The sequence below is a fragment of the Raphanus sativus genome, chromosome 8, assembly GCF_000801105.2.
Source record: "Raphanus sativus cultivar WK10039 chromosome 8, ASM80110v3, whole genome shotgun sequence".
Classification (NCBI taxonomy): domain Eukaryota; kingdom Viridiplantae; phylum Streptophyta; class Magnoliopsida; order Brassicales; family Brassicaceae; genus Raphanus; species Raphanus sativus.
In genome coordinates this window covers 8660904-8727232 of record NC_079518.1, presented here as the reverse complement: position 1 = coordinate 8727232, position 66329 = coordinate 8660904, and the positions used below count along the sequence as shown (strand labels likewise).

Genomic DNA, 66329 nt, shown 5'->3' with positions numbered 1-66329 from the left:
TTTATAGATTAAATCTGCCGATATTTCCCACGACATTCCCAGGAAATTCCGACCAACTAGCCGTTGCCGTCGGAATTTCCTCGGAATAATCAACGGCTCTATTATCCCTCGGAATTTCCTCGGAAATTTCCGAGGGATCTACCAGTCCGTCGGAATTTCCTCGGAAAATTCCGAGGAAATTCTGAGGAAACACGAAAATTGTGTTTCCTCGGAATTTCCTCGGAATTTCGTGGGAATATTCCGACGGACACATAGTCCCTCGGAATTTCCCTCAGAATCCGGCAGTTTTCTAGTAGTGTTACTTTTGCACTCGGATCCCATATCTCCGCCGACCACTTACCTGATCGTTTATGAAAGCACATAAGCAGTTAGAATCCACTTAACATAACGTGTTGGAACATAATTTACCTGATGGTTAATGAAAATACAACGTATTGGATATGGAATGTAATTTACCTGATGGCCTTTTCCTCACTCCTTTGTGCTTCTTCTCTTTCTTTACCTCTCGGTCTCGTGGGAATACGCAACCGTAGCAACCGGTGATACAACAAAGAGGACAAGGGCCAGCGTCCAAAGTTTGAAGAGCTTCGCATGCGTTCCAGTTCGATGATGAAGAAGCCACGTCACTTCCTACGTTGGATATCACTTGTCGCAGAGCAGAAACCATGGTCACATGCTCTTCATCTCTTGTCATGTAAAGAGGTTTTTGATCGTAAATGGGATTGTTTCGTGAATAATCCATTTTTGTGAAGTGAATCGAAGATGTTGTGAAGATTGGTATTCAAAAAGTGTTGTGAAGATTTGAAAACAAACTGTCGAGAGAGGGCTTTATATAGTACTACACTACTAGTAGGAAACTGAAATCTATGTGTTCACATTTGAACCTTATCCATGTTGAGACGCGTGGCATAAAATTATAAGTCATTTATTTCTGTATTAAACGCGATTTTAGAAAAAAAACGTGATTATTAGATTTATTCGATCCATTTATTGTTATTAGAGTGTTGACTTCTAGGCCAGCTTTTATGTCTAATAATGTGATCAGTTCGCCGAGTAAACCAATGCATTCCTCATATATATAACATGTCACATCATGCCATTGTATGCTATGATGGTTTATCTGTCTGTTCTTTCCTTGACGGCATCTGTATTTTTTTTTTAAAGATTTTTGACGGCATCTGTATTTTGTTCAAATAAGATTGCATTAACAACTTGAAGAGTTTATTTATTGTACATATCTCATACAAAGCAGTGTTATTTTTTTGCAAATACATTCTTACCATAATACAAGTGTTTTTAATAGTTTAACAGTTGGCTTACCATAATACAAGTGTTTTTAATAGTTTAACAGTTGGACTTCATTTGTAACAGTGGTCTGCTGGAATGTTCACGTTATTAAAAGTTGGACTTCATTTGTAACAATTAGGCCTAGTAACAATGGTCTACTGGAATGTGCACGTGGGGTGGTGGCGTATGTCAGCTATGCATTACATTGAGACTCCCAACTTTTGTCAACTTCGCTTTTGGTGAAAATTTTGATTTTCGTATGAATGCATCTAGTACATATATGTTCTAAATGTTGTCTACAAAACATCGTTCACATGACGTTGTCCACATAACATCGTCCAGGGATGTTGTTCAGGATTCATGTTCAAATTATTAAAATAAATGTTAAAATGTAGAGACAAAAAATACAATATATGTTTACATATTTGTTTATATATATTTTAGAAATTTTAAAACAAACAAAAATGTTGATAGTGGATTCAATTTTGTCTAACAAACATATCCATGGAGAACATGTTTAAAAAACATGTCCATCAAAATATGTCAACCAATAACTTATCCACCAAAATTATAATTATAGTTCCATTTCCGCTGGCCATCCGGACTGCTTTAAATGGTAAAAATATGTAGTTGATGTGAGCTTCGTAGAATTAGTCGATTGACCTCGGTCGCCGGATCTCCACAGTTATAAAAAAAATTATAATTATAGTTTAAATAAAAATAGTAAAATGGGTATCAAATTATGAAGGAAAAAATATTCAATTAAGACATCAAATTACTTTCTTCTTAAAATTTTAGAAACATAAAATATGAACAAATATAATATGTAAGGCTTGAAATAAATAAATTATCTACATTAATATTATCTCTAATATATTTTGCTATTTAAAAAATAGAAGTACTGTTTACTCTAATATATTTCTCTAAAATAATAAACTTCTATAATATAGTAAAAATAAGAATTTCTTTCTATGTTTGTAGAGAAAAGGTTACAATTAATATTTTTAAAGAAAAAATAGGAGTGAATTAGAGTAAATGTACATCTAAATATTATTATAGTGGTATATATATATGAGTTGGAAACGATCTAACAATTACAGCTAACCCTGTCTTTTTTTTTTACTTAGATCTCAAGTCTACATCTTCAATTGCAGAGGTATTTTGGGAGAAAAAAATACAACAAAAAAAGCATAAAGTGACATAAAATTACCGAGTGTCTCAAATTGTAAACAAAACTCAAAATATGTTTATGTTTTTTTTTTTGTCGGGTTTATTATGCTATTAAAAACAATGAGAAATATTACATAGACAATATTACAGCTGACCATTCTACCTGCCTTATGAGAATTCATGTCTGACTGCATCACTCTGAGCCGCTCTATGAGATCCATTCCTGACGGTATTCCTTGCGCCATGCTGAAGATCTCTTGTAAAATTTGTCTCCAATATTCTGCATAATTCGCCTTCTCCGGGAATTGAAACCCAGACCTTCTGGTGTAGAAACTGCGTCGCCTGGGATTCGAACCCCAGACTTGGGTGTAGAAACCTTTAAACCTTGACCACTAGGCCACGGTGCTTCCACAAATATGTTTATGTTCTAAAATGTAAAATGCTCACTTCTTCTTTTATATAATCTAGGTGGTTCGCCTGGTGGCATTAACATTTTATAGTTACTTGTTAATACATGCATTAATAATTAAAAAAAATATATAATGATGAATTACTATTTATATTTTCTTTGAAAATCTTACATATTATAATTTTTTTGAAAATTTATATGTACACTGTATTCATTATTGATAATAAATCTTAGAAATCACTCAATAGTTTCTTTTCAATAATATAAAATTAAAAATGTTATTTGATTAATATTTAGTTATGTGTTTTTTGTTTTTAATTTTTAACTTTTTATTAAGAGATATGTTTCGGATTACAACACAATATATATATATATTACTTATCTTTTATTTTAAATATCTTTTATGATTTTAGATATTTTATTATTATTAATTTTAATCACTTTTCTCTTTTTAACGCTGATTTATTAAGATATTATAATTATGAAAAAGATTACAATTATAAAGATCCACTTCTAACCATGTTTACTTAAACCATGTTGAAGACCTCCTCTAAGCTTTTCTTCCGTCTGCATAATTATTTAATAAATCATTTTTTTCTGTGATTTGAAACTTGGATCTCTTGAAATCTGCAATAAATTGAATAGTCTGAGATTCAAATCCTAGACCACCTTTAAAGCTTAACCATTAGGTTAAGGTGTTTCCACAATTTTAATTACTTATCTAGTCAAATAAACTTTAAATCATGTTTATTATTTTGGCTAATTTATATATTTTGTTCATTAAGATCGAGTGTAAACTATATTAACCATTTAATTGTTAATGAGGGGTCAAACGAAAAATCATTTCAGAAATAATAGTACACTACAAGAAAACAGATATTTAACGAGGGCTAATTTCCTCGTTAATTCCTCGTAAAAGGAAGTTTACGAGGAATTAACGAGGAAATGGGTTTCGTCGTTTATCGTCCGTCGTAACACACATTTCGTCGCCATTTCCTCGTAAAGTAGCGAGTCAACCATTTCCTCGTAAAGACAAAGTAAACATTTCGTCGTAAGTTCCTCGCCGCATTTCCTCGTAAAATCCTCGCGGCCATTCCTCGTAAAAACCATGCGATGCATTCGTCGTTACTTACACGTAATTTCCTTGAAAAGAAATCCTCGTAAATTTGATGTAACTTCCTTGAAATATTTTCCTCGTAAACTCCACGTAGATTCCTTGAAAAGCTTTCCTCGTAAATACCTCGTAAAATATTCCTCGTAAATTCCTCGGTTAGCTTTCGACGCAAATAACTCGTATATTGCGAATTTTCGTATTAATAAATAATATTGATAAATTTAATAACTATTAATTTAATTTAATAAAAATATTTAAATATTTGTGGTTTATAAATAAATTTTACATAAAATTGAAATGCAACAAAATATTTTATATATAAATAAGTTTTGGATTTTATAATACATAAACCGAAAAAAAAACTAAGGCTCGTTCATCGCCTCGTAGAATTCCTCGCTCCTCCTCGTAACATCCTCCTCGTCATGTGTGCCCGATGACTCGCCTGGAATGGGATTTTGTTGTTTCATTGTTAAAAAATATATCTAACGAACATAAATTCCGTAAACCTATCTAAATTCCCTAAACTAACCACCTAATATACTAAACTAATTATGGAGAGCGAGGAAATTACCATTTCGAAGGAGAGAGGAATGGGAGAGGAGTTGGAGAGGAAATGGGGAGGAATTGGAGAGGAAGTTGGGACGAATTGAGAGTGTGAGGTTTGGGTTGTATATATAACTTACGAAGGTGTCGCAATTTCCTCGTAGTTTTACGAGGAATTAAAGAGGTCCGTCTTTTATTTCCTCGTAAAATCCTCGTAAACTTACGAGGAAATTGCGAGGCCCGTCCCAAATCCAACGACGAATAAGTGAGGCCCGTCTTTCTGATCCTCGTAAATGCCTCGTAAATTACGAGTTTTTAACGAGGTAAATTTCTAAACCTCTAAAATCAGAAACCCCAAACCCTAAACCCCATCTTTCTTATATTCTATTTCATATATTACAAACATATCTTCCTTTTAACCTCAATATCTTCTTAACATTTCAAAACTCAAAATTTAAAACCACAATTCTTTAACTTCTAATATCAATCTCTTCTTTCTAATATAAACTTATACAAAATCAAATTATTTATTTAAATTTTCTATTTTGCAACAAAAATATAATTTTTTGAAGATTTGAAAATATAATCTTCTTAACATTTCAAAACTCAAAATTTAAAACCACAATTCTTTAACTTCTAATATAACTTACGAAGGCGTCGCAATTTCCTCGTAGATTTACGAGGAATTAAAGAGGCCCGTCTTTTATTTCCTCGTAAAATCCTCGTAAACTTACGAGGAAATTGCGAGGCCCGTCCCAAATCCAACGACGAATAAGCGAGGCCCGTCTTTCTGGTCCTCGTAAATGCCTCGTAAATTAACGAGTTTTTAACGAGGTAAATTTTTAAACCTCTAAAATCAGAAACCCCAAACCCTAAACCCCATCTTTCTTATATTCTACTTCATATATTACAAACACATCTTCCTTTTAACCTCAATATCTTCTTAACATTTCAAAACTCAAAATTTAAAACCACAATTCTTTAACTTCTAATATCAATCTCTTCTTTCTAATATAAACTTATACAAAATCAAATTATTTATTTAAATTTTCTATTTTGCAACAAAAATATAATCTTTTGAAGATTTGAAAATATAATCTTCTTAACATTTCAAAACTCAAAATTTAAAACCACAATTCTTTAACTTCTAATATCAATCTCTTCTTTCTAATATAAACTTATACAAAATCAAATTATTTATTTTGCAACAAAAATATAATCTTTTGAAGATTTGAAAATATAATCTTTTGAAAATTATAAAATTATTAATGGGGTTTGGAGTTTGGGATTTAGACAAAATAGAAGAAAGATGGGGTTTGGGGTTTGGGTTTAGGGTTTAGGGGTTTAGACAAAATATCTCGTTAAAACCTCGTAAACCCACGAGGAAATTACGAGGAAATAAAAGACGGGCCTCGGTAATTCCACGTAAGCTTACGGGGCCTTTACGACGATTTTGTCTTACGTGGAATTAACGAGGCCCGCATTTTTCTTTTTCTTTTTATTTTCGTCGTTATTTCCTCGTTAACTACGAGGAATTAACGAGGTATGCTTTCTAAACACCTAAAATCTAAAACCACAAACACCATCTTTCTTATCTTCTACTCTTCATTCCAAACCTCAAACCTCAATATTTGTTTTTTGTTCATTCCAAACCTCAAACCTCAATATTTTTTTTTCATTCTAAACCCCAAATTCTTATAGTCTCAATCATTCTAAAAAAACGTGTTTTAGTATTCCTCGTTAAAGTCACGTAAAACATTTCCTCGTAAAGAAGACGCGAATTTACGTTGTGTTTACGAGGAAACGCTATTTCCTCATTTCCTCGTAAAGATGATGCAAGCTTTACGTGGTTTTAACGAGGAAAGAGAATTTCCTCGTTAAAACCACGTAACATTACGTTGTTTTAACGAGGAAATGTTTTCTTCGTTACTTTACGAGGAAATAACGACGTTTTATTCTTTCTTTGTAATTTCCTCGTAAAGTCGACGTAATTTTACGAGGATTTTATTTCCTCGTTAATTTTCCTCGCCAAAGTGATGTTTTCTTGTAGTGGTATAAATTTCAAACTAAGAGCCTAAAACTTCAAATACATGATATATAAAATGAAAAATTATTTCAGAAATAATAGTATAAATTTCAAATTAAGAGCCTAAAACTTCAAATACATGATATATATATATCTATATATACATAAGGTTTAATTTTTTTTTTCCAATTAAGCCAAGATTATTTTTTTTTTCTGAATTATATAAAGTTATTCTAACCCTCACGGAAGTGAATCCAAACTAAGTACATGTTTGCCGTCTATGGTCTATGTATCGGTCCCTTGTCCTTTGGCGACGCCCAAATTTTTTTATATGTACAAGCCATGATTGTTCTCTCTACAATACTCGAGCTCGAGTAGCGAGTGCTTATAGTACTCGAAGCTGGACTAAATCAGAAACCCATAAGAAGCCCGAGTCATGGTTTTGTGTGATATTTACAGATTTAGCACACACACAAAAAAACGATCAAGCATGGAAGCAAACGTGTCCTAAGAGTCATGTCAAGTGTAAGAAAGAGAACAATAGAAGAGAAGAGAGTGTTGTCAATACAAGGAATGACATGTCAACCGGTGCATTCGTTTCCGTGCATGTCGGCCACGCACATCAATCATCAGTCTTATTAGCTCATTCGTTCTTTACTCTAAAACACAACACACGAACACATTGCATTCAATCTAGAGAACAAGAAAAAGCGAGATGGGTACGGCGACGGAGATAATGGAGAGAGATGCAATGACTACGGTGGCTCCCTACGCTCCGGTCACTTTTCATCGCCGTGCTCGTGTTGACTTGGATGATAGACTTCCTAAACCTTGTAATTATAACGCCTCTTTTACATCCTAATTGTTGTCAACATACGAATATCTTTATATTTGTATATATAATTTAGAATGACAATTGACATATGATATATTTGGACTAACCCGTATGGATATAAGGAAATCTCATCCCTCAAAATTTTAAGAGACACGATCATTTCACATCGACTGCATGTGTCTATATGCAATTTATGCATGTTGGAATATTTTGATGTTCATGATCTTAAATAGATATAGTAACTAAATACATACTCCCAAAATTCCAGTTCCAAAAATAATTTATTGCTATATCTCCAAATTTGTAAAAAAAAAAAATCTTATAGAAATCCATACTAAACAGGTCTATAAATTTTTCAAAAAAAAAAACTGTTCTATAATCCCCAAATCTCATGTATAAAATAGGGATAATAAGTTGTTAATGACTTCGTATGTATATGTAGCATCCATATGATGGTATTATACACATGCACATATATGATATTTGTGATGGTAGATGGATACGTGATGTGCAAATGAATATATTAAATTGTTAATTATGTATATATGTGGTGGATGATAATGATATGCATAGATATGCCAAGAGCACTGCAAGCACCAGATAGAGAGCATCCATACGGAACTCCTGGCCATAAGAATTACGGACTAAGTGTTCTTCAGCAACATGTTGCCTTCTTCGATATCGATGATAATGGCATCATCTACCCTTGGGAGACCTACTCTGGTATATTCCTATATGTATATGTTATATTAGATATACACATATAGATCTTTCAGTGTCATGTTTTTCATAAGTATATATATGTGTGTGTATGAAATGTGATTAGGACTGCGAATGCTTGGTTTCAATATCATTGGATCGCTTATCATAGCTGCTGTTATCAACCTGTCCCTTAGCTATGCCACTCTTCCGGTAACACTTCTCATCCTCCACCAAGATATATGTCATGTAGATTTGATTGATTATACACTAGAATCGTGATTACAGAAACCAATCAGCCTAGATCAATGTTGATTTTGTTATGGTTCGTCCTTAATAACGTAGGGATGGCTACCTTCGCCTTTCTTCCCCATATACATACACAATATACACAAGTCAAAGCATGGAAGCGACTCAAGAACATACGACAATGAAGGGAGGTAGGTAACCTATATTGAAAAATTCAGGGGACAAATCACGATGCACTAGTCCCTTACCACCTTATGCTTCGCAGGTTTATGCCGGTGAATCTTGAGTTGATATTTAGCAAATATGCCAAAACCTTGCCAGATAAATAGAGTCTTGGTGAATTATGGGACATGACAGAAGGACAACGTGACGCATGGGACATTTTCGGATGGTACAACTACAACATAAGCCTAGCTCTCCTTTATAAACCACCTTTAGTTAGTTTATTGAATGAATGTTAAAAGTATTAAAATGGTTGTAAATATGATGTTTGAGTCTACATATGTTTTGTGTACTAGGTTTGCAAGCAAAATAGAATGGGGATTGTTGTACTTGCTAGCGAGGGATGAAGAAGGGTTTTTATCAAAAGAAGCTATCAGACGGTGTTTCGATGGCAGCTTGTTCGAGTACTGCGCCAAGATCTACGCTGGTATCAATGAAGACAAGACAGCCTACTACTAAAGGAGTATCATATGGTAAAAAAGTAATTAATCGAGCTGCTTTAGGCTGATAACCGATCCGTATGTATTGTTTTGTTATGTCCAAATATATATGTAAGGTAAAATCTAAGTTGCAGCTCTTTAAAAAATAGCTTCATTGTGGAATAATAGTATGTTTTGTTGTGTTTCTTTTTGTACCAGCAGTCTCTTTTTTTTTCAGTTATTTCCAATTTAAATGCAATTTTGCTGTGTTGTTGACTTTTACGTATTGATTTATTCGATATTTCGTTTAACTTATTTGTAAAATAAAAAACATTTACACTGAACTAATAATATAAAGTAATATAACTATATATATTTTTCAATATACTGAATTAAAAATATTAAAATATTTAATTTTGTAAAAATATTTCGGAATTTTTAAATTACGGATTAGGATCTAGTTTGAAAAAAAAAGTAAAAATTTACATGACTATTTATATGACAACAACTGACAAGTTTGGCCCTCGCAAAATCTGCGCCTTGCACAGATCAGTGGGCACGAACGAATATACGATCGCCATCGACGACCAGGAGCTTCAATTTGAATCTGTGAGATCTCTGACACTTTCTCCTCTTAATTGCTTGCGATTATTAGCCTTTTCGTTTTCAATCGGATCACATTGAATTCTGTAACCTGAAACCACGTGTAATTTCTCGTCGCAGGATTACTCTGTTTGGGATCAGGATCAGGATCAGGATCAGACATGGCTTTTGTAGTAACATCCGTAATATTCGCTGTGGTCGGCATCATTGCTTCGATTTTCACAAGAATCTGCTTCAACCAAGGCCCCTCCACCAATCTGTATGTTTTTTATTTCATCGCTCGCAATCTTTTAAAGTAATTTCATTGGTCGTCGTCGTTATGTGTTCGTTTGATTTTTAATTAGTTTTCAGGTATAGATAATTGGTAGATCAAATATTAATCTCTTCTCCCACTAGACTTTTCTTAACTGAATTTGGTTCCTTTCATTTGATAGTTTCTTGAATGAAAAAAAAAAACCAATTTACGGACACAATAATTCTAACTCCTTTTGTGCTGGTTCATGTTTTCTCATTTTCTGTCTACTACTTTGGTTAGCGTAAATATAAAGTCTATTCTATTTTTATGTAACAGGCTACATTTTACATTGGTCATTACAGCCACTGTCTGCTGTTGGATGATGTAAGTTTATTATTATGTTTCATGCACTATTTTTCTTCTTTTACTTGCTGCTAGCCAGTAGCCACTGCTTTGCATTTACAGCGCTGGGTTGTGCTTGTGTACCCGGCCAATAATTTTGTTTCTCTGTCTTGTAAACCCACAGTTCTTTTGTTTGCACAAAAGTTCTTTAGCAAGGTTCATTCATCATCTTATATCATTGCATCATTTCCCTTTCTTAATTTTGGCAGGTGGGCAATCGTATACATTGCGCAGATGAAGCCTCTCATTGTTCCCATCCTAAGCGAGGTAGAGTAGACACACTCATCTCTATTCAAACTCAACCAAATGCACAAACTTGAGTCACTACTCTTTCTATCTATCTTCTTCGCTTTTGTAATTCTTGTTTGCTGCGGTGTGGAACAACAATACCTTTTCCCCCCACTCTTTACAGTTGAGTCTTTTGTCTCTCACTCATTTCTGAAACATTCTATACTATGCTCAAAAGGTTAATGCCAAAGAGTGGGTGTGTATCATTTGTTGATGAAATAAAAAATCTTTGAAAGAATACTACTCGGATCCATGTAATACGTGCCCATGACCACCACTATTCTCATCTCCTCCATGTCTTGTTCCATTCCATGTCTTGTTCCATTTCGTCCTTGGTTGAGTTATTTTATTCTCCTAACATCACAATTTAATCTAGATTTAAAAGTGCGGGTGTTTATAAGACTGAAAGTGTAGAGAGTAGCTAGAGTACACTTAACAACATCTGCATAATATTATTTTTAGCAGGCTGTGTTCTAAGAAACCCATTGGCCCCTAGACAAAAAGAATACAATTAATCTCTTTAGCACTTTAAAGCCCAAAGTGAAAGAACAACTTTTAGAAAAAGATTGGAGATGCGGGGTATCGATCCCCGTACCTCTCGCATGCTAAGCGAGCGCTCTACCATCTGAGCTACATCCCCATTACGACTACCAAAGAAACGTTAAACAAAATCACACCTAACGTTGTGGTTTCCCAAAATGAATCGACCTAAGTAAAATCGTCAAAGAGGATGGATCATTGGTTCAAAAAAAAAAAAAAAAAAGGATGGATGGATCATCGATGTTAGTTTGTTTATAAGCTCAGGGCTTCCTATCCAACGCAAATAAATAATAGAAACAGGTACCAGCTCACGTCATTCCCGCGCACACAAACTGTTCGATGAATGTTCTGTTGAGAAGGTTTTTCCTCCTGTTGTGTCTGTTTTCTTTTCCTAGTTGCTTGATTGTTTCTTTTCAACATCGTTGTCATCCTATATAATACCTTTGACCAACACATAAACCTTTGAATCTCTCTGTAGCAAAACGAAGGAGTTGATTAAGTCAAATCTGATCTGGGATTATGTCGTTTTGCTATCCTTCATCACCAAGAAAACTGGCGAGGACGGTGGCTTTCTTTGCCTCAGGGGCAGCTCTTTTCGCTGTTGGAATGCATCTTTCGTATCTCAACGTTGCCCCTCAGCAAGCTCGTACCAAAGCCCGTAATGATTTTGTTAAAGAACGACTCAGGCAGAAACAAGGCAAGTGAATTTTCAGATTCAGATCATGTCCCAACACACATAAGCATGTCGTTTTTCTTCTTACTTTCAGCATTTCCATCCTTTTATTATCTATGTACTCTCCAACTCTGTAGAGATTGAACAAAAATAAAAAAGAAGTAAAAGTCTACAAAAACATTGTATTAGTAGAGAATACGACGTTACACAAAGTGTGTCTCTTTCAAAAATAGTTTCACAAAACATTCTCTCACACAGTACAGCAAAAAGGAGGAAATGATTAAAGATCTACAGAGAGGGGAACCTAAGGCACAAGAAAATGAGAATCAAGGGAGATTAGATCTTCTTGGGTTTAGATAAAGACTTGCAGAAAGAAGAGAAGGCTCCACTGATCTCTTCGTGGATTGGGAGGGCGAGAGAGAGTGCTAAAGGACGATGGTGATCTTGAAAGTTTCCGGTTTGGTGTCTCAAGGAGACGGAGTGAGCCAGAGCTGTTTGTCTTTTGTTGAGTCCTTCAAGGATAAAAGAGAAAGCACCAAAAGTGAGGCAACTCTGTAGAAGAGCCTGTGGAGCACCTGCATGCAACACAGACCAAATAAAAAGGATTAGTTAGCAACTAAATTCTATTACTCTGAAAACGCAATGTATTAACAGAAAACACAAATGAGTTTGAGTTACCAGGGAAACTAAGAGCAAGGCCGGTGCAGCACCCAGCAACCCCAACATTAATGGCTGCCAAAAAATAACAACAACAAAGGAAGGGAGATGTTACTTACAAGTGGGATGTGTAGTCAGTCATTTAAACTTTTTTGAAAGAGTCTCTCACCGTCATCTTTCCCACGCAATTGCTTGAGAAGGCAAACAACCAAACTGTGTACTCCAGACAAAACAGCAAAAGTCTTGAACAAGAAACAATAGCAAACAAACTCAGTTCCGCTGAAAACAATAAGCATATATAATTATGCAAAGAGAGATTGGTTAATAAGATGGTACCTTTGCAGACTGCCCTGCATCTGCAAACGATCCTTTAAACCCTTTCTTCTTGAACAATCCTGAACCTGAAACAGTGAGAGAAAACGCTTTAAACAGTTTCCAATGACACTCTTTAACGAGAACAGAGCTAAGCTAACTTGAGGAATGTTTCAATAAAATCTCAGTTCACTATCAAAGAAAGAAGAGAGCGAAGAATCGAACCGTATCCAAAGATAGAGCCCATGACGGCGCCGCCAGCTGCATCTCCCGCGAAACGGACAAAACAAACGGCGGGAGCAGGGATAGTCAATGTCTTGGAGGAATCTTTATCCGTTCCATCATCATCGTCACCGTCTGAGTGGAGTTTGACTTCGGTGTCTACAGCATTTGAAGAATCGTTGGCTGCCATAGCGAAGAAACCTCTGAAGGTACGTTTTGGTATCTACCTGCGGAATCTGGAAAATATCCTTTTTTTTCTTCAGTTGGACTTGGATTGGATTAGATTGTAAAGAAGAAGAAAAAGAAACAGATATTTTACCCAGAAGACGACGACGCTTGCTAGCTTGTTCGCTAAACGACGGCGTTTTTCACTCCAGGGGATATAATAATTGGGCTCACTGATATACAGATCCGCTCTGTTGGTACATTTGGAAGGCGAGAAACGACAAGCTCTTTAATGGGAAAATCGTATCCCCGATGGATACTTTTCAACACGCTTCACTGGAGGTTGAGTGTTGGAGAAAGGCTAACGAAAAGGAGGAAGTAGAGGAGGAATTCGATGACTCCCTCACTATGGAGATGAAAACAGCGCCCCCTTGGACACCTCGAATCCCGACATGCCAAATCGATGCTTCATGGATCGCTAATGGCAGCGTCAGTGGCTTAGGGTGGAGTTTTAAAGATCACATGGACTCTGAATTCTTTGGATTGCGAGCATGTAGTAGGACCCTCTCAGCGTTGCATGCTGAAATGGAAGGTCTATTCTGGACAGCTTCATGTATTAGGTACATGAGGATAACCACGATGAGATTCAAGACAGATTGTACGGACCTAGTAGATATGGTCACAAACCCGGAGGATTGACCAGCTTTTGTGAGAGAGACCGACTTGTTTCGGAGTCTCTATGAGGGTTTTGAGGATGTGAGAGTTTCTCATATTCCACGGGATCGGAATGGACGTGCAGACGCTTTAGCTAAGGAGGCAAGAAATAGAGGCTATACCTTTACCCACATAGATCAGACCCGGTCAGACGGAGGGATCCTCGGAGAACCGGCTCGTCTAACCACCACTTGATCTAATAAAGATGGACAGCCGACAAAAAAAAAAAAAGATATACAGATCCGCTAAATGAGCATTTTTGCTAAATTTATGAGCGTCACAATAAAATACATTTCTTTTCATAATTTTTTTTTCTTTTCATAATTTAGTCCAAAGAACGATATCTTATTATATAAAGCTTGGTTTTTCAAATTTACTAATTAACACGATCGCGACACATGTCAATTACAAACAATTATTTAATATTATTTTCCTTTTTTATGTCCAAGAAATAGAAAATTGTAAATTTTATACCAAAATAATATTCTTTTTAAAAAAATTATGAACAAATATAATTATAATAGTTATTTAATAGTATTTTTCCTTTTTAAGTTTTATACAAAATATTGTTAACGAAAAAAAATTTATACTAATAATTATTTAATAGTGTGCTTCCTTTTTTAAATAATAAAAAAATAAAATTGTATGAGCGATATGAAAATAATTTTCTTTTTTAATAAATTCTAAGTTTGCTTTTTTTTAATAATGAAAAAAGAATTATGAAAGAAAATAGTAGTTTAAGTTTTTTTCTAAACGAATTATTAAAACCTGAGAATACAAAAGATTATTTAATTTTTTTCAAAAAGAATCTAAATATTTTCCCCTTATTAAAATTCTAAGCAAAAGAGAGTTGTACAAAAAAAACTTCTTACTTTTCTATACTAATAAATTATGAACAAATATAATTATAATAGTTATTTAATAGTATTTTTCCTTTTTAAGTTTTATACAAAATATTGTTAACGAAAAAAATTTATACTAATAATTATTTAATAGTGTGCTTCCTTTTTTAAATAATAAAAAAAATAAAATTGTATAAGCAATATGAAAATAATTTTCTTTTTTTAATAAATTCTAAGTTTGCTTTTTTTTTAAAATATGAAAAACAGAATTATGAAAGAAAATAGTAGTTTAAATTTTTTTCTAAACGAATTATTAAAACCTGAGAATACAAAAGATTATTTAATTCTTTTCAAAAAGAATCTAAATATTTTCCCCTTATTAAAATTCTAAGCAAAAGAGAGTTGTACAAAAAAAACTTCTTACTTTTCTATACTAATAAATTATGAACAAATATAATTACAATAGTTATTTAATAGTATTTTTTCTTTTTAAGTTTTATACAAAATATTGTTAACGAAAAAAAATTTATACTAATAATTATTTAATAGTGTGCTTCCTTTTTAAATAATAAAAAAAAAATTGTATAAGCAATATGAAAATAATTTTCTTTTTTAATAAATTCTAAGTTTGCTTTTTTTAAATCATGAAAAACAGAATTATGAAAGAAAATAGTAGTTTAAATTTTTTTTCTAAACGAATTATTAAAACCTGAGAATACAAAAGATTATTTAATTTTTTCAAAAAGAATCTAAATATTTTCCCCTTATTAAAATTCTAAGCAAAAGAGAGTTGTACAAAAAAAACTTCTTACTTTTCTATACTAATAAATTATGAACAAATATAATTACAATAGTTATTTAATAGTATTTTTCCTTTTTAAGTTTTATACAAAATATTGTTATCGAAAAAAATTATACTAATAATTATTTAATAGTGTGCTTCCTTTTTTAAATAATAAAAAAAAAATTGTATAAGCAATATGAAAATAATTTTCTTTCTTAATAAATTCTAAGTTTGCTTTTTTTAAATCATGAAAAACAGAATTATGAAAGAAAATAGTAGTTTAAATTTTTTTCTAAACGAATTATTAAAACCTGAGAATACAAAAGATTATTTAATTTTTTCAAAAGAATCTAAATATTTCCCCTTATTAAAATTCTAAGCAAAAGAGAGTTGTACAAAAAAACTTCTTACTTTTCTATACTAAAAAGAATTCTATAGTAATAATTATTAGTAGTAAATTTCTTTTTTTAAATAATAAACAAATAAAATTGTATAAGCTGTATGAGCATAAATTTCCTTTTAAATAAATTCTAATTTTCCTTTCCTAAAATCAGGACAAAACAAAAATTATGAAAGAAAATAGTATTTTAAATTTTTTTAAACGGATTATAAAAAACTGAGAATACAACTGATTATTTTATAATAAATCTAAGTAGTTTTCCTTATTAAAATTCTAAGCAAAAGAGAGTTGTAAAAATAATCTTATTATTTTCCTATAATTAGCTAATTTTCTATGGAAGTCTCATAGTTCATGTTTGACTAAAGATTAATGTTTTTACACTATGTGGTCCATATTTTGAGTTTCAGAGAAAGCGAATTGGAGTATCAAATTGTGGTACGACATGTACTACACATTATTTTCATAACCAGTTATTCACACAATTGAGAATTAGAAACATGGTCTTTAGCACACACATATCACAAGAATCAAAGCAGTATCAAACTGCATAAAGTATTAATAGTTTCATTACCTCTATTATAGGTAGAACATTAGCATTAGAAACATAGGCAGAACATTAGCATTAGCATTATGCTCTTTATTATCCAATCAACATTGATCACAAAAGCATTTAGAAAAGCATTTATAAGATGCTAATGCTCTCCAAATGCTCTTTGCTCAATGCTCTCATATGAAGCTTTTGAAAGAGCATTTGCATTTTGAATTTATATATATTCAAAAATAATTATATGTAATTAAATTATGTGTGTTTAATAATATAAAAAATATGCTTATAATCAAAAATAAATTTATATTTTAAAAAACTAAAATTTGTGATTAATTATTTTATTTTTTTTAAATAACAATATTTCACATTTAAAATACAATAAAATTTATATAATTACACATATCATTCATTATTTTTAATAAAATACATAAAATAATATATATTTATATATTATAAAATAAACACATTTATATTTATAAATAAATAAATTATATGTCATAGATTATTTTTTATGATAATATTATATATGGATCATTTATTTCTCAACCAATAAATAAATAATGATAATTTTTATATAAATTAATTTTTAAAATTTATTTATTTTATTTAATATTATCAAAATTATTTTTTCCAAAAATAAATTTTATTTTTAAATAGTTTTTTTTTATTTTTTAAATAACACTATTTCAAATTTAAAAATTAATTTAATTTATAAATTTAAATAAGATTCATTATTTTTAATAGCAAATATATTATTAATATATATTAAATTTAATATATATTATTTTAAAATAAATATATTATATACTAACTTTTATGATAATTTTAAAATTGTATAATGCTACTGGTCTACCAATCACTTTATTAAAAATTTTAGTGAAAGCATACAGCTTCTTCAGCATACTGTTTCTACAGCATTCTGCTACTGCTTCTTCATCTGTTGTACCAATCGAGGCCTAATTGCATGATAAAAATGTTGATCGAGAATGTTATCTATTGATAAAACATCAAATATTATTTCCATTTCACCTATATATTTGTATCTATATTCTCTTTCTAAAATAGAGAAATTATTTTATAGAGATGAATTTTCTTCAGTTTCTGATTATGCAATAGAGTTCTTTTATTTTTAGAGAAAAATATAGAGATATAGTATTTTTGTTTATAAATAAAAAGATGAAAATATCATTACATTACATTTTTCCTTCAAATATAGAAACTCTATAGCAGAATCATACAATGGAAATGGAGAGATTCACATTTATAATAGGATTTATTTTGTGAGAAAAGATAGAAAAATATATAGAGCTGATGAGAACTGAAGATATTTTAAAGATGAATAAACCTTACAAACAAAAATATATAAATGCTAACGATTGCACAAAAAAATTCGAGATCCTACGATGACAACACAAAACATTACTAAATTGTCATGAAAGCATCATGATATGTTTGAACAAGAATAATAATATAGAAAATTAATACAAACATGCATTAAATTAAGAGCTTAAAAAGTGTATGACATTGTCATCAACTCGAGGCTTGATTCAACTGTTAAATTCTTTATATTTTACTTTATTTCATATTTCTTTATGTTGAGTTCGATTTGAATTTTCGGGAATAGCTCTTTTCTAACTTTATGTATAAAGTTGCTAATAAGTGACTTTATTTATGCGCCATGATTGCTAAAATTTGAGTACTAACCAAAATTTATACGAAAAAAAATAATTCTTATACCTTGAATAATTTTCACACAGTATATAAAAACTTATAAAATAAATTAAAATATTAATCAAAACCCGTGTAACGCACGGGTCCATATCTAGTAACTTAATACATCCTAATCAACCTTTATTTGAAGGGATTTTTTCCCTAATCTTTTTTAATTAAAAATATTTTCACTGACATCTTTTGTTTTTTCAATTAAGTAATCGTAAAAAACTACTTTTTTTTTACTTTGGAAAAGTTAAAACATTAACGAACAATTAGTTAGTTAGAAAGTATAATACTTTAAGCAGTGAATGAAGCTTTCTTTAGTTGAATTTTTCTTTTACTAAAAGCTCCACACAAATAAGAGACAAATAATGTCCTAACCTGGTAGTTTATCAAATTCTGTTATCAAAATTGAAAGATAAGTTTCTTTGTACCTTAAAAATCATAAATCAAATTCAAACCACACCATCTCTCTACAACTATATTATAGACTAAAAATAAAATAACAACAGAAGTAAAACATCAAATGCAACAATATAACTTTGGAGTCGCTTGCGCAGTGTTCTCTCTCACGCTATATAGAGAAAAAAAAATCACAAGTTCTCATGAACAATTCGAATCAAAAGTTCAAACCAAAGAATTTTTTTTAACAATTCAGTTACAAACAGAGCACACACATCAGGAAGAAGCCAAAACCTAAAGAATAGTGATCGTGAATCAACGATCTCTATAGTTGTTTGCTATCAGAAACCAAATCATTTATCATCCCATCTTGTATCTTTGCAGCTACCAATCTCATCTTTTATCTTTTATGTAAGAATTAAACAGAAGAATTATTTCTATGCTTCAATACCTGAAACGTTAACCAAATGCAACTATCCTGAACTGGAAAATCAAAAGTATCATAAGATAAAAACAAAGCTAAAGACTTTAAAATGCTGATGAGGGTACGTACAAACCAACGAAGATCTTCTTTGTTCTTACGCTGCCACCATGGCTAGTACTTTGTTCACACGAGGTGCATTGGACTCGCGTGTCGTTTTAGCACTTGCTGATCATCACGTGGAACAGCTTTCTTGGCTTCCACCGTGCGGCCATCGATGATGTGTTTCTCCAAGGTCACTCTCTCTGCAACAGAAGTATCAGCAAAGGCGATGAACCCGAAGCCACGTGCAACGTCCTGTGGTGCGGTCACTCATGATCACAGACTCAACCAAATTTCCGTACTTGCTAAAATACTCTCCAAGTCTTTCCTCATCTGTGTCCCATGAAATCCCGCCGATGAAGAGCTTCCCTAGATCCGTCCGATACAGACTCCATCTTATGCTCCCGCAAGAAAAAAAACCAAACAAACACGATCAGTAACGTTCTTTTGTATTTTTATCGTGTTGAAGAGCTAAAAGTTCTGAGATTTATGATGAGTTGTTCAAGTTCGGACAAAGGATCGAGACAATGTACTTTTTGTCTGAAACATGGCAATTTGCATTCTCTTTTGGTTTAATTATCTTGTTTTAGAGGGAGGCTGTAAAGACACATACACCTTTCATTTAATTTTTATTTATATTTTCCCAAATATACATATTGACCTGAGTAATTTATTTTAGTTGTAAGGAAACCATCAACTAATAGTCTTTTTATTTTTTACATCTATATATGGGATTTATTTCAGTTTATGGAGTGGCTAAGAAAATTCAGAGTATTCACAAATATATATTAGATATTTCTTCCGTATCACTTTAAGTGGTGTTTTAAGAAAATTTTTTTGTTTCAAAATAATTGATGTTCTCGTTATTCTAAATATAATTTAATATCATTTGAATTTTGTAACCAATTATAAAATACTAAGATTTTTTTTGTTGATTTAATTAGTTTTAATAATGATATTTTTATGTAACCAAGATAAATTGTATAGAAATTTATATTTTTTTAATTTATATGCAAAAATTTTAAAAATCACTTAAAATGATATGGAGGGAATAAGAATTATAAAACAATCACTAGAAAATGATGTTAAAAAGTAAATCAGTTTTTAATGGTAACATCGACAACAACAGCAAAACAACTATAATTAAATGATAAGTAAACACTTTTTTAATAAATAAGTAAACACATTATTCAATTCCTTCATTATAATGTTTCCATTAACACATTATTCCTTGCTTTGGAAACAAACTAAGCTTAAACTGTATTCACATAAAATTTGATATACCTCACCTTAGAATCGAAACTTTATTTAGAGTTTTTGAAATCTCGTCTAACCAAGTTTCACCAAAATATAGCATAGTATTCAGATAAATAACGTATTCTTCAGTTATTATATTATACATGGAAGACATTCTGAAGTTTTACCAAAATAGATAACTTATTCTCAAGCAAAAAGATATATTATAGATATACATATTATTTAGGCTAAAAATTATCTTTAAGGTTTATCATTAATGTTAATTACTTAGCATCGAGTATATATTATTCAACTTAGGGAAATCGTTTTGTGATACATATATATATATATATATATATAAGTATATATAACTAAGTATAATCATTTTACTTTGATGAATTGTTCTTTGACTGTTTTTAAAGATGTTTAGGATGGACCTTACACAAATTGAAGCACGGACATTTCGACGAGCAAAACCACGTTCTACTTGAGTCTTTGATATTAAATAACGTGGCCACACTATTCTATATAGAAAGTATGTGTTAAAAACATTACTGCACATTGCTACCTACAATATATAAGACCTTCACATTTTTAATAAAACTGATATGTGTAATGAATGAAACCCAATTGATATGTCTAAAGTTGACATATAATGAATTGATGATTATACACGACACGTGAATATAAAGATATTAGGTACTTGATTGGTATATTTTAATATTGCAAAGAAGAATCATATGCCCTACAACTACAAGAAGATAAAATACTATATTTTCAGCATCAATTTTACTTATTTTTCGTTTACAAAAAATTACTTATTTTAATTTTCTGTTCTATTGACATTTGATCTTTTCCAATAAGGGGAAATGTCCTGTTGATAAAAAAAAAGGAAAATGTTCTGCTAAGTGGGTGTTTTCAGCCTCTCTTATGTGGTATATTATCAATTAAACTTTTCTAAAAAATAGAACGGAAGAATCAATAGACAGTTTGTCGTGTGCGTGCGGAGGCAAAATTCTACCCCAAATGTTCCTTTTGTGCATGATGATGTTTATAAGTATCAAATTATATATATATATATATATATCTACATCCAGTAATTAGCCAAAAACAATAATTAATACTCCTCTCTTTCATTTTAGGTGGTAGTTAAGGTAAATGCATACATATTAAAAAGTCCCTATTAAAAAAGTACAAAATTTTATACAACTTATCTTATCTACATAAACTATCATTAAGTCAAATGAAATTAACCAATAGAAAAAGATGATGTATTATATAATTGGTCACAAATATCAAATATTATTAAATTTTTATCTAAAATAATGAAAATATTACTTACTATGAAATAAAATAAAAATCTTTAAATACCACTTTAAATGATACAAAAAAATATTTAACATTCCATAGTCATTTTCTTAGTAATCTCCTCTAGTCCCTAGAAGGTATTATCAACTTTTGCAGAAAAAAATGTAATGGTAGAGCTCGAATTTAGATAAATGTTAATGTTTAACTTTGAGAAGCTACTTGGGAGGTTAGGATGGCTCTGGTTCCGAAAGTGTATGATCCGACTATTGACAGTAAAAAAAGTAAATTTTGGTTTCTAGTGTTTTTAATTTCTGAATAAGGTGTATTTTGTTTCAAAAAAAAAGGGTGTATTTCTTTCTTTTTTCCTCAAACTACAAATTTTATTATTTGCTGTTGTCTTACTACAAAAATGACTTTCCAAAATAAAAAGCTACAATTAAAATACGTTTTTATTTTAAATATAATATAAATTTTTAAACAGCATTAATTAAAATTTATTATTTTTATATTTTATTTAAATTTTGGGATTAACGATTAGATTTTAGGATTTTATGTTTAGAAGACGAGGTTATTTAGTGTTTAAAGTAGTTTATCATCTTATCATTTAATTAATGTTATTTTAGAGATTTTGTATGATATGCTATTTTGTCTTAACTGTTTTAGTCGCCACTTAAGTCATTTGCTCTAAACATAATATAAAAAGATTAAAGACAAAAGAAAATAAAATGTAAGAAAAGGCAAAAACAATTGAAGTGAAAGAGCGGTCTGAAGTCAATATCGTTCTGACAACATCTTCACTAACACACAAAGAGAGAGAGAGAAAGAGCTCTCCAATCCTCCGCCATAGCTGAGCTTTCCCTTTTCCTTCTTACACTCTTCTCTTACCCCCTTGAAAACCCCTCTCACCTGAAATGAACCCTCAAGCTAACAATGACCGGGAGGTCGATTGCTCGGCGACGGTAGATCCAACGGCCAGACACAATTCAGCCGGAGGAGGAGGAGGAGGAGGAGCTAGGTACAAGCTGATGTCACCTGCAAAGCTTCCGATCTCGAGGTCTACTAATACTAACATCACGATTCCTCCTGGGTTAAGTCCGACGTCGTTTCTTGAATCTCCAGTTTTCATCTCTAACATCAAGGTTAATCACCAGCAGCTACTCTCTCTCTCTCTCTCTCTTGTGGAAAGCTCTCTGCTTTTCTCATCACTTTGTGGTTTCGATTGAAAAAAAAATTAGGTTTTTCTGATTGCATTTTGGGAAATTAGGTTTAGCTTTGGAATTGGATTCAGTCAACTTTCTCATTATCCAAAAAAGAGATAAACTTTGTTAGGTTTTTGCGTTTCTTCAGTTCGGATTCAGACCACTGTTTCATGCTCCTAAGATTCTTGTAGTAGTGCTTAGTGGGGGAGGTTGCTAGTTGGGTTTGCACATAAGGAAATAACAGTGGACTTGTGTTTCCATATTTGTTTCTTACTCTTTTTTTTTTAAACAAGTGATTTGCCCTTAGGTTAAGTAGTAGTGGCTTTGGCTCAGATTCTGATTCTTCACGTTACTAGACTCTCTCTGCATTTGTGTCCGTCCACATTGTTCTCTCGAATAAACCCTTTTCTTTTATATCATCTTCCATTGGTTCTGACTTGTTTAGAAAAAAATATTATATATCTCTCTTCTACACATTTTTGATCTTCCCTGTGTTTGGTACTGCTCTTGTCTTTTTCCATTATTTGTTAACTGTTTTTCCTGTTAAATGTGTAAGGAGTTTTATTTGCTTGTTTTTAGATATTGATTCTGTCGGTGTGAGTATTTTTTTCATGTTCACCATCTAGGCCTTTAGCTTAAGTTATGTTCAAATATCAAAGTGATCAGTGATCACCATATAGGATGCACAAAATGGCAAATTCAAGTGTTATAAATCAACTATCATGTTAATGTTTGACTGTAAATCCTGCTCTGACATTTCTGTTCAACCTGAAGAATCTGGTTCACCTGCATGACCAATACTTAGTTTTCAACACACTTTTCAACACCATTTTGCATCTATTAGTTACATCTTTGAACAAGAATTTTCTTCTTTTTTTAGACGAGTGGGTCAGAAACATAGCCATCTTTATTGATAATGGATCAGTTTCAGGTTTCACAAAAATCCTATTTGCATACCATTTCAGAAAAAAATGAAATTTTCTAAGTCTTTTGTTTTATATATATTATGTTTTATTCATGTCATTGATATGTGAACTTTCTTTAATTTTCAGCCAGAGCCTTCCCCTACTACTGGTTCGCTGTTCAAGCCCCGACCAGTGCATGTTAGCTCAAGTTCTTCTTATACAGGGAGGGCATTCCATCAGAACACTTTCACCGAGCACAAGTCCAGTGAATTTGAATTCAGACCTCCTGCTTCCAATATGGTATTTGCCCACTTAAGTGCTGTTTTTAAATGCTTGTTATGGTATGTCTTGTTCAGAGATTGGATACGATCTAAACTCCAGATACCGGCTGATATTTGCTTGGATAAGAACCTTATCTCCACAAGCTGAAAGTTCTTATCTTCCTTGTATACTGTTGTCATGGTAGAGTTGTCTAAATATCTTTATTGATTTCAAGGTGTATGCAGAGCTTGACAAGCATAAAAGGGATTCACCAGTACAGTTTCAAGTCCAGGGAGGACATGGATCCTCACACTCACCTTCTTCCATCACTGAGGCTGCAGCAGCTTCCTCAAGTGAGCAAAGCCGGCCTACTCCTCCTGTTCAGACGCCACCGACGAGCTCAGATATCCCGGCGGGGTCTGATCAAGAAGAATCAGTCCAGACATCGCAAAACGAGTCCAGGGGAAGTGCGCCGCCGCCTCCGGTATTGGCTGACGATGGTTACAACTGGAGAAAGTATGGTCAAAAGCATGTCAAAGGGAGTGAATTCCCCCGGAGCTATTACAAATGCACACATCCTAACTGTGAAGTGAAGAAGCTATTTGAAACGTCTCATGATGGCCACATCACCGATATTATTTACAAGGGTACACATGACCATCCTAAACCTCAGCCTGGTCGCCGAAACTCTGGTGGTGTTGGTATGTCTGCACAAGAAGATAGGGTTGGTAAGTAGTCCTCCAATGACTCTGCCGAGATGGTAACCTCCCTTGACAATATGTATAACCCCATATGTTCCTTTTTTTTTCTTTCTGAGTACAGGGAAAGGCGTCTACAACTTGTCTCAAGCCATTGAGCAAACTGGTAACACTGAAGTACCTTCTACAACAGACGATGGTGGAGACGTTGCAGCGTCAAATAGGAATAAAGATGAGGCGGAGGACGATGATCCATATACAAAACGGAGGTACTAGAATTTAAGAAAGGATATTCAGGTGCTTGTTTGCTTTGGAACATGATGGAAACTTTCTTTTACCTTGTATGCAGGAGGTTGGATGGGACCATGGAAGTAACTCCACTCGTGAAACCTATCCGTGAGCCTAGGGTTGTTGTTCAAACCCTGAGTGAGGTTGACATACTTGATGATGGTTACAGGTGGCGTAAATATGGGCAGAAAGTCGTCAGGGGAAACCCAAATCCAAGGTTCATCTCTTACTACTCAAACGAACATACACAAGCAAAGCTTGTAGTTTAAGATGATAGCTAGAACAGTTTAGTCTTTTGTCTTCAAGGGATAGTTGTTTCGTTTGTGCCTAAAAGTGTTGATTCTCTTGGGAATGGGAGATAGTGATGTTAAGAGACTATTTGGTAATGTTCATCTGACATATTTGCAGGAGCTATTACAAGTGCACAGCTCCTGGATGCCCAGTGAGAAAACACGTGGAGAGGGCATCACATGACCCAAAAGCTGTAATAACAACATACGAAGGCAAACACAATCACGATGTCCCCACTTCAAAATCTAGCAGCAACCATGAAATCCAGCCTCGGTTCAGACCACCAGATGAAACAGACACCATAAGCCTCAACCTGGGTGTAGGAATCTCGTCTAATGGACCACCTAACCACACTTCCAACGAGAACCAACAACTCGTCATCAACCAAACTCACCCAAATGGAGGAGTCGGATTCAGGTTTGTTCATGCAGCTCCTCCTCACATGTCAACTTACTATGCTAGCTTAAACAGCGGTATGAATAATCAGTATGGACCTAGAGAAACCCAGAACGAGAACCAAAATGGTGACATCTCGTCCCTCAACCATTCATCTTACCCGTATCCGCATAACAACAACATAGGGAGAATACAATCAGGTCCTTAGAAGAAGACAAAAACGGAAACAACAACAACTCTTCTTAGGTTAGGAATGGAATGAAACAAAAACAATTGTTTCTATATGATTCCTCTTTTCACTACAGAGGAGCTCTGATCTTTGATTTAAACTTTATATCCCCACCAATATAATATTTGTATTTTGTCACCTGTTTTTGAATGTGCTGTAAAATCACACAAGATGTTAATGCTTTTTATCAGTATAATACTACTATAAGAACTCTTTCATCATTCATCGTCTTACTAACACAAGATAAGGTTACCATCCTTCAGACTGTTATATGATTTCTCCAGATTGGACAAGTCGCGATCATCCACATTTTCTGTGCAATTTGTTAAAAGACCAAAGTCATTATCTTACTGAGTGGTCCTGAAGTACACAAGTTTTGCGCATTTAGTTAGTACTAGTATTGATCCTGTGCATACGCACAGTAAAAGAAATTGTTATATAAAACCAAATTTCAGTTATATATACACTGAAAATTACATGTTTAATCAGAAAAAGATTAGTATACATAAAAAATGTTAACCTACTTATCTCTGACTACTAAACATATGAAAACAGTTTAATTTGTTTGTAAAAATTCACTTAAAATTAGCTCTTGGAGCACAAATATTAGTTTGAAGTTCTTGAACAAAACTATTTTTTTATTAGTTGCTGCAGTAGATCATGATCCTGTTGGTGCGCTTACATTGTTATCAATCAAAGAGGCTCTCATTCTTGCTAACTTATGTTATGCCATTGAAGGCCTTGAAACCTACAGGTGGAAGTCCATTTTCAGCAAAACTGATATCGTCTATATAATTCTCAACCAAGATCTATGAAATCAGATTGCAGTCTTAGCACATTTTAATTGCAAACTATAAGCAGTAATAAGGAACATTAAATAAAACCATACCTCTGTTATGATAGTTTAATGTCTAGAATCTGCAATGAGCTTTAGCTATTAAACTTAACTACTTTAAGAGCCAAATCACAGTATCGTCTATCTTCCCAATATCACACTAAGAAAATCAGACTATTCGTCAATATATGAATAAGGGAAGGCTAAATAGATTGCAATTCAATTTAAAAAGCAACGAAATCGAGAGTTAAAAAAACCTCATTCCCAAGAGCATTAGAAAAGTACAAATTATAGATTGGCCGTTTTCTAGCTTACCAATACTTTATTTACTCAGTTACAAAAAAATACTTTTTTAGTATCTCTATCTGCATATAAAAACCAGTAAACAATTGAAAAAATAATATTAAATTCTAAATTTAATTTACTCATTAGCTTGAGAATAGATGATCTTGAGTACTTAAAGTATGATGCTATACCTTTTAAACTAAATGACATAACTGATAAGCAACACATCAGACATGACTAAACCATGCAAACTCGATTAGAAACTCTAATCTAAATGATATGTTGATGCGAAAGCATAGTTAAGAAATTATATGTATATATATGCGAGAAAGAGAACGTAACAAATACCTTTGAGTTTAATAAATTGATTATCTGAATTTAATGCCTATTTTTCCTGACATTGAAGAGGATGCAATAAAGTTGAAAAATTTATTTGAGATAATAAACACCTTAAACCAAAAACACAATTTCACATAAATGGTTAAAACGTTTTCGATTTACCTTCCTATACCATCCATTAACTCTTCTTCAAAATCAGTATCAGCTTTGATGCTTCTTCAGAATCCCGTATATGTCTGCAGCAAATTAAAATAATTTCAAAATTATACAATAGAAATATTTATCCTACAATTTTACTTTGATTTTGCAGCATAAATTTCATATGAACTCCGTACACATTACCATTAATACACGTACATTCTCCAAAATCACACCAGTGTCAATTTCTTCTCTACACAATTTGAAACTCGACCTCCACAATCCATGACGCAAGCAAATGACTGTATCAATTTAAAAATGACTGTATTCCGCTATATCAATCTAAAAAATTGTTGATAGTGGGTTTTGAAGTATTAATCCAGGCAATGAACAATAAAAAAAAAACTGATCCAGAAAAAGTTACAAAGAAACCTGTTTAAGATCAATACTGAAAGTTTAGGAGAGATTTAAGGGATTAGTTGTTTTGCGTCGCTGAACAACTGGGATTTGTAGAAGAAAGCTTTTAAGGAACATCGCTTGAAGAACTGATTTAATTTTTACCATAATAAAAAAAAAACAGTTTATATGAGAGAGAAGTGGAGATCGTGGCTTGGAGAGAAACAATTTAGAAACCGATAATACAATTTCGTCTGAGAAAAAAACAGTATTAATAATGCTTTTAATTTGAATTTTAATTATTTTAAAGCATAATTACACATGTCAAAATTTTGTTGGCCATGTGACTTGTGCTTTTAGTATATAGGGATGATTTGTCCTTTTTTGTGGTCAAGAATCCATCGTCATCGATCCTCGAGAGATGCAATCTTTGATGAAATCTAGACCATTCAACAAGTCTCTTTAAAGCATCGGAACTGGACGGTGATGAATGATTCCTCAGATATCCGACGTGGCATTTAACTCTATTTAAAATTTGGTTTTGCGTCCGAATCCTTTTTTCATTTTCTCTTTATCTCTCCACATAACATAAACTAAAGAAAAAAAGCTATTTGGTTCTGTTCCGAAGAAAGAGAAAGGCAAAAAGAAAAGAAGTGAACTCAACTCGTGAGGTGAGATTCTTGAAAACACTGTGGATGATACTGCAAAAGATCCTTGTCAAACTGTATATTTCGTGCTTTGGTTTGGTTCGAAGTCGTATGCTCTTTTGATTGTGTGAGACGAGAAATTAGGGTTTCTCATGTGCTTCTTTGATCTGTGAATTTCGATCTTGTGAGAATCTATACTGCCTTATGTTCCTGTTTGGTGCTGTAAATTTACTTGCGAAATGTACGAATTTGACTAATTTTGAGGGGTTCAAGTGAAGAGAATATGGTCTTGTGTGTGTTTCTCTGAGTTCATGTGGTGTAGGCTTAGTAGATTTCTGGCATGGTTTCTTGGTTTATATTTTTCTTCAGGATGCATATGAAAAGAGGATAAACAATGAAACCCTTAATAGATTTGATTTCCTAATGCCTTACCTCTGATTTCAAAGTCTTCTATAATCTGTAGTTCTTCACTCAAGCTTCTCCTTTTTGATCTTCTTTGTTCAGATCTAAAATTTTAATATAGAGATAATTATGGAACAGGCATGCGATCTAAACTAGTTTTCTCTTTAGGATTCTTGTTGGCTTTATGTTTTTTTTTGCCAAGTCAACGCGTTTCACAAGTTTTTTTTTGATGGGATTGATGTTCTGTTTTTGCTACTGTTTGGATGTAGTCTCAAGGATTCTGCTATCTCACCAAATTTGATAATCATGCAGCCTTTGATAACACCGGGGAGTCTTTTTCGGTGGAAATATCTACTGAACTGTTTTAACAATGGGGGAAGAAGATACAAAGGCAACCGTTGAGCCAACAGAAACAAAGACTAGCTCTCTTGAAAAGCCATCAGAGGCTACGGAAGGAGAAAAAGAGGAGGGGAAGGCTGGAGGCAAGGAAACACAAGAACCTAAAAAGGATGAGGAGAAGGCTGAACCTGAGAAAATGGAGATAGATGCTGAGATAAAGAAGGATGAAGATAAAGAGTTAGAGGTTGAGAGAAATGAAGACGATGCTAAGACTGAAAAAATGGAAGAGGACGTTACTGTCACCAAAGATGAGGGACAAACAGAGGCCACCGAGATGGATGAAGATGCGGATGGAAAGAAAGAGCAAACTGATGATGGTGTTTCTAGAGGTGGTACAGTGGAAGATACTGTAAGGAAGGAAAATGTGGAATCTGGAGATGGTAACAATGACAGAGATGATGAAAAAGAAGAGAGTAAAGAGGCAGATATCACCGAAGCAGACCAGAAGAAAGCTGGGAAAGAATCAGATGAGGATGTTAAAAATGAAGGTGGGAAGGAAAATGGAACAAACGATGAGACTACAGGAGACATTAAAGAGAAAGATAAAAAAGTGGAGGCTGTTGATGAAAATAACAAGGAGGAGAATGTGGATGAGCAGAATAAGGAGGATTTGGTTGAAGAAGGAAAAGAACAGAAAGATGAGGAAGTTGAAAAAGCAAAGGTGGAAGATGAAGAAAGAAGTGAGGATGAGAATGGCAATGAAAAAGTGGAGAGCAACCATGCAAAGGAAGATGAGAAAGAAGAGAGAAACGATGATAAGGAAGATGAAAAAGCTGAGAGCGGTGAAGAGAAAGAAGAAGAGAAAGAAGATGAACAAGCTGAGAGCGGTGAAGATAAGGAAGAAGAGAAAGAAGAGAGCAAGAGTACTAAAAATCGTGGGAAAGGAAACAGTTCTGCCAGAAAGATTCGCAAGAAGACAAAGAATGAGGAAGACAAAAATGATGAGAAAGAAGAGAGAAATGATGATAAGGAAGATGAAAAAGCTGAGAGCGGTGAAGAGAAAGAAGATGATAAGGAAGATGAACAAGCTGAGAGCGGTGATGATAAGGAAGAGAGCAAGAGTACTAAAAAGCGTGGGAAAGGAAACAGTTCTGCCAGAAAGATTCGCGAGAAGACAAAGAACGAGGAAGAAAAAAAGGATGCAGAACCGAAGACTCCTTTCTCCGACCGCCCAGTGCGTGAGCGGAAATCTGTTGAGAGGCTTGTCGCAGTGATTGATAGAGACTCTTCAAAAGAATTCCACATCGAAAAGGTTTGCTGATACTTCTCCAAAGCTGAGTAGAACTTCTTTGCTAAGATGTGTTCATAATTATCTTTTGGATACTACAGGGGCCAGGCGCATATCTCAAAGATATTCCCACCGGTATGTTCATGCTATGTGAATCTTCTTCATTTGAAACCTCCATTAAAAATCACAAGCAACAATCAAATACATATATTGGTTCTGTTTTACTCATCTAATCTGTAGTTGAAACGAAATAGATATAACTTGAATGTTTTCTGTAGTTGCTTACAGGGTAACTAGGAAGAAGTCTGAAGAAACTTTGAAGTTGCTGCACACAATTCTATTTGGTGGGAGGAGAGGGAAGGTGAGTGTCATATTTTTTCACTCCCAATAGTCTTAATTCTAAATTGTCAGTTACATGCATGTTACTAGTTGTTTGAACTCAGGTTATGTAGCTCTCATGTTCGCATCAAGTCTGCTAATCATGTATAAATATCTGATTCATTACTTAATATTTTAACAGGCTGCTCAGGTCAAGACAAACATATTGGGCTTCTCAGGTTTTGTTTGGCATGGAAATGAGGTGTGGAACAACATCACACATGAAGATTATTTTATGCATACCTTTGCTTTATATATAATTGTCTTTGGTATTTTCAGGAAAAGGCAAAAGAAAGGATAAAAGAAAAGTTTGAAAAGTGCATCAAAGAAAAACTGGTGGAGTTTTGCGAAATGTTTGACATACATGTTACCAAGGCTACAACAAAGGTCACTAACCTCTTAAGTTCTTGTTCTTGAGATTCATTATTTTCCTGCGTGAATAGTTAGGCTTCATTTGAAAGTATAGAGATAGCTTTGTCTCTTGTTGACCAAATTGATCAGACATTTCTGGTTTAACCAAAGCTATGATAATTCATTTCCCCATTCAATCAAATACATCAACTTATTGTTGTTGCATGTTTTCTCAATACAGGAAGATATCGTCACAAAACTGTTTGAGTTTTTGAAGAAACCTCATGGGAAAGGCGACGTTCCAGCTAATGAGAAAGAAAAGGTATTTTGGTGTTTGTCTATTTGAAATTTAGTAATTCATCTTGCCTTCTCTTATTATATTCTGCTGAAGCAGTCAAGTAAGGGAGCAAAACGCAAGAGAACTCCCAAGAAAAGCTCGCCTGCAGCTGGGAGCTCATCCTCCAAACGGTCAGCAAAGGTATCAATGTTAGCTTAGAGTCTCAGTATTACTTATCTTTTAACTGTCCATCACTGGTCCAAGTAGGGTCTGACTATATTATTTCCACTGCCTTTGCAGAGCCAACGAAAGTCTGAAGAAGGAACAAAGGCTGCCAAAAAGAGTTTAGCTCTTTCTGAAGATGAGTCTGAAGAGGAGAAAGAGGAAGAAAAACAAGAAGAGGAAGAGAATGAAAATGGTATTCCAGATAAATCTGAGGATGAGGCACCTCAGCCTTCTGAAAGCGAGGAGAAAGATGAATCTGAAGAGGAAACGCCGAAGAAGAAACGTGGTTCTAAACTCTCAGCTGAGAAGAAAGAACCAGCAGGGAGAGCCAGGAACAAGAAAGCGGCTGTAGCTGCAAAATCCAGCCCTCCCGAGAAAGTTACACAGAAACGCTCATCAGCAAAAAGAAAGAAGACAGATGATGACAGTGATACAAGTCCAAAGGCGTCCTCTAAGAGGAAGAAGTCTGAAAAAGTTACCAAGGCCTCCTCGACCCCTTCAAAGTCTGCATCAAAAGAGAAGCCAGGTTTGGATACTATCCTCTTTTTTATCTTCTACTAAGATGACTGCTTAGGTAGAATAATACATCATGTGTGTGTGAGAGTGCAGGGTACTCTGTTTTGCATAAGCTAGGCAAAGCCAATATTGCAGCCACTTATGTCTTTTGACACCATGTTTATCTATGTTTGTGCCTATGCTAGATGTAAAAGTGGCTGGAAAAGGGAAAGAAAAGACCAAAGGGCCAAGCGATAAAGTGCTGAAAGATGCAATCGTTAAGATATTGAAAAGGGTGGACTTTAATACGGTGAGTTCGTATGTTAAGCCTTTGATATTCAACTACTTGGGATTCTCCAGAGCAAACTTCTTGGTTATATGAAAAATCCTGCATTTTCTGAAATCTGATAAGATATCTATACACACTGTGAATCATCTTCTATATGTAAATAGCCTTATAAGAGCATTGTTGTTCTTCTGCAGGCTACATTCACGGACATCCTCAACGAACTTGGTATGAACAGATTGGTTTCACTGAGTCATTATTTTCTTCAGTGATTTCTGGTTAAATTCTGGTAAAAACACATTGTTTTACTCATATTTCAGCTAAGGAGTTCAAAGAGGATCTCACCCCAAGAAAGTCATCTATAAAGCTGATGATCCAAAATGAGCTCACCAAGTTAGCTGAAGAGGCTGAAGAAGAGAAGATAGAGGAGGAGAAAGAAGAAGATGCAGAGAAGGAGAAAGCAAGAGGGTCTGCTGGTAGTAAGAAGGAGAAAGAAGAGGATGCAGATAAGGAGAAAGCAGGAGGGTCTGCTGGTAGTAAGAAGGAGAAAGAAGAGGATGCAGAGAAGGAGAAAGGAGGGTCTGCTAGTGATGAGGAGGTGAAAGCCTAGACTCCTTTCTGATCACATGGCACATACTGAGACTCTCCCCCTTAGCCTTCTGTTGTTGTATGATGCTTAGTAGACATTTATCTGGCAAATGTACAAGTTAAAACCGTGAATGTGTTCTTTTCTTGTTTTGTTTAGAGTCTGAACCAGCTTTACTTTTGGTAAGAGACGAGAGGAAGAAGCTGCATAGCCAAAAAAAGATAGGTTGCTTGTATGTCTATACCATTTAACATTAAGCCTCCTTGGATTGTCATTTGATTTTCAAGGCCCTCCCTTTTCATACATTGTCCAGTTTTCTTTGTACCCTTCTTCTGGTAGCAGAGGAGGCCAATGAAGGGTACCATTTAAACATATGCCTTAAAGGGCTTTTATATGAGGCTTATTTCTCATCCAAACAAATCTATTTTCTTGGGCTTATCCTTGTACTGTTGGATTTGCCGTGATAATTATTAAGCTTTTTTAATCAAGTCGGAAGTTTCAAAAGAAGAAAAACTTAGTGAATCAAAGGAAGTAGAAGATCAGAACCTGAAACCATCTTGAGAGCATCAACTCAACAAGGTATGTTTTTAGTTTCTCCATCCTTTACTGAGTCTAAGGCTATCTGAGTTGTTGATGATCTACGTGACTCTACAGCTAGCTTCCGTGCTTTGACTTGACTTTGGTATATACTTTAAGTCAACGGATCGTTGTTAACTCTTGTTAGTCCGTTTCTGCTTTATCCTAGTACTACCACTAATACTTTTTTTCTTCTAATATCATTTGTTGAAAATGGTTTTTTGTTGGATCCTACACGACCATCTACTTATCTTGTGTGTCTTGGAGATACCACAGATTTGGAACAGAACTGAACTAACGTTTTCTCTTTTGATTCTGAGACTTTTCAGACCTTTAAACATGTCTGAGTACCACAGTGAAGAAGCTGAAGCTGAAAATATGGAGGATAATGATACTTTGGGTGCAGATTTTGAGAATCTTACAAACGGCAGACAGAATGCAGCATTGGAGCAATGCAATTAACCCGCTCTGTGTGTTGTGTAATGAAGAGCTGGAATCCTGTTGCCACTTATTCTTTGACTGTAGGTACTCAGGGGAGATCTGGAAAAAACTAATGGGACGTCTTCTGCAAAACGATTTTACAACGGACTGGAATGAGATCCAGCAGCTCATATCCAACCCAAGACAAAACCCCACCAAAACTTTTATTTTCCGGTACACTCTGCAGCTCACAATGCATACAGTGTGGAGAGAACGGAATGCACGAAGGCATGGAGAGCAACCGAAAGATAGCAGTTGCCTAGTCAGATTTGTGGACAAAACGATGAGACTCAAACTGCTATCAGTTAAAGGCAAAGGCAAGAAGTATCTTGAAGAAGGATTGACCACCTGGTTTGGGTTACAAGAAAGAGAGGAAGAAGCTGGATAGTCTTATTTAGCACCAATTTTTTTGATTTTTTTTTTCAAAGGAAAAACAGAAGCACCTGATGTACATAAAGTTTTGATTGAATAAATTTTGCATTCATTCAAAAAAAAAAAAAAGATTTTGAGAATCTTATGTATTCTGCTGATACAACTGCTGATCAAGCTCCTAACAGAAAGGACGACATTCAGGGAATCTCATGGGATAAGCTTAGTGTCACCAGAGAAGAACACACAAAAAGTAGGCTACAATCCTATAGAAACTATGAAAACATTCCAAACTCAGGCGAGGCAGCTGGGAAGGTTTGAGGAGTTACATTTCGTATTTTATCTATTGATCCTGCTTTGGGTTCTCACTCTGTTTCTGCCCATTTGGGGAACCAGGACTGTTTAAAGACTGAGAAAGGAAGCTCTTTCTATATGTTCAAGAAGAATTTTAGATCCGTAAAACCAACTATTCTCCATTTCCAGGTTTGTCAAATGCTACTTCTGCATCTATCCTCCATCTATTAAATATTGGCTGATTTGTTCTTCTTTTCCCTTTTGCAGCTGACGGAGTTGGTGTGGGCTACATCTAACCATGATGTTTACCTGATGTCCAACCACTCTATCACTCATTGGTCTTCTTTAACAAGTAGTGGGGATGAAGTTCTTGATCTTGCTGGTCATGTGACCCCTTCTGAGGTGTGAGCTTTTCTCAAACTCATTTTTAGCTTCTACTAACTTGTGTTTCTCTTTTCTTTCTTCTTTCTTGATTTCTCAAAGCCTATTGTTCTTGATATGACTTTTGTTCAGGAACATCCTGGAAGTTTGCTGGAAGGGTTTTCGAAGACACAAGTTAGCAGTCTGGCAGTAAAAGATGGGATGGTTGTTGCTGGTGGGTTTTCTGGGGAACTCATTTGCAAGGTTAGCTTGATCTGATTCATGCATATAGAATCTGCTTTGAAATCATATCTGTTCATGTTTTTTTTTTCTGAATGCAGCATCTTGATAGGCCTGGTGTGAGCTTCTGCTACCGCTTGACTTGTGAAGAAAACGCCATAACTAATTCGGTTAATATACACAAGAACTCTAGGTATCACTTCTCCTTGCTATGTTGCATGTTTTAGGACCTTCCCAGTTTAGTAACCGATTCTAAAATAAGGAACTTCTTAATGAATTTTTGTATATAGTGGTGCACTTCATTTCATGGTCTCAAGTAATGACGGTGGAGTCAGAAACTTTGATATGGAAACTTATCAGCTAGTCCAGCACTTCCATTGCCCCTGGCCAGTTAATGTGAGCTTACTTCTCCTTTAACTTCTCACCATTTGATTGTGTTTTTGGTGATTGAATTTGAAATTATGGCAGCATTCCTCCGTTAGTCCTGATGGGAAACTATTAACAATCGTGGGAGATGACCTGGATGGTTTGTTGGTGGACTCAAACAACGGGGAGGTACTTTAACATTTTCTCAGCTAACTCACTTTGTCTGATGCATCAATAGAGTCTCAGACTATATATCTTTGAGTTTTTTTTCAGACGGTGGGGAAGTTAACTGGCCACTTAGACTATTCCTTCGCATCAGCTTGGCATCCTGATGGACTGACCTTTGCCACTGGGAACCAGGACAAGACCTGCCGTGTATGGGACGTAAGGAATCTATCTAAATCTGTAGCAGTCTTAAAGGGAAACCTCGGAGCCATCCGCTCGATCAAGTTCACCTCTGATGGTCAGTACATGGCCATGGCTGAGGCGGCAGACTTTGTCCACATTTACAACACGGACACAGGATACATGAAAGAGCAAGAGATTGATTTCTTTGGTGAGATATCAGGAATCTCCTTTAGTCCTGACACTGAGTCTCTCTTCATTGGCATATGGGACAGATCATATGGCAGTCTTATGGAGTTTGCTCGAGACAGGGTAATAATCAAAATGTTGTCTTGTCTTGCTTACGTTTTTGTTTCATATAATCATCATCATACAACTTGGTGGCATATCTTTAAAACGTTAGTTAATCTCCTTCTCCAGGTTTCTGGAAGTTCAGTGTGATCTCAGAGTTCTTGGAACATCTTCAATAGATTCTACCTTGAAGTTTACTCATTTCCAGTTTATGTTAATGCAGTGTGCTAAGAAAATGTTCTGCCTTGATTGTATTATACAAATTATTTTGTAACATTGTTAAAAAAATATATGAAGCGAGACTTATCTTTTAATTCTATAAACCAGAGGCAAAACTTATAGTAGAAATGTAACATTGGTGCATCAAATATAATAAGATTCTGGCATTAACTGAGATAAGTGATTAGTAGTTCAGATTATATTATAGTGTTGTCCTTTACACTATCATGCAAACAGAGAAATGCTGAAGATAAAATGAAGATAATTCTAATACGAATTTTAGTTATATCCTTTCCACACTAATGTTGAACGTACAGGCCTATTAGCTCAGTTGGTTAGAGCGTCGTGCTAATAACGCGAAGGTCACAGGTTCGAAACCTGTATAGGCCAAGTTTTATTTTTTTTTTTGGCTTTTTCACGAAACGTTTTCGTCCTATCCACCTATGTATGTCACATATTGCGAAAAAGTTGTATTTATTAGATATCAGGAGTGGAATAGACTCGGCCCACAAAGAGAAGATCAAACCCATGAGCCCTTAATACTGCAGCGTTTCATCAAGCGCAGAGATTAGGGCTCCTTCAACGTTTATCGTCGTCGTATATATTTATGGCTTCTTTGCTAAGAACTAAAACGGCATAGTCGTATCTCGCTTCATTACTCTGTCTCTTATCGTTTCTTTGTTCTATGGTTTTTATCTTTTAGTCGTTAATTGGAATGCTGTGTGATATAGCTAGTATTCGTTTTTGAATTTTTCGAAATATTGGGGGGGAGCTATATGGTGGTGAGGATGATGAAAGAAATCATTCGGATTCCCATTGATTTCCCTACGTGGAAAGATGTGATCATAAACCAGCTACTTTTGACTCATCATCATCACTCCTAAGTTTTAATGTTTGCATCTTTGGTCTCTTATATCTATCCCTTGTCGTCTGTTTAGCAGGTTTTGCTGTTCTGCTTATTGTCTTTATGAAATTTTAAATATGTTTTGATGATGAGAGATGACGAAAGAAATCATTCGGATTCCCATTGATTTCCTTCGGGAAATATGTGATCACAAACCAGCTACTTCCGATTCATCATCATTTAAAACAATTTTGTCCCCTTTTTCACTTTTCAATTTTATTCTGAATTTTGAATTTGTCAATATTTTTTGAAGTGGCCAGTGATGTTAGAAAATATTTGCTACTCTTGATGAAGGACAACACGTTGTTCTTCACTGATGATTGGTTAACCACCAAGATCTCTGAGGCCTACTTTTGTTCAGACTTTTAGTTTAATTAATTTTGAGTTAGATTATATTCGTATATAGGAATGAACCGAACCATATATTCTTTTAACTCAGGCTAAACAGTAAACAGTTAGTCCCAATATGCTCCTAAACAGGACCAAATGTTTTAGGTACCTCAGCGAAACCAAACGAGATATGAGAACCGAACTGAACCGTTATAAGAAAAATTCTGCACCTGAAACTAATTCAGATAGTGAACCGAACAATAATGGTTAAAATGAGGCTTGGACATACAGCCGCATGGTAATTTTTTTTTTTGATTAAATTCTAAACCAAACAGAAGTAGTTGGGTAGCGTAAGATACGGTTCAGTCTGAAATCATAGAATTGATTGCAAAATTTTAAACCAAACAGAAGTAGTTGGGTAGTGTAAAATACGGTTCAGTGTTAAATCATAGAATTGATTGCAAAATTTGAACCGAAAATTGATGAAAGTCGGTTTGTTCACTCATTTTGAATTAGGTAACCTATGTATAATCTGGTTCAAGTGCAATGATAAATTTTAAGCCTAATTAAAACCAAAAGGAAGTTGAAGCCATATCTATACTATTATTTATGAAGTGGTTTTGCTTATGTGTCATGTTCTCCATGATTTTAGGTATTTAACTTATTATATAATTAAAAAGAATTTTATATTAACAATATTATATTATATTTTATATTACCTAATGATTATAAATTAATGTGATAAATTCTCAAAAAAATATTTTTTTAGAAAAATAAGATAGTTCTCATATACTTATAAACGAATTTTATATTAATAATATTAGATCTTAAATATTTATATTACTTAATTGGTTATAAATTAATATGATAAATTATCAAAAATATTATTTAAAAAATAAGATAATTCTCATATAGATATTTTGTTATTATCTAGAAAATACAATTGCTTATGTGTCATGTTCTCCATGATTTTAGGTATTTAACTTATTATATAATTAAAAAGAATTTTATATTAACAATATTATATTATATTTTATATTACCTAATGATTATAAATTAATGTGAAAAATTCTCAAAAAAATAGTGTTTTAGAAAATAAGATAGTTCTCATATACTTATAAACGAGTTTTATATTAATAATATTAGATCTTAATTATTTATATTACCTAATTGGTTATAAATTAATATGATAAATTATCAAAAAATATTATTTTAAAAATAAGATAATTCTCATATAGATATTTTTTATTATCTAGAAAACACAATTTTATATTATAAAATATTAAGAAATAATAAAACAACTATTATTTATGAAGTGATTTTGCTTATGTCATATTCTCCTTGATTTTAGATATTACCTAATTGATTATAAAATAATGTGATAAATTATCAAAAAAATTATTTTTAGAAAAAATAAGATAATTATCATATACTTATAAACAAATTTATATTAATAATATTATATTATATTTTATATTAATTAATTGATTATAAATTAATGTGATAAATTATCGAAAATAGTTTTTTAAAGATAATTCTCATATAGATATTGTGTTATTATCTGTTGAATACAATTTTTATATTATAAAATATTAAGACATAAAACAATTTACAATTAAATATCAATCAATCATTTGTTTATGTGCCATGTTTTCCTTCATTTTCGGTACTTTTATATTATAATTAAAATAATTGTATATTAATAATATTATATTATAAATTATATAATCTAATTGAATATAAACTAATATGATAAGATCATCAAAATAAAACATATTATTTTGAAAAATTAAGACGATTCTTATATATCTATATATTGTTGTCATCTGGAAATAATATTTCTATTATAAAACATTAACATAGAAAAATTTATAATTAAATATTAATCAATAAAACATATTTGTATAAAATATTTCTTATATACAAGTGCTTTAAAGGTTTATCATAATAATAAACATATATATTTTGATGATTTTTATCATATATATATCTTGTGTTTGATTTAAATTTTTTTTAAAACATAACTAATTATTTTTATACTGATTTTTGAATTAGTAAAAGATAAACAAATAACTATTCATAAGAAGATTATTCCCGCATGTGCGGGAAAAATACCTAGTAAAGAAATAAAAACGAACTCAAAAAGAATTAATAAATAATCTATTGGTTCCTATATTTTTGGAATATAAAAATCAAAACCAAACTGAAACCAAATAAAAAATGGATATCTGAATATGTAAAACACAATTTATATATAAAATATTAATGATATTTAATTTTAAGATTTTTAAACTATTTTACAAATACCACTCACAAACTGAAATATCTAAAAAAACAAAATATCCAAAATTATTTTCTCTGTTTTTGATCAAACAAACTTGCATTTAATTTAGAAGATGATACAAGAAAGCTACAAAGAATCAACCACAAAAAAGAAGAACTAATGAAATAAAGGAAAAATTGATACAAAGCACAATTATAATCCGATATCAGGTATTCATCAGTTTGTATAATTATAACCCGGAATGAATCCAAAACCGAAAGAACCAAACCAAAACCAAAGAGAATTTCATAAATGCCCAAACGGATAGTATGTGTCTATAAATTGAAAATCTATACTAATAGAAATAGTCTTTTGAAGCTCCAGGGAACGTCCACATCATCGAAAAAAACTTCTCCCGAAAGATGACACGTGTCACTATTACTTTTTAAAAAAAATATAATATAAGAAATATTACATTAAAATGTCCATAATGTATTATTACCATTTTATATTTAAAAGTTGAATAAATAAATTCAAAAATTTGAATAAAAATATAATAAATGGTAGTATTACATTTTTTACATTTAGTTTACATTTTTATTATTTACAAAAAAAACAAAATGTAATATTTCCCAAAAGATACCACCTAACATTACTAAAAGAATAAATAAATAATAAGTAAATATGAAATATAAAGAAAATGAATAATAATTAAATATAAAATATAAGAAATATGAATATTACATAAACATCTATCGTAATATTAAAATTTGATATAAATTTGTTTTTTAGAATAAATACATATACAAGATAAAAATAAAAAATAAGTAAATTTTCAATATAAGAATAGAAAAACTACATCAAACATATATCTGAAAATATGTAGTAAAATAAATAATAATTAAATATGAAATATAAGAAATAGACATATTACATTAACCATCTATCATAATATTAAAATTTGATATAAAAGCAAAACAACTTGAATAAGTAAGTATACAATATAAGAAAAAGTAAAAATGAGTAAATATACAATATAAAAATGTAAAAAATACATTACACACCTATCTTAAATTTTTTACGAATTTACATTTTTATTATTTACAAATATTTTTGTAAGTAAATAGAAAATATAAGAAAAATAAGTATACAATATAAAGCAAGAAAATTAGAATAAGTAAATATATAATATAAGAAAAATAAAAAATAAGTAAATTAATATACGATTAAGAAATAGAAATATTACATTAAACATCTATCATAAATAGAATATTACGATTTGATATAAAATGCAAAACAATTAGAATAAGTAAATGGGATACACAATATAATAAAAATAAATAATAATTAAATAAACAATATAAGAAATGGAAAAACTACACTAACATCTTTCTGAAAATGTATAGTTGTACACTTTTATTATTTTCAAATATTTTTATAAGTAAATAAACCTTAAACATATATCATAATATTATAATTTGATATAAAAGTAAGAAAATTAGAATAAGTAAATATACAATATAAGAAAAAAATAAACAATAAGTAAATATACATAAAATATAGGAAAAACCTCTTATATACAAAAAAATATGTTTGGATAAGTTCACATTTGTGTTACAAAAAAAAGTGTTACAAAAAAGGATAAGTTCACATGCAAATAGTGAAGAATCAAAGTAAATGAAATATTTCTCATATGGCTTCGTCACTCATAGTTTCTTGATCTCTAGGCATAAATGTCTTGCACATTCTCGAGAAAAATGTAAATATGCAAAAAAATATATTCATTATTCAATTTCGCAGTTATAGCGTTTGCAAAGGAAATATAGAGTAAAGACTGCATTTTGAAAATAAAAATATATTGTTTCCAATCCAGTAAGATGGAGAGAATGGCGAGTGAAAATTATGGATTTTTTACCTTGCACATGACTGTTTTCAGTCTTCTCCTTTCAGCTCATCACACAAATGAGCAAGAATCATTTTTTCCTAAGAACAAAAAGAAAAGAAAATATAACGAACTACAATTTTCTGAAATGATGGTAAGTATTATTGAACAATAACTAAGAAACCAAATCGAGATCTATCATAAGCAAACACACCAGCCATAAACACACACAAGCAATGGTAAGACACAACCAAATCTTTCATTATAAACAATTCCAACACAAGGAGTGAGGGACACAACCATCTATCATAAACAAACACACTATCCATAAACACAGCTGCAATTAATATTACAAGTTAAAGGGTATATCATATTGATCTTTAAGATGTACACAAAGCAAGATCTTGAAAGTAACAAATAGTGGCGTTGCCAAAACATAATGAAAATGACCTCACTGCCACAAACCAGAACTTTAAAAGTTACAAAATAACATGATGCTAACAAAGAGCAAAGGTGATAATCACAAAATATTTCATAGATGGAACACACAGCAAAATCTACCACGAAAAATCACGGCACGAAACTGCTACAAGGGTATAAATATAAAAATGCAAAAATCAAAGCCAAACAATATAAGAACTTCTACTTTAGATATCTCTAAACACACAAGGATCCAATTTTTATAGTGGTACATCAACTGATTCATATAATTATCCTATCTTTAGCTATACAAAAGAGAAGTCAAGGCAACAATTACGAAAAAGAAAGAAACTGATCACCATGATTGAAAAAGAACATGAATAAGTTTGAGAGTGAGAAGAAGGGTGAAGGAGAAGAGCAAACTATGCGCTGAAACCGATTCTCTACACCAATATTTCCTTATCCTTAAGTCTCCAATTCAATCAGACAGACCATTTTTGACACATCTCACAATTCAAAATTTGATTGTATGAAATTGGTGATTTTTTCGCGGAAAATTTCAAGAAGCAAACACATAAGAGAAGAGAAAATGATTTGTTATATAAAAACGGTTTTTCAAGTTATCGACAGAGGGTGACTTTCCATGACAAATGCAAATGATGGCAAGCTTAGTTTATGATAAGATTATTTTACTTTTTGCATGTGATTGTGTATAAAAGTGAAAAACAAATTCGAAAAACTAAATTAGATTTATATTAAGGATACAACTATTAGTTATGTGTTTCTTTGTTAAAAATTATTGAAGTGACATAATGTTAGAAACTAAATTAGAACAAACTTTAAAAACAAGATTCTATTTTTGATTTGTAATTTGATTTGTAAAATAATAGAAAAATTTGACGTGATAAAAATATAAAATTAATTTACGGGCACGATTCGTTTCCGCCAACGTGGAGATGAGATTAGGATCTGGTTTCTGTTTTTGGTTATTGACACTTGATTTGGTTAGGTTATGTGGATAGGAGATTGAAATCTAGTTTATGTTTTTGGTTTTTAATTAACATTTGATTTGGTTAATTTGAAAGCCAATTCTCAAAAACAAAAACAAAATGATAGGAAAAATATATTTTTAGTCAAAAGAAAAAACATATATAATATCAAATGCTCTGATTATTATTATAAAGTTCCGTTGGAAAAATATTTATTATATCCCATAAAAAATTAGAAATAAGAGTGCAAATATATACAAAACTTTCAAAGGTTAAACTATCACAAAAAATACAAATAAAAAAATTAAACCATCACAAAAATGTTTACATCAATTAAACTTTCAATGGATGCCTTCGACGGGCTCTCTGGCGGGCAATGCCCAGATTTCCGAGACGGTCATTAGGCACTAGTCGGATTCCTCTCGAGGCATTCGGATACCAGGGTCATCAAAAAAAAAAAAAAATTTCAAACTCAAAAAATATTCAAATTCTTTATTATGCATACTATAAATATAAAATATTCATAAATTTACAAAAATACATAGTTCAGAAAACAACATCCAACGAAATAATTGTATATAAAATATTTGAAAAATTAAAATTGAAATTGATCCGGAAAAGAAGAGCGACGACCGTATGATCTCTGTTTCCATCTCATTTTTTTTCTTCGAGATAATTTACTTTCCTTTTTTTTTTTGAAAAATAATTAAAAAAAGGAAGGAAAGGAAAATATATAAGATATGGCGGCAATAACCTTAACCCTAATTTATTCCCGGTTACATCTACACAGGCGTCGTCTCTCTTTCTCCTTTAATCGTCTTTCTCACCGTCGCCTCTCTTTTCCGTCTGGTAAAAATCTTCTCTCGTTATCTGTGTGGTTTATGTTCCTCTCCTTACATATCTCCCAATTGCTTCTCGATCGATCTTTAGGCTCATGGTTACTAATTTCAATTGCAACGTTTGTGAGCTTAGATTGTAGTTATTCAGTAGCCTTAATCCGATTTTTTTTTTTTGCTTCTGATCACTGTGTGCTATTTTGCGTGTGTACTGATTCTGATCGTGTTGGTTTTTGTAAACCTAGACAGGTGTATTGAGAGAATTGCTTCGGAATCGAATCAAAGTCAGTGGCAACCATGGAATCTGTAAGCATCCTCTTCTTGTTAATGCTTCTTGGAAGCAGCGTTTTCTTTTTTTTTTTTTTTAATTCATGTGTACTTCATGACTGATATTTTATTGAGTGGTGTGACAGAAGAAGAATCAAGAATGCACCGGGAATCTAAAACGCCAGCTAGAGAAGTTCTTTGATGCGTCTCTGAGATCAACGGTTCCTGATCAACCTGGTGTTAAGCCCGTGGTTTCTACCTCCCCTCTTGACCGATCCGGAGATTACCAATGGTGCTCTTGCGCTTCCTCTTTCACTTCACTCAGTTGGAAACTAAAGTTCCTTTCTTGTTTTGGTTAAATTAGATTTGCTTACATCATACTGTTGCCTTGTTGGATGCAGTAACAATGCAATGGGTCTCTGGTCAATGATTAAAGGAAAGGATTCTCAGTTCAAGGCTCCTCTAGCTGTTGGAGAGGTTGGTGTTTTGATTACTTCTTTGAAATTTGTGGCTTTGTTGCGTTTAGCCTGTTAACTATTGTTTTCTTCCCTTTTTTTTTTCACGTAGGCCCTTTTAAATAATCTACCTACGTCTGAGATGGTGGATTCATGCTCTTGCTCTGTTACTGGACCTGGATTTGTTAATGTTGTACTATCAACCAAGTGGATGGCTAAGGTGCTCCTGTTTGTATTGCGCACTTTATATATACTCATTTTCTAGTCTTCGGCGTAATTGTTTTTTTTTAAATATTCAGAGTATTGAAAGTATGCTTATAAACGGAATTGACACATGGGCGCCTGCTCCTCCGGTCAAGAGAGCCGTAGTTGATTTCTCCTCTCCAAACATTGCAAAAGAGATGCATGTTGGTCATATAAGACCAACTGTCATCGGTGACACGCTTGCTCGCATGCTCGAGTTCTCAAACGTTGAAGTTCTACGCAGAAACCATGTTGGTGACTGGGGAACACAGGTAGCTACTTTTCTGCTTGAGACCGGCTCTTTATTGTCTGTATTCCAAAATTTTCATCAATAAAAACAAAAGCCGTTTTCATTCTGCAGTTTGGCATGCTCATTGAGTACCTCTTTGAGAAGTTTCCTGATACGGATAGTGTGACTGAGACAGCTATTGGAGATCTTCAGGTCAGCTGCCTTTACATCATATAGCCGTTCAAGCCAATATTTAATACGCTCTATGTGAGGAGATAAAGCAGTTTAGTTTCTAACTTCAAATGTTATCTGACAGTCGTTTTACAGAAAATCAAAGAGCAAATTTGATCTAGATCCGGACTTTAAGGAAAAGGCACAAAAGGCTGTGGTCCGTCTACAGGTAAATAACATTTGTCTCTAACCTGAATTATTGGTGCTTTCTTCTGTTTGGCAGTGCGTCAATATGCAGCTGCATTGGTTGCAAGATTTTAACTACTCACTTGTTCTATCTTTTTCCGTTTCTTCTGTGCAGGGTGGAGATCCTATATACCGTAAGGCTTGGGCTAAGATTTGTGATATCAGCCGAACCGAGTTTGCCAAGGTTTATCAGCGCCTTCAAATTGAGCTAGAAGAAAAGGTAAAAGGAAGAGATTGACCGATACTATACAAAAGAAGTACATGGATGGTTAATGGAAAATACGTTGATCAATGACAGGGAGAAAGCTTTTACAACCCCTATATCGCTAACGTGATTGGGGAATTGGATAGCAAGGGGCTGATTGAAGAAAGTGAGGGTGCTCGTGTGATTTTCCTCGAAGGCTTCAAGATCCCACTCATTGTTGTAAAGAGTGACGGTGGTTTTAACTATGCCTCAACTGATCTGACTGCTCTTTGGTAATGTTAACTTTTCTTGTATAAACTTCGTATTTTAGCAGCAATTTTTTGGAAGATACATTTTTATATATTACGGTTTTTGTGTAATGTATTTGCTGAAGCGTGTGGCTTGACCTGAACTTGTATGTTGTCTAATGAATTGCCTAATGATGCTAAACTCTGCATCTCCCAGGTATCGGCTTAATGAAGAGAAAGCTGATTGGATTATATATGTGACCGATTTTGGCCAGAAGCAGCACTTTAATATGTTCTTCAAAGTAGGAATTTTTTATTAATAATTTTATTGTTTTTTAACGTGTCTTGCTTAAAGCTGTCAGGCGTAACTGTGGTTATCTTGTTACTACTATGATTCTTCAGGCTGCCAGAAAAGCAGGATGGCTTCCAGACAGTGATAAAGCTTACCCTAGAGTTGACCATGTTGGTTTTGGTCTCGTCAACGGGGCAGATAACAAACGATTTAGAACTCGGTGTTCAGATGTAGTCCGCCTAGTTGATTTGCTAGATGAGGCCAAGACTCGCAGTAAAACTGCCCTTATTGAGCGTGGTATCTTCTTAACTTTGTGTCAGCATTGTCATTTGTTGAACCACTAACTTTGTTCGGTTATTGTGTGGTCTTAATCATCCTTTAAACGTTGTCTCTCTGTTTAGGTAAGGACAAAGAATGGACTCCCGAGGAGCTGGACCAAACTGCTGAGGCAATTGGATATGGTGCGGTGAAGTGAGTATTATTTCTGTTCTCGTTTTTTTTTTTGATCAAAAGCTGAACAAATGTGATGAATGTTCTACCAGATGTTCTGATAGTGAACATTTTAATATTATCATGCTACTGCTAACGTGCGGTTTTGTTTAAATGTTCTTTCAAGGTATGCTGACCTTAAGAACAACATAACGACAGGCTATACTTTCAACTTCGATGACATGCTTAGTGACAAGGTAATGAAATTTGCCTGCTAGTTTTTACATATTTGCTATATGAAGTCAGTCACTTACACATGCTCTTTATTGATAACATGTCATGAGCAGGGAAATACAGCCGTTTACCTTCTTTATGCACATGCTCGTATCTGTTCAATCATCCGAAAGTCTGGCAAAGACATAGATGAGCTTAAAAAGGTATTTCAGCCTCAATTTTTTATTGTTACTTGCTACTCAATTGTCTCCATCTATGATACTCAAGGAGATGCTATTTAAAATCTATTTAGTTTTGAGAGCATAACAATTTTCTTTGTTACTTGCTACTCAATTGTCTCTTTCATTTGTTCTATTTAATTTCACATTTTCATAGTTACTGGATCTTCAAGCACCTAAGAAGACTGTTATAAGTTTACCATAGGCACTTTGATAAAGAATAACTCTAAACGTTTCAACATGTGCCTTATTGCAGACAGGAAAGCTAGTATTGGATCATCCAGAAGAACGAGCACTGGGGCTTCACTTGCTTCGATTTGCTGAGGTAACACATGCTCGTCATTACATACTACTTTCAAAATCTGTCTTTTTTTTTTTTTTTGGGGTAACAAGATTTTGCACAATCCATGTGTGAACGATTTGCAGACGGTTGAGGAAGCTTGCACCACCATGTTGCCCAACGTTCTGTGTCTGTACCTCTACAGTTTATCTGAACGCTTCACCAGCTTCTACTCCATTCATCAGGTGTGGATTCTCGACATTCTACGTTTCTATTTAATATTGTGATATCAGACTACTACATTATCTGCACCAATACTTGGATTTCACTTAAAAGATGAACTTTTTTGCTACAGGTCAATGGTTCACCGGAAGAGGCAAGCCGTCTCCTGCTTTGTGAAGCAACGGCAGTAGTGATGCGGAAATGCTTCCACCTTCTTGGAATCACTCCTGTTTACAAGATTTGATCCATCACTGTCACATTTTAATGACTCAATAGACGAAGGCTTTTATTTTTATTCACAATTTTTCTGCCTGCACAATCAGTAGTGACAATAGACGAAGTTCTCTTGTTCTCATATAGCTTGGCAAAGTTTATTTTGCCATGCCTTTGAACTGATTTTGTGAATCATGAAAAGGATTTGAAGATTAATCTTGAATTGAAATGACTTGGAGATGTTCTTGTGGCTTTTGGAGACTGGTTTTGTGGAGATAATCAATTTGGCACCTCTTATTCAAATGTTCCAGAGCTCACACATGACTTCATTCTTGAACTATTCTTTACAAGATCCGTCAAGCATGGACACCATAAATGTTATATAGAGTAACTGCATTACTGATTCTGACGCGAAAGAAAAACAAAACTTGGAAAATCTGACAAGATTATTCAATCCTCTTTGGTGCCGAGGCCACTAAGTCCTTCGGAAGGGATTTCAGCAACAGTGACAAGGGAGAAGAACTCTTCCTTTGCATCCTAGTCATCGTTTCTCTTGCGAGCAACTCGTACTCTGATCTTTCTAGGAGGACCTCTGATACCTCTGCTCCAAATCTGCTTGTTAAGTTTCACATCCACTCTCACATCCTTTGTCCCCATCGCCTTCTCTGCAAACTTCCTTATCTCCTTGATTGCCTTTGGTGCCTTCTTCTTAAACGTACTGTTTTAATACACAAGAGTCAAACCCGAAGATCAAAGCTTTCGAAATGTCACATTCATGGCTAACGTGCCAATCAAGTTAGTGTCCATGGCTTAAATTTGATGTTACATTTTTAAGTCAAACCCAATAGTAAAGCTTCCTAAATGTCACACTCATAGCTTACGTGCGTATAAAGTTAAGTGTCTATTGCTAAAACTTTGATGTTACATTTTCTAAGTCAAACTCCAAGATCAAAGCTTACACTTGTTATATTCATGGCTAAGTGCCTATAGAGCCAACAGAACAAGACCAAAACAGAGGAGTTTAGTTTGGTCGGGAAGTTACCAGCGATGAAGGCCTATGAAGGTTGATGGTGTACTCTCTGGTCACCACCTCCTCTTTCCTTCCCTTGGTCTTCTCGAACATTATTATTTCCTGAGTATGTAACTCAAACTGGTTAAAACTCAGGTATATTCTCTTTATGGCAGATCAGCTCAGTGTTTGGTCTCACTACTTTATTTTATCCCGTGCGTGCAAGAACGCCGAAAGATAGACACGGTGGAGGAGTTAGCTTATACCGTATGCGGCTCTCAATATGTAGATGAACTAACCCAAGTCAATTTAAAAGGGCGTTACAATGTCTTTTTACTAAGTAATGTTTAATGATTTACCTGTAACTTCCATTGATATGTCCAACCATAACATATAGTTATACCTAAGGCATTATCAAACCTTTAGTCAAAATGGGCGTTTGGTCTAGTGGTATGATTCTCGCTTTGGGTGCGAGAGGTCCCGAGTTCGATTCTCTGAACGCCCCCTAATTTTTTTTAGAATCTATTGTTTTTCCAGTAGCCGTATGGAGTTTTTACCTAAGAGGGAATCAGCAAAACTCAGAGAAACATGCAACGAGTTTAGTTTTTTTTTGTTGTTGTTCCACTATATGAACACACACTAGTCTCCTTACTCAAAGAATACGAACTACAAAACTTTGACTAAGCTCAACAAAATATCCTGCAAATAGTGAATCCCATAACTAAAGAGCAGCGTGGAAGAGCGTTGCCTTTTTTTCCTCCACTCTGAGCCGTGGAGGAATAGTCCGGTTCAGCAACTGATGATGATACACTAGCAAAAGGTCATCCACACTCAAGAAGAAACAAACCAGAAGAAAAAAGCAAACAAGTTGTCGACTAATATTATTATTAAGCGCTAGGCATGAGTAATATAAATGATTAGTTAAGTGTCTACTTAACTATCCAAAGACGGAAATAAAATTTTAAACTTTTGCTAAAAATATCACAGCCATGAAATGAAAGGCGGCATGTTTGCTTTTTGTTTGCTTCAAGGGTAGTAGCCGGTGAAAGTGAAGCCTCTTCCAACGATCTCACCCGCACAGTACCAAGCGAAGCATTCAAGACCAAAAAGTGCTGCGATCCCAGCATCTTCAACCTTCAGATCCGCCCGGTTCTTCCACAAGCCCTTCACGTGATCTACTTCCTTCCAGAACGACTCAGAACGTCCAGGAATGCTGCCATCCACATTAAACCAAGTCAGCCGCGCATCAACAAAAGAAGAAGAAGAAAGTAGAGTTCCTGATTTAACATATCTAGAAAAGAATATTCAAAAAATCTACACCAAAGCAGAGACCTTAACTATGCCGTGTATAGTTAGTTCCATTATCCTTTTGATTAATCACCGAACCATCATCACTAAACCTAAACAGACAATGAGCTAAGACACTATCTGCATCATTCAAGATCCTTACCAAACAAACCAAGAAGCCGCTATTTAGTATTTTACCCTTTACAGCATAAAAACAACAAACATAAATAGAAAAGCTTTAATCTTTTACTACAAGAAGAAAGCTATTAAAAAATTAAACAGCAATGCTTAGTCAATTCATCATCTAACCAAACACATCAAACAGAAACCAGGATCAGATAAGAGAGATTAAAAATAAAATAAAGGGACCTAGCAAGACGGGTGTAGAGAAGCTGCTTAGACAACTCTTGGCATTTCTCAACAGTGGCTGGCTCCTGGATATAGTGCTTGTTCTTCTCCAGCAACTGTTTGTAGTAACTAGTGCCGTGCTTGGACACAAACTTTGATGCTTCACAGGCTTTTGATTTAAGCTGTAGCAACTTTGATGCCATTTTCTCAAAAACTGTTTCCTAAGCCATCAAAAACAATTTGGATCAATACATTTAAAACAGAGGAGAGCTAATGGATGATACTATAATGTTATATGATCCAATACCATTAATTATCAAATGCGATCAAAAGAAATAAACTTTAGAATCAAATTTATCCCTTCAAACAAACCCTATTCATCGAAAAGTTGAGATCTTTTTTTCTAAAATAGCAAAGACCTCATGAACAATTACATTTATCGCTCGTAGTAAGCTCATACCAAAAGTGCAGATCTATCAGTTGAATTCCCCAAAAGGGAAAAGAAAAGATGAAATTTTTCTAATCAAAAAGGAGAAAAGAGTGTTGGCCGTTTCAAACCTTTGCTGGTGAAGAACGAGAGAGTGCAGGAGCAGCTGTGGATCAATGGGGAATCAATCTCTAGACTTGTGACGTTTGTGAGGTTTTACAACTCTAATTAGTGGTCGGTGCAGAAATAAAATAAATATTATGGGCCTGAAGTAGGCTTTAATTTTCATAGCCCAATAGGCGTGAGAGCTCTCTTCGCATGCACATTTTTTTTTTGTCGGCTGTCTAATGTACTAGATCAAGTGAGGTCTAGACGAATTGATTCTCAGGGGAGCATCTCCGTCTGTCTGAATCTGATCTATATGAGAAAATATGTATCCTTTCATCCTAACTTCCTTTGCCAAAGCATCCGCACGACCATTCTTACTTCGAGGAATATGACTAAGAGTCACATCCTCAAAGTTATCATGTATCTCTCTAGGTGTAGTCTAATGATCTATATACAGAACTTCTTTTTACTCTCACTTAGCTAAGGCATATGTATTATGTTTTATGTTTCAGCGTTCATTTGGTGAAACCAGACTGATGAGGCTAAAGAAGCTCTTGCACTATAACTTAATGGTAATTGTGAGTGTTGTATTTATTGATAAATGTGATTGGTAGGTAATGTTACTTTTTTTGCATCGCTGCCATATCATTCATCAACTTCAGTTGAAGACTTGCTTGCAGCACACGATGATTCAAATAAGCAGTATAGTGTGGTTGATAGCTGAATAACCAAATAGCGGTTTTGTGGCCCTCTGCTGTTGGTCTTACAAGTGCTACTTTAGTAGCAAGGAAACAGTCCTTTTCTTGTTATGTTCTTTTTTATGTGCAACTTACGGATGATGTTGATGCTTGAAAACTCCTAGGCTGCATATTCTAGTTGAAATTGGGTTATTCAGCTGTCAACACATAAAAATGTATTGCAGGATCAACTCCATACAAACTCCACGGTCAGTTTTGCTACTACCATCACCGTTGGACAAACCAACCCTCATTATCATGTTAGATAGCCAGAATAAGTCCAACTCTCACACTTCATTTGTTGGGATATCAGCTTGAAACCTACACAAGGTGTGTACGCATACACATGCACAGGTCTAATAATGACCAAAAGCATTAATATGCAACAAACCAGCAGAAGAAAGAGCTGCCTACTAAATTGATTCGTCCAGCTGAAAACTCACTCAATGAAAGGAAACTTGGTTACAAAAGAAGAACCAGTCCTAGATATAACCAACGCAATTGACAACATGGACTTGAAGAGGCTAGAGACTTTAGTATATTCATAATTATACTAAAAGTCATCTTAGCTTTTCGATAAAATATATATTAATTTGTTTTGCAAAAGAATTGAACAAATAGTAATAGAGAAAGAAAGCCAAAACAGAATCCTTATTATTGATTAATGATAAAACAAAAGAGATACAAAGGCATGCATGGTTGATCAAGGTCGGCATTGACACAAAAGGCAAACCAGAACACAAGACCAACCACCTCTAATCTCACAAACATAAGACTCAAACGAGGTCGCTATATATAATTATGATAAAATTATATATATAGCTAAACCTTTCTTAAAACCAAAAACAGGAAACAAAAAAAAACGGTTGCATAGCATAGCTTGGGCTAAAAGATTGGCTATGCTGCTGAAGGGGCAAGGCTTGTGAGGACATCACCATCAGACTCTTTGGAAGCCAAGACTGCAGCAGTGATCGGATTCAACTTAGACTCAGTTTCCATAAAGTTCTTGTAGTCCAAACTTGGATCTTCATAAATCTCCCACCATTTCTTCACTAGCATTTTTATGTCTTCCCGCTCCATGTGCTCTTCGGTTTCATCATATTTCCATGGCTTTGAGCCCTATAAAATTGATCCAGACATGAGTATATACATCTAAAATAAGTCAAGAAAAAATTATGGAATTAACACAAATTAAAACGTACATTTGCGCAGTAATGGACCACATGGATTTTGTTAAGGTCAACATGTTCCGGGTGACGCCATAACATAGCCAATACAAGGTTGTAGGTGGAAGGAATTGGCTTGTAGATGTCTCTGAAATACATATTCAGAAAATCCTACAAAAGATAAACAATAATATTAGCATTATAAAATAATGAAACCCACAAATTGAATAATGCAAGAAAGTAGATAAAACCAAACCTGTTCAGCAAAATACGTAGGAGTAGTGATCTGAACAACACGAAGGAGATCCTCGTACACGTCGAGGTTTGGCTCAAACAGTAACATACCAGCGTTGAAGTAGGTAGGCGGCGGAGAACCAAGAGTTTCCACCGGCCATGTCACCTTTTCAGGTGACTGTTGGCAGTAACCGATCTGGTATTGAGTAGTGTTGCACCATGATATTTCGCAAAAGCAATCTTTCACAGCGTACAAGTAACCGGAAGGAGTGTCAAAAAGATGGTCAATGTTACCAAACACTTGAATGTCTCCATCCAAATACATCACCTTCTCATATTCCACAAACTGCAATATAATTTTTTTTAATAAGTCGTTAGATATGCTAGTCATGTTTCGAAATGTAACAAGGTAAATATTGACAAAAACTGATATACGTAAGGTCATAACAATATTATAGTATTTAAGATTCTTACCTCCCAAATACGAAGTTTGGAGTAGTTGAGGACAAAATAAGCCATGGAATAACCGACTTTGTTTTCTGGAGGAGTGACCATTTCAATATCACGGATGATGCATCCCTGAGCCACCAAGATTTGACGGTGTTCTTCTGGCACATCAGGAAGACAGGCCACCACAAGAGGATAAGCTGACTTCACCTTACGAAGTCCTTTGGCTAGCCCGACCACACCCATCCAGTAGTCTTTGTTTCCAGCAAGGAAGGTGACGTAAGCCCTTTTACCCCCATTATCATTCACTGTAACTTCGATCTTCTTTTCGGGAGCCATGTTCATTGCAGCCATCTCAAACGATTGAATATAACTTTTGTTTGTGTGTAGGTTTTAAGTGTGTGGAAAAAAGAAGACGTAGTCATCTTCTTATATAGCAAAGGAGAGATATATGAGAATTAAATGAGAGAATTAATTATCGATTTCGATATCCTTTTGGAAATGATATCATTCCTGTATGCCAAGTCGGTATCTTAAAATATTTTCGAATTTATGTATGAAGAATATGAAACTTCCAAGTATGGAAAATAGATTAAATTACTCCAAGATTTCTTATATTTAATTGCCGTAATTGTAGAATTGGATGGATATGCAGACTTGTGCATCAAGTTGGGTTTATGCTGAAATATAAATTTATAAGCCCATTATTGCCTAAAATAGATGATGATCTAACCTAACCACGTTTAGGGTTCACGTATATCACCTCTCACGACTCACGTGTATCCCACAAGCAAAACATCTAAAAGCCCTATTTGTCCAAGTGTATACCTTCTTGCTTTGTAAAGTATTTGTCATTTTAAGTCAACTCACTCTCTCGTCTCAGAATTACAATCAAAACAATAGGAGTTATATATGTAAAAGAACGTAATTGCTTATAGTTTTTGTTCACTTAAAAAACTTTGTATTTGTTTAGCAAAAAAAAGAACAAAAACTTTGTATTTGTTCAAAAAAAAAAAGTTTGTGAAAATAAAAACTTCACAATTTTGTGCTTTCAAAGATAGCGTGACGAAAGCAGAAACATAACAAGGGGATGATGTTTTCATTCATTCATAAACACCAAGGTATTAATTGAGTCTTAAATCATTCAAGGAAAGTAAACACCAAAACAAATTATCAAAACTCGAATGAGAACATCATCAATAAGGAAATGAGGTTTACACTATAAAAAAAACAACTAAAATATTTTTCTTCAATTCTCAATGCTAGATGAACTGAGAATTGACCCAAGATATATTTTCACACATGGCTTTTTTGTTCAGTAGAGCATCGAGATCACTGTTGCTTGCAGTCTGGTGGCCTCTCGCCTTGTTGACCATCACCAACAATCTGAGAGCTGCCTCCCTTCTGCAATAAGAAAGAAAGATGATGATTTACTACATGTATCATAGTTATAGACACTAATTCCTAGGTGGCTCTCCTAGCTACTATACGAATGATATGAAGAGTGATTCATGAGAGTTATCTATGGTTCAACATAGCCTGTCTCGCAGTCTCTATGCATCATTTACATGCTATTCTATCAGTTATGACATAACAATTTAGTTACAGAGTCTTATGCATCATTCATTGCTCGGTTACTTTCAGTAATCACTAGAGCCTATATTTACTAATCTATTCTAGGGTCTCATGACCATGCGCATCCTGAAACTTTTAATAGGATTTTTTAATGACTATATGAGATTGCTATAGTGTTTGATTTATTTGGAGCACTTTATACCTTCTTTTTAGTCTTGCAATCATCCTCCATCTCATCATCATCATCATCATCATCATCCTCGTCCTCTTCATCATCATCATCATCCTCGTCCTCTTCATCATCATCATCATCATCATCATCATCTTCGTCACTATCATCATCATCATCATCATCTATATCAAACTCCTGTCCTTCCACAGCCTCACCAGTAAACCATGAGACGGCATGCGGGATAATCTTGTCCCGGATGGTAGATCTGCGGGAAGCAAGAAGAATTAATCAAATAGTTAGCAACTCGTAAAGTACATCCATGATTCAAAAGCAAAACTCATAACCCAACAACAGGAAAAGTAGTTTCAAAAAAAGGACGCACCCAATGTCATAATCTTGTTCCATCACATTCTGAAGTTCCTCAGCCTGCATCAAAGAACGGGAAGGCATTACTAAATAAATAAATACGTTCAACTAAAAGTTTGACAAGCTTTTTACAACAGTCAAAATATCATACTCTGTCCTCGTCGATATCTTCATCTTCATCCGGGACTTCTGGAGGATTAAAGAAGTTGAAGAAGCTTTCACAAGCTTCCATTTTAGTGATTGGTTTGGCGTTCGTTGAAACTCTATTAGGCTTCTTTTTAAGAATCTTCTGAGTTAGACACTTCCCAGGATACCAATCAATCTCAGTCCTGAAGTAAAGGAAACAATATTAAGTGACAGCTAACTGCAACCAGATAGGCATAGAATATATTCGTATAAGTAGTTTACCCAATAGCCTTCTCAAGTAGTGGCTCATCCTCATCAATCACATGATAAGACTTTGTCAAGACATTGTTTTTAAAAAAGGGATTTGAGTCAAAGAGAAACTCAAGCTTGAATCCTTTAGGCTCTTTAGTCTTGCACCACTTAATATCTTTAAGATACTTGAGAGCCTCTTCATCACGCTCTGTGACCTGACATGAAAGAGATTTTGATATGTTCATTCTCCACCGTTATGACTAGATTGTATATAAAAAAATTAAACAACCAAAACTACAAGTGGGATGATACCTCCTCGGAAGTAACATCATTATTTTGCAAAGCAGTCAGCCAGAAACTGGGAACTCCTTTCACAGCAGTTTTGTCCTCTCCTTGGCCATCGTCCATCTTAGTATCCTCTGGAGTCAGCTCGATTTCAGTAGTTCCATTCACAATTTCAAAACGCTGTTCATTATAATTAACCAAGTAGAAACGTTTAGATATACGAGTAGAGAGATAAAGCAAACAGAGCATACACACACACACACAGATTCACAATCACATCCCTTTTGATTTGTCTAACAAGCTACTACCTTGGCATACAAAGGCTGATACAACTGTTCATACTTGGCTTCAAGAACAGCTCTCTCCTCACGGAACTTAGCCTCAAGTTCATCGTGTTGGCTCTGCGTTTGAAAGAAGAAGTCACTGGTTAATCAAAATAGTCAACATCTTGATTTGGTGCACATAAACACAATCAGGATCAGATTGAGTACTAATAAGTAATAAAATGTCAAATAACCTGTATATCCTTCAAGGCATCGACACGCGCTCTCACTTGAGGAGACAGATTCTCGAGCACGTCCCCAGCCATCTTGTTCTGTGGATTTATTAACCATCAACCAAATAATTGTCCAAGGAACATTATAAACACTCTTTATCATTCTACTAAATACGATGACACTGAAACCACCTATAAAGGACGCAGACTCTCTAATAGAAACGGTAAAACTCAGAATCCTTGGTACGGACAAAAGGTTACCTTGAGAATGTTCATGATGCCGGCTCGATCCTCGTCTTTAAGAGCTGGAAACAAAAGAAACAACAGTCAGGAAACGAAATACGGGGCCTAAGCAGCTCTCGGTTAAGAAGAAGTGTGTAATGGGAGGGTGAGATTTTTATTTTTACCAGCAGTGAGATCGGCGAGGCTGAAATTGTCCTTGTCGTTGCTCATCTTCTGGAGACGAAAGGTTTTGAAAGTTAAGAAGGACAGGAGGGTTTTTGGGGGGAGGCGAGACTATAGAAGCCTTCTCCCTCCTTCTTAGAGATGGCAATTGGGCTCTCCCGTCCCGTCCCGTCCTGAACCGCTGCGGGTTCGACTTTTGATGGTACACGGCGGGCCTGTCTTGCGCGGAATGCGGTCCTCAAACTAGCTGCCCAATCCCATACCGCGAAATATGCAGGCCTTCGCGGGCTGTCCCGCGGGACATCGAATATTACATTGCTTATTTCTACATGCACAAACAAACATAGACATGAATTGATTTTCATCTTGCACATGATCGAATATACTCTTATAAGATCAATACATTAAGCTTATACAAAACAAATGTATTTATTATCATTTATGATGACTTGAAGAAACTCTACAGTGCAGATTAGAGGCGCTTAGGAGACCGGAAGCATCATCGACACTGAAACCACCATCAATGGAATTCCATAGTGTATAATCTCTCTCTCTCTCTCTATCTCTCTCTCTCTCTCTCTCTCTCTCTCTCTCTCTCTCTCTCTCTCTCTCTCTCTCTCTCTCTCTCTCTCTCTCTCTCTCTCTCTCTCTCTCTCTCTCTCTCTCTCTCTCTCTCTCTCTCTCTCTCTCTCATGTGAAAGCATAAATGGAGACTTAGGATTGCTGCAAAATCCCGCGGTTTAACCCATCCTGCTTTCGACCCGTCCCGCTTTGAACCCGTCCCGCTTTAAACCCGTCCCGCTTTGAGCCCGTCCCGCGAGGCCCGTAATTTTGTGGGTTTATCAAATGGAGGCCCAATCCCGCCCCACAGCAAGTCTTTACAGGCCAGGTCCGCGGTCCAGGTCCTTGATTGCCATCCCTACTCCTTCTCATATATATAAAGAACCAAACCTAGCCAATTAACTGCCATTTTAATTTATTTTGGTTCTATCTATATTATTAAAATATAAATTGAGATTTTCAATTGTTGATGCTATTAACAGAAATAAATCTGTAGCAAAAAAAATATTATTAATTTTTGGTTACTAAATCATTTGTGCATAATATTTTTTTTTTGTCATTTGTGCATTTATACTTAGGGTAAAATGACTTAAAAATTGAACTAAATCATTTGTGCATTTATACTTAGGGTAAAAAGATTAAAGCAAGAGATTGTGATATCTAAAAAAAAAAAGAAAAAAAAAAGATTGTGATATCTATTACCTAGTTTAGTTTTTTTCGTCAATATCTAATTTTTAGTTTATAATCAGTATAGTTTAAATCAAAATAAAGACGTAAGCAAAAGATGAATATGTTTGTCAGTTTTTTTTTTGTAGTTTGTACGCCTCAGAAATGTCTCTTTTCCTCGGCTAGAAGGTCTAGAATGCGTGCCAATTTCACAAAGTACATGTAAACACTACGCCATTTTAATCTAATAAATGATTCAGTAGAGGAATATTCCATATCCAGTAGCCAAAAGTGCTAAGAACCTTGTCATGGATGCCAACCTGCCAAAACATGGAAAAAGACAAAAGCTATTTCTGGCTGTATTGTCTCGAAAATGTAAGAGAGACAAAGGTTGCTGAACCACTAACTCTTGTCTTCTGGCCAACTTGCTATTGCTAATGTAACAGAGGTTTAGAAACTTCCCAAAACCGATCAGTGTATTTCAATAGGGATTTAAATGGTTAGAGAAGCAACACTTTATCGAGAGATCAAAGACCTTCCAAGGATTGGTAAGAATTTAAGTAACGGTTCTGGGAGAAACTCGTGAACCTTCTTGAGATATTGGATGTAAATAACGGCGATGGTTGCAGGCATTAGAGGATGATGCCAAAGAACCACCGGGCTTGATCCTTAAACAAATTTTGTATAACATTGGAGCTTTGAACATTTCTTCCAAGATTCTCGATTCTTGTGGACCTTCAGCTGCAGTGATGATGGCAAGGCAAACTGAATATGCTTTTCATTATTGGTAGAGGATAACCAGCAGATGATGAGCCATTCTTCATCTAATCGCACTTTGATTCTTGGTAACTCTGTAATACTATCATGTTTTTTTGTCAATGTACAAATGTATATTACAGCATTTGTTTGAAACACGCCTGCAGTTCGAATATATACGACTGAGCCAACTATAGACAGAGACTCTTAAGAATTGAAATATATTAGTCACCAAATATTACCCCAACAAATAGTGTCACCGACGACGTGGGTGAGAGGGTTTACCATTAGACCTCTTTGTTGACTTCGATGTGGAAGAAGAGGAACCTGACCGAGACGACTTCCCAAGTTGTTCCTCATTGTCTTCATTAAAGGCCATTTGCAGACTCTCCTGTATTTCCATGTACTTTTGCCTCTTCACTAGTCGGTTCTCAGGGGTGTCTTTCTCTAGGAAAGCAAGTATAGTCAAGGTCTCACAGTCCGCAATCTTATCGAGCAATGCCGCACAGCGTGGGAAGAAGCGTCTCCCGTATTCCACTGATGAGACAAAATTAAATGAGACAAGGTCAGGTATGGGTTTTGTTTTCTTCTTTGATAGGAAGTAGATGGAAAATAATCAAATACCAGTTTTTGAAAGCGCTTCTAGTCTACTCCGATGCTTTTCTTGGAATACGAAAGGTGCCATGTATTGGTCTGGTGCTGACCTCTTTGCACCAGTGCCGTCAGGCTCTTGGCTATCCACGATAAACTCGCTTGTTCCCTTCGTCTCCGCGATTGACATAGCAAGTTGTGCTTCCTTTGGAAAGAAACATCGAGCCATTTGAACTAAAAACAGTATATAAAATAACAGTTATCGTTAGTAGTTCACTCTATTTCCTAACAGAACCCACAAAACTTCATTCAAAGAGCATTAAAGAACCTAACGTCCTAACCTTATCCAGGTCTAACCCTGAATTTAAGAGGCCGCATAAACATTTTAAATTAAATTTTAACTAAAATTTCCTTCTTACAGTTTGGGAATAAGACCTATACATACCGACTTCCTAAAATTTGGGGGACAAGACTAATGTTTTATCAAGCTATGTCCATGACTGGCCCTGATCTTATGAATGGACAAGAAATGAGGGAACAAGAGTTAAGAGATACCTCTGTTTTCAAAATCAATCAACCTTATCTTCAGCTCATTATCAGCAACCAGTGCAAGAGAGGGAGACACGTCTGCAGGCAACGGATCTAGTCTCTCTGGTTGCTCTAGTATCTCTACACACAGTCGGCCTTTGGGAGAATCCTTGCCTCGCTCCAGAACACAATTATACTCAGCCGCCTTGGTGACTTGCTTCGCAATCAAGAGAGCAGTCCTACCATCCAAACCCATCTCCGACGCATTCGCCCCTTTTGTCAACAGAAACGCTATCAAACTCGGCTCCTTCCGCATCGCCGCAACGTGAAGCACCGTGTACCCCCTCTGATTCCTACGGTTAACGTCCGCAAGCCCGAGTTTCAGAAGCTCAGTAGCAGTCTCCACAGCGCAGTACTCGACGGCAAAATGGAGAGCACACGCGTCATCTAGACTCGTGCGGCCTTCTTTCAAAAGCATACCGACAAGCGCGAGATCATGGGACTCGAGCGCCTTGTGAATATTCGAGACGTGTTTGTCAGGTTCAGGTACCTCCACCAAACCAAGCTCTTTACGGATATCAATTACTTGCTTCACAATCCCCTGCGGCAGTGACTTGTTGAGAGTAACTATATCTAGGTTTGACTTCACAATGATCTCTGTGCATTTATCAAATAGCTTTTCTTGACCACAGATGCTGGAGAGCTTGAGTATAATTAATGTATCCTCTATGATAACTTTGTCTACAACATCCATTAAATGCCTCTGAAAATGAAAAATACAAAATTAACTAGGAAGTTCTAGGTCTAACTAACTACATAAGCTGCTGATAGTATTTTTTTATTTTATTTTTTAACCTGATACATTGTAACTAACTCCGGAATCTGGAAGACGAAAGACAAGTAGAGAACCTCCACCATGAAATCAACCGCTGGACGGCAGGACACGTGGCAGCAATCCTCGTCTGCGCAATTCGAAACTCCCTTCGGCGGCGGCCTCGCTCTCCCGGTGTAAACGTAGGCCATAACGGCCGCCACCGAATCGAATCCGACTTCGTATTCCGTCGCGATTTTCTTCAGCTCGATCTTCTTCGTAGCGGCGGCGGCGGCGGTGGCTGCTAAGGCGGTTTTGAAGAAGGGGCTTCTCGCTGCGAGGATGCAGCGGTTGAAGGATAGTTCTCGGTCATCGGCGAGGATCAGCTTGGCGTCGCTGTAGGACGATTCCGGCGAGTCGAACAAGGACTCGAGGTTGTTGGAGAGCAGTTGCAAGGCCGATACGTCCACCACCGGGAGCTCTGCTGATGGACGAGCGACGGATGATTCGGTGGTGTTATCCGTTGGTCCCGCGGATAAGATAGTGCTGCTGATTTCATACGAATCGGAGAATCCAGCGACGGTGTCCATCAAACGTGAGATGTATTCAAAAAAAAAAAAAAAAGAGGATCAGAGATGGTGAGACTTCTACAAAAGAAGGAGCAATCTACGAAGCCTTATTGTTATCAGCCGAACCGTCACGACTCACGAGCACAGTAAGATACCGAGAGCCAAAGTCAAAGAGAGAGATAAAGAAGTGGTGGTGAGATATGAAACGTCGACGGTTAGATGAATACCGGTATATTTCCCAAAAAGGCGCACGAACGAATATATAAGACGAGTTTTTGTTACATTTCTAGGGCGTTGGTTTAACCGGTTTAACCGATAGGTGTGTTCAGCTTATATAACCAGAATACATTAAGAAACCGATTAATAACCGGAGGTGTGTTTTTTCAATTGAACCTTTCTTAATGCTTCTTCAGAAGGCCCACAATAACAAGATGGTCCACTAAAGTACAGTTTCCCAAAATACATCTAAGCCATTGGAATGCCTCCTATAGAGTATCTTGAAGTGTCAAATAAAGACTCCATTCCCATGATTATCTGCTACAGACTCTGCTTATACCTTTAGACTTGCTATGGAAAGTTATCTTGGTAAGACCAGACTGGGGAATCGAATTGCGAAGATATAAGCATGCAGGAATCGTTAACACTATAATTGATACACAATGATTCCTAGTTAGTAATTTCATCATTTCAACCTAATGCTCCTACGAAAAAATTCTAGAGTTGAAATAAAGTTTTTTCTCTATATCAATGGAACAAGAGTATGCTGCATATCAAAAGAGTCGAATAGTTTGTTTCACCAAATATGGGAGGAATCGATGATGTGAATGGATGTAATGAAACCGATATACAAATGTATTCATTGTTTATTTAAAAGTAATTTTTTATTGACTTGGTTAGGTTTTAATTGCGCGTTGAAGAAACCTACTTCTTCTCTTAACAGTTTTGCCCGCAGAAAGGAAAGCTAAGAGATTAACATAAGCAACACATAAATCAACACATCCACTCACTATTCATGTTTTATTGGCCATCTTCTATATAAATACTGATTTCAACATATCTCTCTTCTATAAATTTTATTATATCTACTATAGATAGTAGATGATTGATTCATTGAACTTGAGGTCTCTTGGATATTCTATCTGTTGCCCATTATCCAGAGGACCGGAAGGACCAGACCCAACATTCACGTTTCCACTCAAACAACATATCATTACACATTGTCCAAAGAATACGGCACAAGTGGAATAAAACATATGGAACTTGATAAGATGCTTTGTATTGTAACGTTCTGTTGCCAACTAATAGTAAGAATTACTTATTTGATATTATAATATCCAAAAAGATAGAAAAAGGGAAGATAAAATTTAGAAAAGTTTAAAGCCAAGATATTTCCGGAATTCAAATGACTGCCTTTGTCAGTGCAATGAACATTTCCCTCTCTCATCACTCCCGCCACCCAACTAACACATCTCAGAACTACACGTCACCCTCTCTCGTCTTAGAGCATCTCTAATGTATTACTCCAAATTTTACTTCAAAATGGTGCAACTCCAAAATGGAGTGATGTTTTACTCCAATGTATTACTCTATTTTTTACTCCAAAAATAGTTAATAATTTTTAATAGTATCTTATACTTATAAAAGTTTACTAATTAACCCCAGCTATTTTATGTTTGCAAAAATACTTAAAAATATAATTTATTTAAATTAAACATTTATTATTAAAAGGTACAAAAAATCATAAAATAGAATAAAACATAATGTATAAGTTGGTTCAATAATAAGCATTAGAATATTTTCCCACAAATGATCGATTAATGCATTTCGTAATGAAAAATAAGTTTCTTTATCTTTGATATTCTTAAATCGAGTAATTTTTTTTTGAAATCAGATATTTAAATCATTTATTTTATATTATTTTATTTTATATTATTTTTGTTATTTAATTATGTTATGTATGTTATGTCAAATTATTAAATAATGAAATAACTTATGTTGTTGTATCATTTTAAAATATTATTTAAATAAAAAATAAGAACATTAAATATTTAAAGGACCATTTCATAAATAAAAAAAGTTCAACTCCAAAATGGAGTAATGTGTAAGATTACTCCATAGAAATAGAGTGGAGTTGGAGAGGATTTTACTCCAAAATGATGTTTGGAGTAGAAAATGGAGTAGGGTTGGAGATGCCCTTAGCAAGCCAGATTTTTCTTCGTGTACGACTCATCGATAGGTTAGCCACTAATAAAGGAATGGCACATAGCGGATTTCTAGAATTTTAAAAATATTTGTGATTCGATTTATTCCGTATAAATAATCAATTTTTTAATCCGTCGATCCGTAATCTTTCAAAAATTATATGTTACGAATATCACGAAAAATCAATATATTTATCAGATATCTGATTCGATCCATCGATCTGGTAAAAAATAATAGGAATATTATTCTTTGAAAAAATTAAAAAAAAAAAAGAAAATTTTTAATATAAAATAATAATAATTCATTACAAATTATTTTGAAACTACATACTTTTAAAAATTTAGATACCAAATAATTAATTTATTAGATAAAATAACTAAAAATCTATATAGAAATATAGATTACATACGATATCTGTTTTTTAAATGAGTATTTGTGATTTGCTCTTTATTTGACAAATATTGAATTTTATTATTTGTTTCAGTTTGTAAAGTTAGAGATATTCAAATTTTCAAATCGAATCGGCACAAATAACAGATCGAATTAAATTTTACGGATATTTTACCCATTCCGAACTGCTAAATGTAAAATATAACACCCATTACTATTCATATAATAAAAATATATATATATATATGGTTTAATTTTTATTTTGTAAAACGAATATATGGTTGAATTAACATTATTATTCATATTATTTTTAAAGTTCTATGGAGACTTTAGGGCACCCCCATTGTGGGTTCGTCCACAGAGGTTCTATAACAATATCTAAACATTTATAGAAATACAAAACATTGTAAAAGTTGATGAGAAAAGGAATTGAATTGGATATAACGTGTGTTATATAGTTACAGCTTGTCCAGCAGTTTAGATATTAATCTAAGTATCTGATAAATAAAATATCAGTTGCTTAGTGTAATTTATTTACTGATTAAATATAAATCATGTGAAAAGATTTTTTTTGTGCAACAAATCAAAGATAAAGTTAGCAAATCATGTAATGCCACATAGATAAAAAGGTATTTTTATTTTTATTTTTATGATTCGTTTCCAGAAAATTCTGTTATATTTTTAGTTTTTGAATTTTTATTTTTATTTTTAATGTTAATATTTCTTTGATATTCAGATATTCATGATTATATTACCGACGTGGTTGCCCTTGTAATCAAAATTCAAAATTCTAGATTTTTTCTTTTTTTGAAAAAGTGAAATTGATCCTTTTGTTTTCTTTGTTCTCCTTGATACAAATCATTGACTCTTTTGTACAGTGTTTTTGTTTTAAGTTTGACCAAAATTTAAGATATATAATTTTACATAATTAGATGAATAATGAAAATTTCCGTTAAATTATAATTATTTAGATATTTTGCCGGTGGTTTTCCATTTTTCTAGAATACAAAATATCCAATTCTTTCCTTATCTTATTAATATGGATAAAATATTGTTCTTACACTGAAAATGACATAATTCTAAACTACTACTGTTTTAATATCTAAATTTTACTCTTTCGGTTTCATATTAAATATCATTTTAGTATTATTTTTTACAAAAATATTATTTTAGAATTCTAATATAGTTTTTAGCTTAATATTAATCACAAATTCATTAATTTATAAATAATTTTATTTATCTCACATATTATTAATTTTAAATATACATAATTAATGAGAAATTAAATGTATTTCAATTATTTTAAGATTTTTTCTTGGGTTCATCCCCTAGAGTGAACCTTTAGGTTCACCAACCAATAGGAATTAATTATTTTAGATTGAATATCTTTTGAAAAATGAAACAAAATAATTGTCAAGTTATATTATGTTTAAAATAAAAAAGTAAAAATAAATAAAAGTAATAGTAATTGTATAAATGTATTTAAAAAAAACTATATATAAATTTTAAGGTTTAGAATTTATCTAAAGGTTTAAGATTTAGAATTAAAAAATTCAATGTTTTTATGATTTAGAGTTTGATATTTATGAATTAGAATTTATGATTTATTCAAGGGTTTAGGGGATTACCCAAGGGTTTAGGGGTTAT

The 66329-nt window shown here is 33.9% G+C and overlaps 12 protein-coding genes, 2 long non-coding RNA genes, 5 other non-coding genes and 1 pseudogene across 24 annotated transcripts in view; 10 read left to right on the top strand and 10 right to left on the bottom strand.

The window, feature by feature from the left end:
• LOC108837093 (putative ethylene-responsive transcription factor ERF121) overlaps positions 1-742 on the bottom strand; it is an 8036-nt gene extending 7294 nt beyond the window's left edge. Inside the window, exons 1-2 of the mRNA XM_056992823.1 lie at positions 457-742; positions 303-340 (exon numbers count right to left, since the gene is read on the bottom strand). Coding sequence (XP_056848803.1) covers positions 303-340; positions 457-742 — 324 coding nt within the window. The remainder of the gene's footprint in view (positions 1-302; positions 341-456) is intronic.
• Positions 743-4277: 3535 nt separating this feature from the next.
• On the bottom strand, positions 4278-4625 carry LOC130498597 (uncharacterized). The gene is made up of 2 exons (XR_008937490.1): positions 4552-4625; positions 4278-4422 (listed from the first exon to the last, which is right to left on the bottom strand). It is a non-coding gene; the product is annotated as an uncharacterized LOC130498597 (long non-coding RNA).
• Positions 4626-7194: 2569 nt separating this feature from the next.
• LOC108835474 (peroxygenase 1-like) lies at positions 7195-9050 on the top strand. Its single transcript, XM_018608722.2, is given in 6 exon segments — positions 7195-7382; positions 7958-8107; positions 8211-8296; positions 8429-8523; positions 8598-8723; positions 8851-9050. Coding segments are annotated over 6 exon segments (738 nt in total). The 5' UTR covers positions 7195-7264; the 3' UTR covers positions 9014-9050.
• A 451-nt stretch (positions 9051-9501) lies between these two features.
• LOC108819471 (V-type proton ATPase subunit e2) lies at positions 9502-10741 on the top strand. Its single transcript, XM_018592511.2, has 4 exons — positions 9502-9582; positions 9697-9835; positions 10148-10195; positions 10423-10741. Exons 2-4 carry the CDS (start codon positions 9738-9740, stop codon positions 10487-10489), a joined length of 213 nt encoding a protein of 70 aa, XP_018448013.1. The 5' UTR covers positions 9502-9582; positions 9697-9737; the 3' UTR covers positions 10490-10741.
• Positions 10742-11068: 327 nt separating this feature from the next.
• On the bottom strand, positions 11069-11141 carry TRNAA-AGC (transfer RNA alanine (anticodon AGC)). Its single transcript has one exon. It is a non-coding gene; the product is annotated as a tRNA-Ala (tRNA).
• Positions 11142-11880: 739 nt separating this feature from the next.
• Positions 11881-13275, bottom strand: LOC108821868 (chloroplastic import inner membrane translocase subunit TIM22-2-like). Of its 2 annotated transcripts, XM_018594856.2 has the most exons (6): positions 13225-13275; positions 12909-13141; positions 12708-12772; positions 12541-12613; positions 12393-12446; positions 11881-12289 (listed from the first exon to the last, which is right to left on the bottom strand). In XM_018594856.2, exons 2-6 carry the CDS (start codon positions 13093-13095, stop codon positions 12051-12053), a joined length of 618 nt encoding a protein of 205 aa, XP_018450358.2. In that variant the 5' UTR covers positions 13096-13141; positions 13225-13275; the 3' UTR covers positions 11881-12050. The 2 variants fall into 2 exon arrangements, with proteins under 2 accessions (XP_018450358.2, XP_056847642.1); XM_056991662.1 differs by lacking the exon at positions 13225-13275 and having other exon boundaries at positions 12909-13185.
• Positions 13276-22273: 8998 nt separating this feature from the next.
• LOC108821877 (probable WRKY transcription factor 20) lies at positions 22274-26031 on the top strand. The gene is made up of 6 exons (XM_018594865.2): positions 22274-22678; positions 23791-23943; positions 24140-24632; positions 24727-24871; positions 24952-25107; positions 25299-26031. The coding sequence occupies exons 1-6, from the start codon at positions 22451-22453 to the stop codon at positions 25783-25785; spliced, it is 1662 nt and encodes a 553-aa protein (XP_018450367.1). The 5' UTR covers positions 22274-22450; the 3' UTR covers positions 25786-26031.
• On the bottom strand, positions 25977-28033 carry LOC108821876 (uncharacterized). Of its 2 annotated transcripts, none has more exons than XR_008937932.1 (3): positions 27608-28033; positions 26489-27501; positions 25977-26119 (listed from the first exon to the last, which is right to left on the bottom strand). It is a non-coding gene; the product is annotated as an uncharacterized LOC108821876 (long non-coding RNA). The 2 variants fall into 2 exon arrangements; XR_008937933.1 differs by lacking the exon at positions 25977-26119 and having other exon boundaries at positions 26131-26554; positions 27275-27501.
• Positions 28034-28362: 329 nt separating this feature from the next.
• LOC108821875 (DEK domain-containing chromatin-associated protein 3-like) lies at positions 28363-33352 on the top strand. 2 transcript variants are annotated; one of them, XM_018594864.2, is made up of 12 exons: positions 28363-28470; positions 29161-30499; positions 30577-30610; positions 30754-30836; positions 30996-31055; positions 31133-31240; positions 31446-31526; positions 31599-31682; positions 31782-32232; positions 32408-32511; positions 32685-32715; positions 32808-33352. In XM_018594864.2, the coding sequence occupies exons 2-12, from the start codon at positions 29219-29221 to the stop codon at positions 33095-33097; spliced, it is 2607 nt and encodes an 868-aa protein (XP_018450366.1). In that variant the 5' UTR covers positions 28363-28470; positions 29161-29218; the 3' UTR covers positions 33098-33352. The 2 variants fall into 2 exon arrangements, with proteins under 2 accessions (XP_018450366.1, XP_056847674.1); XM_056991694.1 differs by having other exon boundaries at positions 28407-28523.
• Positions 33353-33490: 138 nt separating this feature from the next.
• LOC108822234 (uncharacterized WD repeat-containing protein C2A9.03-like) lies at positions 33491-36717 on the top strand. The gene is made up of 11 exons (XM_056991695.1): positions 33491-33652; positions 33979-34070; positions 34647-34813; positions 34895-34981; positions 35060-35194; positions 35306-35416; positions 35494-35585; positions 35683-35788; positions 35861-35947; positions 36032-36415; positions 36524-36717. Exons 2-11 carry the CDS (start codon positions 33989-33991, stop codon positions 36542-36544), a joined length of 1272 nt encoding a protein of 423 aa, XP_056847675.1. The 5' UTR covers positions 33491-33652; positions 33979-33988; the 3' UTR covers positions 36545-36717.
• Positions 36718-36929: 212 nt separating this feature from the next.
• TRNAI-AAU (transfer RNA isoleucine (anticodon AAU)) lies at positions 36930-37003 on the top strand. The gene has a single exon. It is a non-coding gene; the product is annotated as a tRNA-Ile (tRNA).
• Positions 37004-37395: 392 nt separating this feature from the next.
• Positions 37396-37482, top strand: LOC130499279 (small nucleolar RNA R12). The gene has a single exon (XR_008938159.1). It is a non-coding gene; the product is annotated as a small nucleolar RNA R12 (small nucleolar RNA).
• Positions 37483-37605: 123 nt separating this feature from the next.
• On the top strand, positions 37606-37691 carry LOC130499280 (small nucleolar RNA R12). The gene has a single exon (XR_008938160.1). It is a non-coding gene; the product is annotated as a small nucleolar RNA R12 (small nucleolar RNA).
• An 80-nt stretch (positions 37692-37771) lies between these two features.
• Positions 37772-37865, top strand: LOC130499329 (small nucleolar RNA SNORD24). Its single transcript, XR_008938207.1, has one exon. It is a non-coding gene; the product is annotated as a small nucleolar RNA SNORD24 (small nucleolar RNA).
• A 6297-nt stretch (positions 37866-44162) lies between these two features.
• On the top strand, positions 44163-48420 carry LOC108821874 (arginine--tRNA ligase, chloroplastic/mitochondrial). 2 transcript variants are annotated; one of them, XM_018594862.2, is made up of 18 exons: positions 44163-44250; positions 44483-44543; positions 44651-44796; positions 44906-44981; positions 45072-45179; positions 45259-45474; positions 45564-45644; positions 45748-45831; positions 45964-46068; positions 46147-46325; positions 46498-46582; positions 46683-46869; positions 46974-47043; positions 47189-47258; positions 47349-47438; positions 47710-47778; positions 47880-47978; positions 48089-48420. In XM_018594862.2, exons 2-18 carry the CDS (start codon positions 44535-44537, stop codon positions 48197-48199), a joined length of 1785 nt encoding a protein of 594 aa, XP_018450364.1. In that variant the 5' UTR covers positions 44163-44250; positions 44483-44534; the 3' UTR covers positions 48200-48420. The 2 variants fall into 2 exon arrangements, with proteins under 2 accessions (XP_018450364.1, XP_018450365.1); XM_018594863.2 differs by having other exon boundaries at positions 44165-44250; positions 44487-44543.
• A 13-nt stretch (positions 48421-48433) lies between these two features.
• Positions 48434-49291, bottom strand: LOC108818665 (60S ribosomal protein L31-3-like; annotated as a pseudogene).
• Positions 49292-50026: 735 nt separating this feature from the next.
• On the bottom strand, positions 50027-51460 carry LOC108821872 (uncharacterized). The gene is made up of 3 exons (XM_018594859.2): positions 51371-51460; positions 50834-51033; positions 50027-50390 (listed from the first exon to the last, which is right to left on the bottom strand). Exons 2-3 carry the CDS (start codon positions 51013-51015, stop codon positions 50204-50206), a joined length of 369 nt encoding a protein of 122 aa, XP_018450361.1. The 5' UTR covers positions 51016-51033; positions 51371-51460; the 3' UTR covers positions 50027-50203.
• A 1388-nt stretch (positions 51461-52848) lies between these two features.
• LOC108821480 (galactinol synthase 5-like) lies at positions 52849-54302 on the bottom strand. The gene is made up of 4 exons (XM_018594512.2): positions 53959-54302; positions 53507-53830; positions 53287-53421; positions 52849-53203 (listed from the first exon to the last, which is right to left on the bottom strand). The coding sequence occupies exons 1-4, from the start codon at positions 54283-54285 to the stop codon at positions 52982-52984; spliced, it is 1008 nt and encodes a 335-aa protein (XP_018450014.2). The 5' UTR covers positions 54286-54302; the 3' UTR covers positions 52849-52981.
• A 709-nt stretch (positions 54303-55011) lies between these two features.
• On the bottom strand, positions 55012-57787 carry LOC108821870 (nucleosome assembly protein 1;1). The gene is made up of 10 exons (XM_018594857.2): positions 57611-57787; positions 57465-57508; positions 57225-57302; positions 57016-57108; positions 56735-56887; positions 56453-56637; positions 56196-56373; positions 56061-56104; positions 55709-55943; positions 55012-55335 (listed from the first exon to the last, which is right to left on the bottom strand). The coding sequence occupies exons 1-10, from the start codon at positions 57654-57656 to the stop codon at positions 55264-55266; spliced, it is 1128 nt and encodes a 375-aa protein (XP_018450359.1). The 5' UTR covers positions 57657-57787; the 3' UTR covers positions 55012-55263.
• A 1864-nt stretch (positions 57788-59651) lies between these two features.
• On the bottom strand, positions 59652-62330 carry LOC108819897 (regulatory protein NPR1). 2 transcript variants are annotated; one of them, XM_056993049.1, is made up of 5 exons: positions 61566-62330; positions 60738-61473; positions 60216-60416; positions 59834-60128; positions 59652-59752 (listed from the first exon to the last, which is right to left on the bottom strand). In XM_056993049.1, exons 1-4 carry the CDS (start codon positions 62109-62111, stop codon positions 59848-59850), a joined length of 1764 nt encoding a protein of 587 aa, XP_056849029.1. In that variant the 5' UTR covers positions 62112-62330; the 3' UTR covers positions 59652-59752; positions 59834-59847. The 2 variants fall into 2 exon arrangements, with proteins under 2 accessions (XP_056849029.1, XP_056849028.1); XM_056993048.1 differs by having other exon boundaries at positions 59652-60128; positions 61566-62329.
• Positions 62331-66329: the final 3999 nt, after the last annotated feature.

Coding starts and splice junctions, on each gene's coding strand:
- LOC108819471 (XM_018592511.2), top strand. CDS start 9,738: ATGGCTTTTGTAGTAACATCCGTAATATTCGCTGTGGTCGGCATCATT. Junction 9,836..10,147: donor CAAGGCCCCTCCACCAATCT/GTATGTTTTTTA, acceptor TTTATGTAACAG/GCTACATTTTACATTGGTCA. Junction 10,196..10,422: donor ACTGTCTGCTGTTGGATGAT/GTAAGTTTATTA, acceptor TAATTTTGGCAG/GTGGGCAATCGTATACATTG.
- LOC108821868 (XM_018594856.2), bottom strand. CDS start 13,095: ATGGCAGCCAACGATTCTTCAAATGCTGTAGACACCGAAGTCAAACTC. Junction 12,773..12,908: donor GGGCTCTATCTTTGGATACG/GTTCGATTCTTC, acceptor TCACTGTTTCAG/GTTCAGGATTGTTCAAGAAG. Junction 12,614..12,707: donor ATGCAGGGCAGTCTGCAAAG/GTACCATCTTAT, acceptor TTCTTGTTCAAG/ACTTTTGCTGTTTTGTCTGG.
- LOC108821877 (XM_018594865.2), top strand. CDS start 22,451: ATGAACCCTCAAGCTAACAATGACCGGGAGGTCGATTGCTCGGCGACG. Junction 24,872..24,951: donor GATCCATATACAAAACGGAG/GTACTAGAATTT, acceptor CCTTGTATGCAG/GAGGTTGGATGGGACCATGG. Junction 25,108..25,298: donor AGGGGAAACCCAAATCCAAG/GTTCATCTCTTA, acceptor ACATATTTGCAG/GAGCTATTACAAGTGCACAG.
- LOC108821875 (XM_018594864.2), top strand. CDS start 29,219: ATGGGGGAAGAAGATACAAAGGCAACCGTTGAGCCAACAGAAACAAAG. Junction 30,500..30,576: donor AAGAATTCCACATCGAAAAG/GTTTGCTGATAC, acceptor TGGATACTACAG/GGGCCAGGCGCATATCTCAA. Junction 31,241..31,445: donor TTACCAAGGCTACAACAAAG/GTCACTAACCTC, acceptor TTCTCAATACAG/GAAGATATCGTCACAAAACT.
- LOC108822234 (XM_056991695.1), top strand. CDS start 33,989: ATGTCTGAGTACCACAGTGAAGAAGCTGAAGCTGAAAATATGGAGGAT. Junction 35,789..35,860: donor ATTGCCCCTGGCCAGTTAAT/GTGAGCTTACTT, acceptor AAATTATGGCAG/CATTCCTCCGTTAGTCCTGA. Junction 36,416..36,523: donor TGGAGTTTGCTCGAGACAGG/GTAATAATCAAA, acceptor CTCCTTCTCCAG/GTTTCTGGAAGTTCAGTGTG.
- LOC108821874 (XM_018594862.2), top strand. Junction 44,797..44,905: donor CGATCCGGAGATTACCAATG/GTGCTCTTGCGC, acceptor TGTTGGATGCAG/TAACAATGCAATGGGTCTCT. Junction 46,069..46,146: donor AAATTGAGCTAGAAGAAAAG/GTAAAAGGAAGA, acceptor GATCAATGACAG/GGAGAAAGCTTTTACAACCC.
- LOC108821872 (XM_018594859.2), bottom strand. CDS start 51,015: ATGGCATCAAAGTTGCTACAGCTTAAATCAAAAGCCTGTGAAGCATCA. Junction 50,391..50,833: donor CTCTACACCCGTCTTGCTAG/GTCCCTTTATTT, acceptor TGTGGATGGCAG/CATTCCTGGACGTTCTGAGT.
- LOC108821480 (XM_018594512.2), bottom strand. CDS start 54,285: ATGGCTGCAATGAACATGGCTCCCGAAAAGAAGATCGAAGTTACAGTG. Junction 53,831..53,958: donor CCAAACTTCGTATTTGGGAG/GTAAGAATCTTA, acceptor ATTATATTGCAG/TTTGTGGAATATGAGAAGGT. Junction 53,204..53,286: donor TGGTCCATTACTGCGCAAAT/GTACGTTTTAAT, acceptor TCAATTTTATAG/GGCTCAAAGCCATGGAAATA.
- LOC108821870 (XM_018594857.2), bottom strand. CDS start 57,656: ATGAGCAACGACAAGGACAATTTCAGCCTCGCCGATCTCACTGCTG. Junction 56,105..56,195: donor AAGATATCGACGAGGACAGA/GTATGATATTTT, acceptor TCTTTGATGCAG/GCTGAGGAACTTCAGAATGT. Junction 55,336..55,708: donor ATTGCAAGACTAAAAAGAAG/GTATAAAGTGCT, acceptor TTCTTATTGCAG/AAGGGAGGCAGCTCTCAGAT.
- LOC108819897 (XM_056993049.1), bottom strand. CDS start 62,111: ATGGACACCGTCGCTGGATTCTCCGATTCGTATGAAATCAGCAGCACT. Junction 60,417..60,737: donor GATTGATTTTGAAAACAGAG/GTATCTCTTAAC, acceptor TACTGTTTTTAG/TTCAAATGGCTCGATGTTTC. Junction 60,129..60,215: donor AGAAGCGCTTTCAAAAACTG/GTATTTGATTAT, acceptor TTGTCTCATCAG/TGGAATACGGGAGACGCTTC.